This window comes from Staurois parvus, unplaced genomic scaffold (assembly GCF_062004578.1).
Source record: "Staurois parvus isolate SC_StPar_1 unplaced genomic scaffold, SC_StPar_1.0 ptg000075l, whole genome shotgun sequence".
NCBI classification, from domain to species: Eukaryota; Metazoa; Chordata; class Amphibia; order Anura; family Ranidae; genus Staurois; species Staurois parvus.
In genome coordinates, this window is record NW_028317871.1 from 3,447,297 (window position 1) to 3,519,385 (window position 72,089).

Below are 72,089 nucleotides of genomic sequence, written 5' to 3' on the forward strand. Positions count from 1 at the left end.
TCCACACTTTGTTGATTTTTGGCCTTTGGCAACAAATATATATTAGCCAAGGTTAAAAAAAAAATCAATAAGAAACAAACATTCGCGAAAGCTATCATAGCCGCGCATAGAAATGCGCGATTGCAAACAAATAAGCGCCAAACAGGTGTCCCCAAGGCGCACGAGCGGCTGTCCTCCCAGAAGTCCGTCATCACGTGCGCGCGCACCCGGAACTGGTTGTGGGGAGTGTAAGTGGATGAGAAGTGGTTGGAGGTTTTGTGTTGGTTGAAAATTTTGATAACTTTATTGGCATTTGGACATGGCGAGAGCACAGTTCTCAACTGAGGAGATGATCCTTATATGTAAAGTAAGTGTGGCCATTGCAAATATGTTTATAACATGTGAGGGACAGGTAATTGTAATTTTGTGGGTGGGGCCTAGCAGAATCTCACTTGGTGCACATGCTACTTATCTGTACATTAGCTCCTGGGTATTGATGGGTCAATGATATTAACCACTTGCCTACTGGGTACTCCTACCTCCTTCCTGTCCAGGCCAATTTTCATCTTTCTGCACTGTTACCCTTTGAATGACAATTGTGTGGTCATGCCACATTGTACCCATCTTAAATTTATATCAGTTTTTTCAGACAAATAGAGCTTTCTTTGGGTGGTATTGACTTTCTGCTGTGTGTTTTACTTTTTGCTCGATAAACAACAAAATAGCTCATAATGAATAAAAGTCTGTTTATATTATAACATTTGGTAAACTGGTAATTTAGCAACACTGATGTGTGTTGATGAGGCAGCACTGGTGGGTGGCACTGCTGGCCACAGGTGGGCGGAACTGTTGGTGGGCACTGATCATCAGGGCACTGATCATCGGTGCTGACCCCTGCTCTGATAACTGCTGGTTCTCGGCAGTACTTTCCACACATTCTGACAGCGTGATGAAAGTGCAGCCAAGACCCGGCAAATGCATTTCCCGGTGATCAGCGTGTCATTGGATGTGGCTGATCACATGGTAAAAAGCCGCTGTGATTGGCCTTTTACCACATCACGTGATCAGCTGTGTCCTTAGGACACAGCAATCACGGAGAGCGCGTTCTGCCAGGATGTCATATGACGCCCTCCCAGAGCTGCCTGGATGTAGTGTAGCGTTATTCGGCTATCTGCGGTCGCCAAATAGGTAACCAGCTAGGCCTTCATGGCTAATCTTTGAATATCTGGACATGTATACTGCGTATAATGCATTACATTCTACAATGTGTTGGTGTACATGGTATTACGGTGTGCAATGCGTTGCTGGATTCTGCATGACAATGGACAGCGTATCACAGTGTGCAATGCGTAGCTCCAGCCTGCATGACAGTGTACAGTGCATTACAGTCTACAATGTGTGGGTGTACACGGTATCACAGTGTGCAATGCGTAGCTCCATCCTGCATGACAGTGTACAGTGCATTACAGTCTACAATGTGTGGGTGTACACGGTATCACAATGTGCAATGCGTAGCTCTATCCTGCATGACAGTGTACAGTGCATTACAGTCTACAATGTGTGGGTGTACACGGTATCACAATGTGCAATGCGTAGCTCTATCCTGCATGACAGTGTACAGTGCATTACAGTCTACAATGTGTTGGTGTACACGGTATTACATTGTACAGTGTATTACAGTGTGCAATGCGTTGTACACTGCAGTGTGCACTAAAGCATTTTACACTCATGCACTGTACACACTAACGCATTTGACATTTCTAGTGTGCAATGCGTTAGTGTGCAATGCCTTCGACAGTACAATGCATTTGCAGTATTGGTGTATGTTTATTAAGCACAGATAATTCATCTGATTTTAGTTATCAAGGAGAAGTCTTCTCTGTCCCCCTGTTTATGAGGTGGAGGACAATTGTTTTCCGAAGAAGAGAGGAGACATTTTTTCAAGGAGATCTGTATAGATTTCCAGAGATATGTGTAGATGGTTGAGGGGCTGCATGTGATCGCCGGAGATAATTGTGATTAACGTTCACCTGAGTTAAACCAGTGAATGAAAAGTGTAAAAAAACATGGATTGAATATAATCTGCACTGACCACTGTGCTTTGTCAAGCCACATATTGGCACATTCTGGTGTCACACAGATGCGATGTGAAATTTGCAGTGTTTTCTGTGGAAGCGCCGCACTGCATCACAACCGCAACCCCTTCATGCCACCTGCTGCGGCTTTCTAGGTGAAGTTAACAACACACCAAAATTGGTACACAAAGCGTATTGCGATTTGCCAAATTGGATGGCATGCCTATTCACACCCATGTGCATACCCTGAAAAAGGGTCCTGCACATTTTTGGCCCGGATGCGGTGCAATTTGAGGTGTGCAAAATGTTTGTCTCTAATTGCAACGCACACAAATTGCATGTGATTTGCCCAGGAGTGCAGTGTTAGACCACAATGCATGTATGTGAAGCCAGAATAAAAGTATGTGTATTTTGTCTACTTTTACTTGCGCATGTTAACATTATGTAAGTGCATTTTTCTTCTGTTTAACATGCCATAGAAATGGAACATGCATTTGGATGTAGTGTTTTTGTATGTGCATTTTGGAAGTATTCTAAACACACATTGACCCTAGGGCCACACCATATCTTAAGCCGCATTTGTCAGAAATGCTGTACAGTACATTTAAAGCGGATTTACACTCCACCTATCAAAAAATAACAGTCATCAGCTACAAAAACGGTAGCTGCTGACTTTTAAAAAGCAGCCGCTTACCACAGAGCAGCCAAAATCATTCATTTAGCTGCTCCCATGCCAGCATTCCTTGGCCCCTCTCTCCTGTCCATTGCTCCCTGAACAAGCACCTTGTTTTGGTGTGAGCCCAAGAACACTCCTTCATGAGCCACGTAGACCAGAGAGGCAAGCTTTTCAAGCACATCATGAAATCAGGATGGGGCTCCACTTCAAGTAAGCATTAGTGTGCCTGGGGGAGGGGGGGACCTTGGGCCTTTCCAAACACAGTAGATGCTCCAAGAATGTTTCCTTGAACTCTTGAAATGGTTAAAAAGGAAAGACACTCTAGATAGCCTGCACTGAGAATTGACTGTCATGATGACGTGTCAATGATTATTTGCTCTCATTTTTCAGGAGTGGTACTGCTTGCAGTTGAAGCTGGTAGAAATCCACCTTCACGTCCTCCACTCACCTTCACTTGTGGCCAGTGGATATTTTGTGGCCGCGGGCAAGAACTGGCATCGAGGACCTGCATAAAGACCCTGGCATGCCAGAGGTGGTTTGGAAGCAGCACAGCAATTTGACCATCCCTTTCCTCTATGTTGGTTTTAGGGGTGCAGAATTGCTTCTCGTTCCTGAACGGACTGTCACCGGATATCAGAGTCCCCATATTTTCAAGATATGTTTTAGCCACGTTGGCTTATTTTTATGTTGAGTCAATTAAAGACTATTTTTTGTTACCTTAAAAAAGTGTCAGATCCTCTTGATTGTATTCCCGAGACTTAAGATGGCCAGATAACATGCAATCTGAGGAAAAGTCAGTGCAATGTCCTCCACAAGTAGCTAAAGTCTGTCATAGGAGGACCTACCAGAACAATGCATTCATTTGGAGTGGGCCAGGCCCATACAGTACATCATGGAGGCTTGCTATGAAGGAACATTAATGTTTGGATACTTGAGCTCATGTGGTTTGTTTCCAAATATTTCTGCCCATTGCAGCGTATTGACTATTGCAGCTCAATAAAGATCAGGCATACAGAAAAGTGAACCTTGTCCATAGAATAGCCACTGGGAGGTCCTATCTGGGCACACAGATCTGGCCTATGCATAATTGGGGAAAATGCCGATTCGGATGCTTTATAATATGAAGGGGTTAGTTCACGCTTGCTTCAGGGGAAACATTACAACGAATTTTGTTATTTTTCATAGGAAAACGTGGCCGACCCCTAGATGCATTGAGGTACATAGCAGAGGTTCAAGATACTCCATAGAAGAACTTATTGTTCTTCCTAACTATACAGGTGGCACAGACACAAACATACACCCAGGGCCACTGTTAGATATCACGAGGCCCCATACAGCATACCTGACAGGCCCCCACCACCAGAGAAAATATCCAAATTATATATATGGTAAAAATACACAACAGTTTCTTCATGGACACAATCACAAACAAATTCCTGTTCAATCCAAATGATAAAACTGTACTGAGTTAATAAATAAAACGTTGTGTAATTGAGGGCTCATTCACATGGGTGCTGTGGCCTGTAGAGTGTGAATCAGTGGTTGGTTTTTGTGGCTGTCGCCATTAGCATGCAACCTATGTTACACTATGTGAATAGTGCAGATCCTAATTTGACAAGCATATGGTTGCAATTGTACAGCCCTGAACACAGACAGTGAGCATTCAGGGCCACTTCCCCACTCCTTCACACTTGTCAGATTAAAACCTGTGTTCATACAGCTGCTGTGTCCCCATAGTGTAACAGGTGGCTCTAGCCACATAAACAACCCACTCATTCATGCTGTACAGGCCAGAGGACCTGTGTGAATGTGGCATTTTTGTGTTTGTTATATTTATTTTTTCTCAAAGACCATTGAATTCGATGGGCTGCTTAACATGTGGAAACATGCCACAATACTGCAAGCATGTTATTTTCCAAGTGTGTTGCACCTAACCGCACAGTAGTGTGGTGCCATGCGTTTTTGTGGCTGTGAATGGGGCTGTTTTTAATAGACGTGTGTAGGTGCAATAACGTTTGATCATGGTACCTGCGCACATCTACAGAGGGCATTGCATTTCTTTGCTGTGCTGGAAAATGTGTGTTCTTGCATGCGTTTCTGCACCACCAATGGTGTGAACAAGTCCTAAGGGCCAGTTCACACTATAGAAACAGTCTAGATGTGTTCCTGATGGGTTTTTTCATGCCCTTTTGGCATGCATGTTTAGTGTGTTCCAGTACATTTTGGATGCGTTTTGGACACGTTGACATTGCATTTTTGTATCCTTTCCACTTATTTTTTTCTATTTTCTTTGTTTTCGATGTAGTTAGGGACATGTGCGCTTTAGTACATTCAAGGATGTTTCAATGTGTTCCAGTACAGTTCTGTGCAGAAACAATGCAGCGTGGTCAACTTTGTTTACAGCACCTGCAATGCATTGAAAATGCAAGCGCTGATGTGAACTATGACATTGACAACCATATAACCTTCTTTCTGTGCGTTTGTGATGCCGAAAAAGCAACTGAAACACATGTAGTGTGAACTGGCCCTAAAGGTTATTAGAGGTCAGGGAACGGGACTGACCAGGAATTGGGAATTCAATCAGACTAGTGGTGAGATACAATCAGCAATTGTATAATAATGTGAGATCTGAGCTGTAGCTGATAGAAAATGAGACACATTCACTTGATCAGTAAATAGATAGTTAAAGAGTGGGGCGGTGATCCATAGATTTGCATATGGGACAGGTGATGATGGGGTGGGGGAGGGGGTCAAGTTGTATAAGGAGACAGATTTAAAAGAGAAAAATGTTACAATGAAATATACACGGCATGAAACTTGCACATTTCCTAATTGGCAGAAGAACAGTACGCAAGTAACATTCATCCACTTTCTAGTCATTAGGCAAAATCATAATTGATTGATCAATATTCCTGGCACAACCCAGAAAATTGATCTCCATTTTTTTGGGATGTTGCCAAGACTGGGATTAGAACCCATGACCCAAGTGCTGTAAGTTCTGAGCTCTAACCACTAAACCACTGTGGGAGACACAGTTTGAGCTATAATGTAGAATAGTTACATTGTTTAAAAATGATAATGCGAGCGCTGGTCAAATGATATAGACTAGTAAAATGGTATTACACAAGATAAATATAACCACGAACAGTTGTGCATGAACTCGTGAAAGGTCATCCACCCCTGTGACAGTGTACTACACTATTAAGCACCTTTCTGGCTCCTGTGGCTGAGCTAATTCCTCCCCAGGACCATTTGGGCACCCACCCTGATGGATGGATGGATGGATGGAGGGAGCTGGATGACTAACCCATAGCTGCCAGCATACCGCTGCACCCCCAGATGTGTGATGTGTATAACCCATGCACATTAATACTTTTGTTCTGGTGAGTGTAGACCAGTCCCAAGGGTGGTTTACCTTTCACGAGTTCATGCACTATTGTCCGTCACGGAGAGACCACACGTGCCATTCATAGGCACTCTCTGAGTTGGTACTCTCACACGAAGGACATTCCATTATTCAGGAATGATTATATGAACTTATTTTAGCACCATTTACCAGTTTACATCATTATTGCAATTCTTTGCACTTTTTGGTTTTTACATGCGTTCATTATTGATCACATGCATTTATAGCGCTGCACTTGTCTTTAACATAGAATGGTTATGTGATTAAAGAGAATGAAGATATATAATTATATTGGGAAATTAGAAGTATATAAATTATTTGAGATATAAGTGTGAAAATGTTTAACATTTGAAAATAGAATGTATGACATTCATTAGTAAATGCATTACTTTCCTGATCATTTTGGAGAAACAGCAAAAAAAAAAAAATAAAAAAATAGAAAATTCTAATACAGCTGTACTATTTATTACATTCTAAAGATTCTCTTTTGCTATCAGAAAAAACGCCAATGTTAATAAAGCCTGTGCTTGTGCGCCATCTAGCGAATATATCCGGTATTGCACCTAAAAATGTGCCAGACGGGATACCACATTCACTAATGGCAAAGTAGACGCTCGTTAATGGGCTTGTTAGACGCTGCTCAGACGACTGATTGATTGACCTGAGTCTGCCTGAATGGTCAGACTCTGCTGATAGACTCACATCTTAGTGAATCAGGGCCTTATAGTCCCATTAGTATAGATCTCCTTGGATCTCTTTATATTGCCCCCATGCTACTTAGTATATACTGTTGTTTTTCTTCCACTACATTTTAGTAGAAGTCCTTTCTTCCTTTTCCCCTTCAATAAATGTTTAGCGGCAATGCTGACACCTGTAGTTCCACTATCATTGGATGCGGCTGTCACTCTCTTGTTTTGAGTTGTACCTTTCAGTCTCATCTTTACTTCTTTTTCCCTATTGTTTCTTTATTGTTTATCCAGCTTGTTCTGTGTATACACTGCTTATTTGCATAGTCACATCCGGGTGCTTGCATTCCAGATACACTGCTCCACACCGCTGGTTGGTGGTAAAGAACCACACAGGATTGTGACATGGAATTCTTCTGCTGGACGTTGTTTCTTTGATTTGATGAGCCTCTTTACTTCTTATCTCTTTTTAAATATTGGTATATTAAAGCTTTTCTAACTACTGTACTTGTGAGCACCTTTTTATGCTCTTACATTTCTCTCTTTGGGTTGGAGGAGCTTGCATTCTACACCTGTCTGCACACTACTCTTTCTACAAGACTAATAATTTTATTAAAATATTAGTCATCATTACCTATTAAATATTCACAACACCTAGCAGTAAACAAAATTTCTGAAACTTTCCTGAATTTTATTGCAGCCAACAACTTCATTAATCAGTCCATGGTAATGAAATATTATATTCCTGTAGCAATATGTTATATGCTGTGTATGGCCTCTAGGGGTCTCACTACTTAGATACTGGTACAACTGTGTTATTGCCTCTCTTTGGTTGTAGTTCTGGGGCAGACACATGTATAATGGCAGCTAGAAGCACCTAATAAAATGTCTCCTGTTAACTACAGTGTGTGAGCATCTGAGCAGGATCCACTAACAGAACATGGTGGCAGCTGGGCACTGAACCTCTGAATAGCAAGTCTTCTGTCTACAAATACAGATTGTGTGACACTGGAACTGTACAGAGAATCAGCAACTGTAAGTACAGAGTCCCTATCAGACTGCACTATGGAGAGTGGCCTGAAACCCCCTCAGAGACTGGATGTCACTTCTTCCAATCTCTCACAGACATGGAGACACTGGAAGGAAGAGTTTACTCTGTATGTGGACCTGACAGTGGCACCCAGAGATGAGCAGAGGGAAGTAAAGCTGTTTTATTACTTGATTGGGGAAAAAGGCAGAGAACTAGCCGAGACCCTGCTCACAGACAGCATGGCACTGACAGACATACTGCAAGCATTTGATAAGCACTGTGACCCCAAAAAGAATGAGACGGTGGAGAGATACAAGTTCTTCTCAAGGAATCAGGAGATTGGGGACAGTGTGGACAGATATGTGACAGAGCTGAGGAGACTGGCTGCAACCTGTGGATTTGGGGACATCAGGGACTCCCTTATCCGAGACAGGATAGTGTGTGGCATCAGAGACTCTCACCTCAGAGAAAGATTACTGAGGGAGGAAGAGCTGGCGCTGGAGAAATGTATACAAATCTGCAGGGCTGCAGAGCTGACTAAAGACAGGCTGAAGATGATGGAGGGCACCTGTCAGGAGTGGACTGGCCAGCAATGGTGGGACTCACCTGCCTTTTGATCTGCAGTACCAGGGCTGGCCAGCGGGTGCTCCCAGCAATCAGAGACTCAACCTTTCAGCCAGCTAACACCTGGAACTGATGATACTGGTGTATTTAAGGGATGGCCAGACTTGCAGACTCTGCCTTGGTGTTGTGTTTGTCCTGGGCCCTGTATCTGTCCTGCATCCTGTTTCTGTTCCTTTGCTACCTGTTCTGATCCCTGGCTTGTGACCCTGACCATCCCTCTGCCTGACCCTCTGTACTACGCTGCTTGCTACCTGTTCTGATCCCTGGCTTGTGACCCTGACCATCCCTCTGCCTGACCCTCTGTACTACGCTGCTTGCTACCTGCTGAACCTGGCCTGTGACCCCGACCATTCTCCGCTTGCTCCCCCTGTACCTACCTGCCCAATTGATATTGACTCGGCCTGCCTGACGACGCTTGCTTGTATGTACTGTTATCTGTGGGTGGTTGGTTGGGTTTGTTTGCACTGTATTATGTTTAGTATTGCACTGCGTTTATGTTTGTATTGTTAGTGTTAATAAATTACATTGTTAATCACATATCTGAAGTCTGCGTTTCCCTGCTTCAGTCACACACCTCTGGTCATACCTGGGAGCCCTGACATTACACCAAGGCCAATCCTGACCAGAAGTGGCTGCACAGGGAAGCCATCTTGGCTTGTTGATGGGAAGGATGGATCTGGATGAGGTTGCGTATTTATATCTGCTAGTGTTTGATGACAGGGAGTATGCTTATCAAACTCTGAAGGAGTATCCCCGGGATGAACTGCTAGAATGTATACGGCTCGCTCATGTTCTAGTAGATCAGGGCACAGAGTTCTCTGAGGTGCAGCCTTTGATTGAGGTTTGTGCAGAGTTGGTTTCATCTGGTACCCCCGAATGCAGGGATGAATTTTTGCCACCATTTAGTGCAGACCAGGTAGAGTCCCTGGTGTGGTTATTAGAGGATGATGTGGGTTACTTTCTGGAGCGTTATTCCACATGTTCACCACAGACACTAAGAGATTGTATAAACGCAGTGCAGTCATTGACCAGACAGGCTTTGTGTAAGCTCAGCTTTGTTCAACCCATACTGCAGACATGGACAGACTTGTTGCACCCAGCCTCAGTCAGCTTACAAAAACCCAGTCCTGCTTCTAACTCTACTCCTGTATTCCCAACAGCTCCTCCAGTTACAGCCCAGTATACTTGGCTATCTACCGCATGTCAGTACCCTGTTCCCACTCGCTGCACCTATCCTGCCTTTAACCCTGTAAAAAAGCCCTCTGTAGCAACTGCTCCCTCTCCTGTTCCATCCTCCAGTTCTTCTCTGTCTCCAGCTGCTCCATTCGTTTGCAGACCTGCGTTTACTTGCAGTGCTCCAGTAGTTAAAACCAGAAAAAAGCGAAAATTCTTTCCAACCAATACCATCCTGCCAGTATCCAAACCGGTGAGCCTGCCTTCCGTGGTTCAGCCTGAAGCCTCTACTCAGCCTGAAGCCTCTACTCAGCCTGAAGCCTCTACTCAGCCTGATGCCTGTACTCGGCCTGATGCCTGTGCGCAGCCTGATGCCTCTCTTCAGCCTGATGCCTGTATGCAGCCTGATGCCTCTCTTCAGCCTGAAGCCTCTACTCGGCCTGATGCCTCTACTCGGCCTGAAGCCTCTACTCGGCCTGATGCCTCTACTCGGCCTGATGCCTCTACTCGGCCTGAAGCCTCTACTCGGCCTGATGCCTCTACTCGGCCTGAAGCCTCTACTCGGCCTGAAGCCTCTACTCGGCCTGAAGCCTCTACTCGGCCTGATGCCTCTACTCGGCCTGAAGCCTCTACTCGGCCTGATGCCTCTACTCGGCCTGAAGCCTCTACTCGGCCTGAAGCCTCTACTCAGCCGGACGCCGGCATTCAGCCTGATGCCTCTACCCAGCATGATGAACTGATCCAGCCTGACGATCCTATTAGGCCAGTTGACTCGATGCCCGCTGTTGATCCGGTACCTGATCCGGTGCCCGCTGTCGTGCCAATTGACTCAGAGCCCGCTGTCGTACCTGGTGACTCGGTGCCCACTGCCTTGCCAGATGACGCGGTGCCCGCTGGCGAGCCAAATGACCTGATGCCTGGTGACCCAGTGCCCGCTGTCATACCTGGTGACCCGATGCCCGCTGTCGAGCCAGACGATCCAATGCCTGGTGACCCGGTGCCCACTGCCTTGCCAGATGACGCGGTGCCCGCTGGCAAGCCAAATGACCTGATGCCTGGTGACCCAGTGCCCGCTGTCATACCTGGTGACCCGATGCCTGCTGTCGAGCCAGACAATCCGGTACCTGATGACCCGGTGCCCACTGTCATGCCTGTTGACTCGGAGCCCACTGCCTTGCCAGATGACGCGGTGCCCCCTGTCGAGCCAAATGACCTGATGCCTGGTGACCCGATGCCCGCTGTCCAGCCAGACGATTCAATGTCTGCCCCAGTGCCCGCGGTCATGCCAGTTGACTCGGAACCCACTGCCTTGCCAGATGACGCGGTGCCCGCTGTCAAGCCAAATGACTTGATGCCTGGTGACCCAATGCCCGCTGTCCAGTCAGACGATCCAATGTCTGACCCAGTGCCCTCGGTCATACCAGTTGACTCGGAGCCCACTGCCTTGCCAGATGACGCGGTGCCCGCGGTCGAGCCAAATGACCTGATGCCTGGTGACCCGATGCCCGCTGTCCGGTCAGACGATCCAATGTCTGACCCAGTGCCCGCGGTCATACCAGTTGACTCGGAGCCCACTGCCTTGCCAGATGACGCGGTGCCCGCTGTCGAGCCAAATGACCTGATGCCTGGTGACCCGATGCCCGCTGTCCAGCCAGACGATCCAATGTCTGACCTAGTGCCAGCGGTCATGCCAGTTGACTCGGAGTCCACTGTCGTGCCTGGTGACTCGGTGCCCGCTGCTCCGCCTGGGGGCCCGAGACCTGTCGCTCCGCCTGGGGGTCCAGCGCCCACCGCTCCACCTGGGGGTCCAGCGCCCGCCACCCCGCCTGGGGGCCCGAGACCTGTCGCTCCGCCTGAGGGCCCGAGACCTGTCGCTCTGCCTGGGGGTCCGGCGCCCGCCGCTCCGCCTGAGGGCCCGAGACCTGTCGCTCCACCTGGGGGTCCGGCGCCCGCCGCTCCGCCTGAGGGCCCGAGACCTGTCGCTCCACCTGGGGGTCCGGCGCCCGCCGCTCCGCCTGAGGGCCCGAGACCTGTCGCTCCGCCTGGGGGCCCGAGACCTGTCGCTCCACCTGGGGGTCCGGCGCCCGCCGCTCCGCCTGAGGGCCCGAGACCTGTAGTTCCGCCTGGGGGTCCGGCGCCCGCCGCTCCGCCTGGGGGCCCGATGCCTGTCGCCCCGCCTGGGGGCCCGATGCCTGTCGCCCCGCCTGGGGGCCCGATGCCTGTCGCCCCGCCTGGGGGCCCGATGCCTGTCGCTCCGCCTGGGGGTCCGGCGCCCGCCGCTCCGCCTGAGGGCACGAGACCTGTCGCTCCACACGGGGGTCCGGCGCCCGCCGCTCCGCCTGAGGGCCCGAGGCCTGTAGTTCCGCCTGGGGGTCCGGCGCCCGCCGCCCCGCCTGGGGGCCCGATGCCTGTCGCCCCGCCTGGGGGCCCGATGCCTGTCGCCCCGCCTGGGGGTCCGATGCCTGTCGCCCCGCCTGGGGGCCCGAGGCCTGTCGCTCCATCTGGGGGTCCGGCACCCGCCGCTCCGCCTGGGGGCGCGATGCCTGTCGCCCCGCCTGGGGGCCCGATGCCTGTCGCCCCGCCCGGGGGCCCGAGGCCTGTCGCCCCGCCTGGGGGCCCGATGCCTGTCGCCCCGCCTGGGGGCCCGATGCCTGTCGCCCCGCCTGGGGGTCCGATGCCTGTCGCCCCGCCTGGGGGCCCGAGGCCTGTCGCTCCATCTGGGGGTCCGGCACCCGCCGCTCCGCCTGGGGGCGCGATGCCTGTCGCCCCGCCCGGGGGCCCGAGGCCTGTCGCCCCGCCCGGGGGCCCGGTGCCTGCCGCCCCGCCCGGGGGCCCGGTGCCTGCCGCTCCGCCCGGTGGCCCGCTGCCTGCCGCTTCGCCTGGTAGCCCGATGTGCCTCTGCCCGGGGTCCTGCCCGATGTGCCTCTGCCCGGAGTCCTGCCCGATGTGCCTCTGCCCGGAGTCCTGCCCGATGTGCCTCTGCCCGGAGTCCTGCCCGATGTGCCTCTGCCCGGAGTCCTGCCCGATGTGCCTCTGCCCGGTGTGCCTCTGCCCGGAGTCCAGCCCGATGTGCCTCTGCCCGGAGTCCAGCCCGATGTGCCTCTGCCCGGAGTCCAGCCCGATGTGCCTCTGCCCGGAGTCCAGCCCGATGTGCCTCTGCCCGGAGTCCAGCCCGATGTGCCTCTGCCCGGAGTCCAGCCCGATGTGCCTCTGCCCGGAGTCCAGCCCGATGTGCCTCTGCCCGGTGTACCGCTGCCCGGAGTCCTGCCCGGTGTGCCAGTCTTTGATATCCCGCCAGTTACCAGACCCGGGCGGTGGAACATTTTTCCCAGCTAGGACTGTTTGGAGCGTCCTGAGGCCGCTCCTTGAGGGGGGGGTACTGTCAGGAATGGACTGGCCAGCAATGGTGGGACTCACCTGCCTTTTGATCTGCAGTACCAGGGCTGGCCAGCGGGTGCTCCCAGCAATCAGAGACTCAACCTTTCAGCCAGCTAACACCTGGAACTGATGATACTGGTGTATTTAAGGGATGGCCAGACTTGCAGACTCTGCCTTGGTGTTGTGTTTGTCCTGGGCCCTGTATCTGTCCTGCATCCTGTTTCTGTTCCTTTGCTACCTGTTCTGATCCCTGGCTTGTGACCCTGACCATCCCTCTGCCTGACCCTCTGTACTACGCTGCTTGCTACCTGTTCTGATCCCTGGCTTGTGACCCTGACCATCCCTCTGCCTGACCCTCTGTACTACGCTGCTTGCTACCTGCTGAACCTGGCCTGTGACCCCGACCATTCTCCGCTTGCTCCCCCTGTACCTACCTGCCCAATTGATATTGACTCGGCCTGCCTGACGACGCTTGCTTGTATGTACTGTTATCTGTGGGTGGTTGGTTGGGTTTGTTTGCACTGTATTATGTTTAGTATTGCACTGCGTTTATGTTTGTATTGTTAGTGTTAATAAATTACATTGTTAATCACATATCTGAAGTCTGCGTTTCCCTGCTTCAGTCACACACCTCTGGTCATACCTGGGAGCCCTGACAGCACCAGTGATGCCTCAGTACATGCAGTATCTGTGAAAGGCAGAGCAAGGTCCAGGCTCCCTGTGAGCTCAGTCCAGTGTAAATACTGTGGCAAAAGACATGAAAGAGACAAAGAGAAATGTCCAGCGTATGGGGAGTCCTGCAGGACTTGTGGCAAGATGAACCACTTTTCAGCTGTGTGCAGATTCAAAACCAGCAAACAGTACAGACAAGTCCACACAGTGACCCAGGACACAGACGAGGACAGCACAGAGGGCATCACATGGCTGCAGCTGCAGTCTGCAACAGAGAACGTCAATGTAGTCAAACAGCCAGTAGCCAATGATGCAAAGCAGCTCTTTGCCATATTTATGGTGGATGAACAGCCCATAAGATTTCAGCTGGATTGTGGAGCAAGTTGCAATGTCATTCCATTTACTCTGCTTAACAAACAGGTTCCCATTGAGCCCACTGATAAGGTACTGGTCATGTACAACAAAAGTGTTCTGAAACCCATGGGAACATGCAAGCTAAAATTAAGAAATCCACGTAACAGAAAGAGCTACAGAGTGGAGTTTACTGTGTTGCAGGAGGACGATCACATTCCTTTGCTGGGAGTTAAAGCAGTTCAGGCTATGGACTTAATAAAGGTGCAGTCCCATAACATCATGGCTCTGGAAGTTTCTGACAATACTCAAAATCCTACACAAAAGGCAGAATACATTTTGGATTTTCACCACATAAAAACAGAGTATGCTGATTTATTTGAAGGTGATGGGTGCCTGGAAGGTAAATACAAACTAGAAATTGATCACACAATACAGCCTACCAGACTGCCTACAAGAAGAGTACCTGTAGCCTTAATGCAACCGCTTAAAGAGGAACTGCAGGATTTGCACAGCAGAGGTATGATAGCACCAGTACAGGAAAGCACAGACTGGATAAGCAGTTTGGTGATAGTGAAAAAACCATCAGGCAAGTTAAGAATATGCATTGATCCTAAGCCACTGAACAAGGCCCTTAAAAGAAATTACTATCCAATGCCAACAATAGAAGATATTCTACCAGATCTATCAAAGGCTAAAATATTTTCGGTATGTGATGTGAAAAATGGGTTCTGGCACGTGGAACTGGATAAAGAATCAAGTTTATTAACAGCATTTTCTTCCCCATTTGGACGCTATAAGTGGCTTAGAATGCCAATGGGAGTAAGCCCAGCTCCAGAAGTGTTCCAACAAAAATTGATGCAAGCTTTGGAAGGACTGTCTGGAGTAAAAATAATAGCAGACGATATACTAATAGTTGGGGAAGGTGATGATCTAGAATCCGCAACAAAGGATCACGATAAAAAGATGATACAATTCTTAGACAGATGTAGAAAAAAACAAATCAAACTGAACCTGGAAAAATTCAAACTAAAAATGACAGAAGTACCATATATTGGACATCTTCTTACCTCAAATGGTGTTAAAGTCGATCCAGAGAAGGTGAGGGCGATACAGGACATGCCGACACCTACAGATATACGTGGAGTACAATGATTCCTGGGCATGGTGAATTATCTTTCCAAATTTTGCAAGCATTTATCAGACATGTGTGAGCCACTGAGACAGCTAACTCACAAAGACGTACTCTGGGAATGGACAGAAAGCCATGAAACTGCTTTTCAGTCAGTGAAAAATGTTATTGCAGACGCAGCAACGCTAAAATATTTTGATCCAGATCAAGCAGTGGTAGTACAATGTGATGCCTCAGAAACCGGCCTTGGAGCCATACTAATGCAGGATAAACAGCCAATCACATATGCAAGCAGAGCGTTAACTCTAACAGAGCAAGGATATGCTCAAATCGAGAAGGAACTACTAGCGGTAGTATTTGGGTTAGAGAAATTTCACCAGTACACCTACGGTCGACAAGTGGTGGTGCATTCAGATCACAAGCCTTTAGAAAGTATTACAAAGAAGCCACTACTGAATGCCCCAAAAAGACTGCAGCGTATGCTGTTAAGGCTTCAGAAATATGATTTTAACATTTGTTACTGTCCAGGGAAGGATTTACTGATTGCAGATGCCCTAAGCAGAGCTTACTTACCCATCACAAATGAAGAAGAAAAAGACATTGAAAGCATCAATATGTGTGAATATCTGTCTGTCTCAAAAGACAGACTGAAACAAATACAGACCTGCACAGCGGAAGATAAAACTCTACAGATCCTATCGACTGTCATCTTGAAGGGATGGCCAAAACACAAGCAGCATGCTCCAATGGAGGTTTCTCCATTTTTTCACATAAGAGATGAACTCTCTGTGCAGCATGGAATCATCTTTAAAGGAGAAAGAGCTGTCATACCACAATCACTTAGAAGAGACATTATAGAAAGATTGCACTCGACTCACTTAGGTGTAGAAGGATGTCTACGTCGTGCACGAGAATATGTTTATTGGCCTGGAATGAATGACCACATAAAAAACTTTATAGCACAGTGTGAAATATGTGCATCGTGCAATGATAAGCAACCGAAAGAGACATTGCAACCACATACAATTCCAAACAGACCATGGTCAAAAGTAGGAACAGATCTGTTCATGTGGAACGACAAGGAATATCTGGTAACTGTGGACTATTTTTCCAACTTCTGGGAGATAGACTACTTACAGGACACAAGGGCCAAAACAGTAATTAAAAAACTCAAGGCCCATTTTGCCAGATATGGCATTCCGGATATTGTGTTCTCTGACAACGCCGCTCAATTTACATCGGAAGAATTCAAAAAATTCAGGGAGAGGTGGGAATTTGAGCACCAGACATCATCTCCTGGATATCCGCAGAGTAATGGTAAAGCCGAGTCAGCAGTAAAAACAGCCAAAAGACTCATGCAAAAGGCAAAACAGGCAGGTACAGAGATATACCTGTCTATACTGGACCACAGAAACACACCCACACAAGGCCTAGACACCAGTCCAGCACAGCGGCTTATGAGTAGACGTACAAGGACTCTCCTACCAACTGCAGGTCAACTACTAAAGCCAAAGCTTGTGGGCAATGTTAAAGCCAAACTAACGAAGAATCAAGATAGGCAAGCTTTCTATTATAATAAATCTGCAAAAGATCTGCCTGTTCTCCAGAGCAATGACAATGTACGGATTCAGCCAATAGGGAAATATGACAAACACTGGAAAAAAGCGAAGGTTGTACAGAAATTGGGACCACGGTCCTATGAAATTATAACAGAGGAAGGAAGAAGATGGAGGAGAAATCGGAGACATCTGAGAAAAACACAAGAAGGAGATGATACAGGGCCCTGGGAACAGTATATGGACACTCAAAGCGATGAGACTATGAATACCAGCAACAAAGAAACAGGAACTGCTGAGGAGCATAGGGAGGTCTCTAGGCAGAGAGAGACAGTCCCAGAAAATAGACTGCCAGAATCAGAAGAAACCTCATATGTTACACGAGCTGGCAGAACAATCAGAAAGCCGGCTCACCTCAAGGATTATATCTAATTTATAGCTATGTTCTACTTCACCATTTTGTGTTTGTTATATTTCATTGTTCTTTTATTTAAAAGAGAAAGGATGTAGCAATATGTTATATGCTGTGTATGGCCTCTAGGGGTCTCACTACTTAGATACTGGTACAACTGTGTTATTGCCTCTCTTTGGTTGTAGTTCTGGGGCAGACACATGTATAATGGCAGCTAGAAGCACCTAATAAAATGTCTCCTGTTAACTACAGTGTGTGAGCATCTGAGCAGGATCCACTAACAGAACAATTCCTGTTGTTTCATTAAAGTCTCATGCACACAGGGCTTTTTGCAGCCACTTCTAGGGACTTTTTTTTACTGCTTCCAAATGGCCCTCCATATTATCCTATGTATCCATACACACATAGAGTTTTAGAAACTTTAGCAGCATTAGCATTTACCAGCAGGAAGAAATCCCCAGCGCGTCCAGGAGTAGCAGTGTTTTCACAGAAAAAACACTGACAGCTCCTAAACTCTACTAAATGCCGATGCCCAGCGTTTAGCAGTTTTTTTCACTGGTTGTTAAGGAGAGAGTTGGGAAGCCAGCAGCCCCTTAACAACAGATGAGTCATCAGTTGTCAGCAGGGTTCCCTGCTGACAGCTGAATGTAAAGAAAAAAAAAAATTGCCGGCAATAAAAAACAAATTTGAAAAAAAAACAGCTTGAGGATCCCCCCCAATCCATACCAGGCCCTTTGAGTCTGGTATGGATTTTACAGGGAACCCTACACTAAATTCTTAAAAAATTGGCATGGACTTCCCCCCAAAATCCATACCAGACTCTTATCCGAGCATGAAGCCTGGCAGGTAAGAAAAGGGGGGACAAGCAAGCGCCCCCCCCTCCTCAACCACACCAGGTCACATGCTATTGACATGGGAGGGGGTTCTTTGGGAAAGGGGGGAGTCCACCAAATCCCAAAGCACTGCAGGATAAGGTGGCCTGGCCGGTAGTTGCGGGGGTCTGCGGGCGGGGCGCTTATTAAAATCTGAAAGCCCCCTTTAACAAGGGGCCCACAGAGCAGCAAGCACCAGCAGCATCACATAGTCCTGACAGTTTTCCCACATTGGTTTAAGATCAATCCTTGTCTGTCGTTGGCTGTTGCATATGATTGAGTATTTTTGTCAAAGTAAAATTTCACCACATTCATCAATTCCTTAGGGAATATTCACTTACAATGTGTAACATTTCCTGAAAAGTAAACAATTTATTTGCCTTAGTAAATTAACCCCAATGTCGCTTTAAGAAAAATACAATTTCTTTCTTTTTGTACTCTTAAGACCTTGTATTTTTTTCTCTTTCTCAGTCATTTCTGTTCATTTCTTTATACAATTTCCATAGTTCACATGGTAACCTGGAGCTTTATTCTGTCTGCTGTCACTCTGTCTTGATTAAACAGCTCACATGACACAATGGCTTAGAAGAAAATTATCAATATATAAAAAGAGGGAAACATTTTCACTGTGGGTCACTTCTTTCCTTCCCCATTGCTCAGAATGGGCCATGTGTAGATAGATAGATAGATAGATAGATAGATAGATAGATAGATAAATAAATTGACTGATTGATTTGTGTGTGTATGTAGGTTTATATTAATGTCCCTTTAGGGTGTGTGTGTGTGTGTGTAAAAAAGCCTTCATCACTTAGTGTAGCCAACAGCCTCTATGGGAGAAGCTAGAAGGATCACAGCATGTATGAAGTGTGCCTCAGATGTACAGTATGGTCTTTGATGACCAGACCAAAACAAGATAGACTGTGATAATTTTGTTTCAGATTTTATATATATATATATATATATATATATATATATATACATACACACATACACAGTATATATACACTATATTGCCAAAAGTATTGGGACACCACTCCAAATCATTGGGTTCAGGTGTTCTAATCACCTCCATGGGTACAGGTGTATAAAATCAAGCACCTAAGCATGCAGACCGCTTCTACAAATATTTGTGAGAGAATGGGTCGCTCTCAGGAGCTCAGTGAATTCAAACATGGTTCCATGATAGGTTGCTACCTGTGCAATAAGTCCATCTGTGAAATTTCCTTGCTACTAAATATTCCGCGGTTAACTGTTAGTGGTATTATAACAATGTGGAAGCAACTGGAAACAACAGCAACAAAGCCACAAAGTGGTAGGCCATGTAAAATGACAGAGTGGGGTCAGCGCATGCTGAGGCTCACAGTGCGCAGAAGTCGCCAACTGTCTGCAGAGTCAATAGCTAAAGACCTCCAAACTCCATGTGGCCTTCAGATTAGCACAACAACAGTGCATAGAGAGTTTCATGGAATGGGTTTCCATGGTCAAGCAACTGCATCCAAGCCTTACATCACCAAGTGGAATGCAAAGCGTCGGATGCAGTGGTGTAAAGCACACCGCTACTGGACTCTAGAGCAGTTGAGACGTGTTCTCTGGAGTGATGAATCACATTCTCTGTCTGTCAATCCAATGGGCATGTCTGAGTTTGGTGGTTGCCAGGAGAGCAGTACTTGCCTATTTTTACAAGTGTAAAGTTGGTGGAGGATGGGTTATGGTGTGGGGTAGGGCTTAGACCCTTAGTTCCAGTGAAGGAAACTCTTAAGGCGTCAGCATGCCTATACATTTTGGACAATTTCATGCTCCCAACTTTGTGGGAACAGATTGGGGATGGCCCCTTCCTATTCCAACATGACTGCACACCATTGCACAAAGCAAGGTCCATAAAGGCATGGCTGAGAAAGTTTGGGGTGGAGGAACTTGACTGGCCTGCAGTCAAGTTCATATGCATGTAAAAGCAGGCATCTCAATACTTTTGGCAATATTATATATATATATATATATAAATTACTTTTTCTTATTTTTTTTTAATATATAATTTGTGTTTTCAGCTGCATAGGGGCTTGGAGAAGGGAGTGTGGAGAAACAGCAGTACACTGATCTTCCCAGTGAAAGGATGTGAAGGTGGGGGGGGGCTGTTAGCAAGAGCAACAAGTCTGATCATTGGAGGACAGGCAAGCTGTTCCATCAGCATACCCAGAAAACTGACCACACTGAGATCAATGTGCTCTGATGACTAATGTGGTTAGTTTGAAAATGGAAAGCAGGGGCATAAATACTTGTCAATAATGTTATCAATACTCATGGTATTAAAGTCACAAACATGTTTTGTTTTGCAGAACAGAGAATGAAATACTATCTTGTGTGGCACATACCCTCAAAAGAGCTGCTGGTGTTTGGATACCTATGTTTCTGGTATTAACAACCCACTAGGCATACCAAACTCTCTGAAATACTAAGTCTGAAAGAAGGGTTGTTTATTTGGACAACATGACCAGAACAAAAGGACAATGCGCTATCTGGTTAGTGCATTCCACAGCCACACTACTTACCACAAAAGTTACAGATTTCCTTATGTTACTCCATTGATATATTGACTTTGACACCTATGTCACCATGTACACCTTATTTTGATTAAGAGTGTGTTCCAGTACGGGTTGTAAATATGTAAATACCAGTACTTATATGCTAGCTGCGTTTATCTCCATTGAGTTTGTCATATTGCATTGCGAGGTAATCTCAATATTCTAGCGCTGCATGCTTTTTCTCTTTGTGACTGTTATCTTATGAGGCGTTTTGAGGTTTGCCTTTCATGCCAGCCGCTTTATATCCTGTTCTAATATCATCCAGCGCTCGGTTTACCCTCTTTTGTTTATTTATTTACATGAAGTACCTCTTTATAACTGAGCAGCAGGATTATTGATATATTCTTTTGTAAGTTGATTTCTAGTATCATTATTAGGATCACGGAATCTCACATTAATATGGACATTTTTGAATATAGATCCAAGAGATCTGCTATAACTGAAGATGTTTTTACTCAGGAAAGAGAACCGAATAATTTGCATGGACTCTTTGTCCATTTATCTAATCATATTACCTCTGAAATCCGTACCCTTTGGGATATCTCTTTCCTTGAAAAATACATCAAAGAAGGCATGGTACCTAGGTCTCTGAGGTGGGACGTACCCCCAGAAACAGAAGATACCAACAGTGAGGTTGATTGGTACTTATTTTTCAATAACAAAGGTTTGGAGTTACTTAATTTCCTTATTCTTAGGAAAAGACATAAGCTCTCCCACCTAGATAAGGAAATTAATAAAACTAAAGAAACATTAACTCCTTTTATGGACCAAGAAGAATACAAGCATGAATCAGATAAATTGAGATTACTTGTAGATAAAACTGAAAGAGAACAGAGAAACAAAAAGAGGAAGAAATACAAGAGAGATAGTAATGATTATAAAGAAAAATCTGTTTTTAAATGGGAGGCTAAGAAGTATGACTTTATTACCTCTACTAATGCAGAGATTAACCCCACACATCCTATACCACATAACGGGGGGAAAGGAGGTTTTCCTAAGAAAGGTCAGGCACCTCTACACACCCCAGTTGACAGATTGAGGACTTTTTCCTATGCTACACCTAAACGGGATTATAACATCCCTACATCTAATAGATTTGAGGTATTCAACCATGGGTATGGTCCCCCTAGGGAGGATAATAACTATTACCCTCCACCTACTTACAGACAACCTCAGACGAATAACACACCACATAGGCATAATCAATACAATTCGGGAAGACAGAATTACAATCATAAACCGCAATCTGGAAATGGAAGATGGAGGTCTTCCGACGAATGGAAACATTTCCCCGAACAAAGATCAGAGAATCGTCCCTACAATACTGGTTTTAGACAGTATTATCAACCACCCCCTGGTAATGGGCATAATAATATGCAGTATAGAGAATCACAGCAGGACTATGGATGTCCACAGGACCTTCATTATCATGACTATAGAGGCCCCTATGATTACAATCACTCTCCTAGATCCCAACGGCAAGAAAACCCAAATCCTTTTTTAGAGAGGGGTACGGGAAAAAAACGCAATATAAGGCAAGAGGAAGACGAGCTGGAAGACGGGTCAGTAGACAAAAGAAGGAGGACCTAAATAATGTGGGTATTTTTAACCTAAGTGGCACTACATTAACAGATAGTGAACTGAGGTTACTTAATAAAGGTTTAAAATACGCCCCACCATCCAAGCTCAGTAAATTTAACACCTACATAGACATACATAGGTTTACTAGAAAATTATCCCTCAAAAGATACTTTCTGAATAAAACTCCTAATACCGCCAACTTTAATTCGGATATCAGTACATTCAAGACTTCTAACTTGAGAAATGCTTCTCTCTTTAATCCCCCGGCACACTCTAACATTAACATCTTTAAAAACATGGTCATTAATGACCTGGACAAGCTAAAAATTAAGACCACGGCTAACCAGTATCGTAACCAGAGACAAATAGATGGGATGATTGAGAATTTATTAGACAAAAAGGATCTAGTAATACGACCAGCCGATAAAGGTGGAGGTGTAGTTGTCATGGATAAAAACCATTACCTTTCACTAGTACAAAATATTCTTAATGATACCAACACATATGCAGAACTACCTAATAACCCTACAATCCCTTATAAGAAAGGACTAAAAATAATACTCAATAAAGGTTTCGGGTTGGGGATCATAAATAAAAAAGAAAGAGATTACCTCTGCCCTACTGTCCCCAAGTTACCGGTTATATATTGTCTACCGAAGGTACATAAGGATCCACTCAAACCTCCTGGACGTCCCATCATTAGTGGAATAGGCTCTTTAAGTTCCCGAGTGGGAGAATATATCGATTTTTTTCTTCAACCGTTGGTTTGTGAAACTCCATCTTTTCTTAAGGACACAAAGCAAGTGCTGGTAGACATTAAAGGGATTACCCTTAAACAGCCCACCCTTCTAGTCACGGCGGACGTCGCCGCTTTATATAGTAATATCAGACATGAAGATGGCTATGCTGCGGCTGAGTATTATCTTAATAAAGCAAAGGATATACCAGACTTACAAAAAACTTTTATATTAGAACTTCTGAAATTTGCTATGAATCACAATTTTTTCTGGTTCGATAATAAGTATTACCTGCAAACCACTGGCGTTGCCATGGGCGCGAAGTTCGCACCAAGTTTAGCTAATCTCTTTATGGAACGCTGGGAGGAGGATCTTATATATTCGAGAGACTGGCCCCAAGTGTTGTTTTATCGCAGATATATAGACGATATTTTACTGCTATGGGAAGGCGATGTTTTTACTTTGGATAACTTTTTTTACCACTCTTTTTTTTTTGTATTAACAATTTTTATTGGTTTTCAAGTAAATCAAGTGTTACAGAAAACAAAGGGAAAATAAAACAAGCAAAACATAGAAGTACATCGATGGCTAAGATTACATTTGGTCAGGACCAGTGGAGTCATATAGTAACAATGCAAAAAAAAAAAAAAATCATGGTCTTACAATTTGGGCTGGCATAGAGGAAGAGAAGGTATCCCACGGGAGCCAAATCATCTCAAATACAGCAAACGAACCACTATGTGAAGCAGTCAAACACTCCATCTGTCTTACATCGGTAATAAGTTTATACAAAGTTTGCAATGAAGGTGGGTTAGAGGATAACCAACACATAGGAATACTTCTCCTGGCCGCTGTTAGCACATGTGCAGCAAGTTTTCTGGCCAGTTTAGATAGACCCGGGAATGGCAAGCCCAGTAAAAAATGCAGTGGGTCAAATGGGAGAGAAACTTGCAACAATGATTGCAACAAGGAGCGGACCTCTTCCCAAAAAGGAGCAATGGAGCTGCAGGTCCAAAAAATATGATAAAGAGAGCCAGAAGCGCTACTACAGCGCCAGCAGGCAGGAGAAGCACTCGGATTATAAACATGAAGAACTTCCGGGGTTTTGTACCACAACATCATAATCTTGTATATGTTTTCCTTAAAAACCACACAAATAGAGGATTTAGATGCATTATCCCATATTTTCTTCCACGTTAATAAGTCAATATCACGTTGTATAAATTGAGACCACCTACGCATATAAAGGTGAGCGTCATCGGACAAAGGGGGGGCCTCCATAAGAATTTTATAGGTGCTAGAGACAATACCCCTTTGATGGGGACCTTCCATACATAGACGTTCGAAGGGGGTAGGTTTCCCCAAGCTCAATGAGGGTGATAGAGTAGAGAAAAAGTGGCGTATTTGAAGGTATACATACAGATGATGAGGGGGTAGAGAGGCTTTCCTCTGGAGATCCGAGAATGAATGTAACTTACGAGTCACCGGGTGTACCAGGTGACGTAGTTGAAAAAGGTTAGATACTACCCAAAGAGACATCCGGGACATGGCCATATTGTCTGGAAGATTAGGGTTATGAAGGATATTTGTCAGTGGGGAGCATTGAGAAGCCAATGTGAATTTAGCCTTACATTTCTGCCAAACAGTCAATGAAAAAAGCATGGGGCCTAGGAGTGAGTGGCGAAAAGAATGGACATCCACCGCCGAGGTCGACCAGAGAAGGGAACACAGATGAACTGGGGACAATTGTAAAGACTCGATCTCAGTCCATGTATTGGGAGGGTAGTGAATGGACCATGACAGAAGAAAGCGAAGGTGGGTTGTAAAATAGTATGTTATTATATCCGGTGCTCCCAAGCCTCCCCTAGAACGTGGGGAAAGCAGAACAGAACGAGCAATCCTGTGCCGCCTGTTGTGCCAAATAAAATGTAAGAAAGATTTCTGAAGGGAGTGAAGCTTGGACATAGGAACGGGTACGGGGAGGGTTGCAAACAGATATAAAAGTTTGGGTAGTACGGTCATTTTTAAGACATTAATACGACCGAGGAAAGAGATAGGCAAGGCATCCCAGTGTTTCAGGGAGCGAGAAATTGCTATAAACAGTGGGGGAAAATTGGCCTCGTATATGGATTGGTAAGAGGAAGTAAGGTTGGTGCCTAAATATTTTAAAGAGTGGGTGCACCACCGGTAGGGAAAGGCTGCCTGAAGGGAGGAAAGAACAACAGGAGAAACATGTATTGGAAGTGACTCAGTTTTGGACGTGTTGACCTTATAACCTGATAAAGCCCCAAATTGTTTCAAAATTTTGTGCAAAATCGGTAAAGAGGTGTGGGGACTCGTAAGTGTGAGGAGGATGTCATCTGCAAATAATGATAATTTGTACTCATGAGAATGGGATTGTATCCCCCGGATATCCGGATTCGACCTGATGGCAACAGCCAATGGCTCCAGACAGAGAATGAACAGCAGGGGAGAGAGTGGACATCCCTGACGAGTGCCATTTGACATCTGAAAGGGGGGTGAGAGAAAGGAAGCTAATCTGACCTGTGAGAAAGGGGATGAATAAAGGGCCTTCAAAGCTGCAACAAATGAACCCCTGAAACCAAATCGCTCCAAAACCATGAACATGTAAGGCCAGCTTAAACGGTCAAAGGCTTTTTGGGCATCCAGGCTCAATAACACAGTGGGGGTAGAGGAACGGTTGACCAGATCAACCAGATCAATAGATCTCCTGGTGTTGTCCGCAGCCTGTCTGGCAGGTACAAAGCCCACCTGATCTCTGTGAATGAGCTTGGAAATAATACCGGATAGTCGATTGGCCAAGATTTTAGTAAAAATCTTATAATCGGAATTAAGTAGGGCAATAGGGCGATAGTTATCTACGATAGAGTGATCCTTATCAGGCTTAGGAATAACCGAGATATATGCACGGGAGAAGTCAGTCTGGGGTATGATTCCCTTAAATAGATCTCGGTAAAGGGATAGGAGATGAGGGGCCAGAGTACCAATAAAAGATTTATAGTAGGAGTAGGGCAGTCCGTCCGGTCCCAGGGCTTTACGAGAAGGGAGGTGTTTAATTGTATCCAATAATTCCTCTAGCGTAATATCTGCATTAAGAGCGTCAATGTCTGAGGGTGATACTCTCGGAAGTAGCAAGGGGTCAAAAAAATTATCAAACGATGGTTGTGTGAGAGAAGGGTGAAGGTCCGGAGTCAAACAGTTATACAATTTCCCATAGAATGAGCCAAAAAGGGTTGCCATGGCCCGAGGATCATAAGTAGGGCATCCATCAGGCTGTATTAGAAGGTCGGGCATCGTGGAGGGAGACTGGGCTTTGAGACGGTTGACTAACATACGGTGTGGCTTGTTAGAAAATTCATAAAATTTCTGTCTAACCCAAAGGAGAGATTGTGCAGTCTTACTGGAGTCAAGGGCTTTAATTCGGTCACGTAGAAATGTTACCCCCTGAAGCCCTGAAATAGATGGCTTATTCAGTAACTGACGTTCCGCCAACGAGAGCTGTTGTATGAGAGAGGCCCTTGCACTCGCCGAGGACTTTTTTAAACGGGAACCCATGGAGATACAGAGTCCACGGAAGACCGCCTTGTGGGCCTCCCACAGAGATGAGGAAGAAGTTACGGAACCGACATTAAAAGTAAAGTATGTATCGAGTCCCCGTGACAATTCATCCCTAAGATGGTCTGTGGAAAGAAATGTCTCATTAAGGCGCCAGTGACACGGTTTGGGCATAGCAGGGGGAAAAAAAAGATTTAAGGTCAAAGAGGCATGATCAGACCAAGTGATGGGATTGATTTCAGAAGAAACCAGAAGTGGGAGCAAAGAGGCAGAGATGAAAAAATGATCTAGGCGGGAATAACTACGGTGAGGGTTGGAGTAAAATGTAAATTGTTTATGAAGGGGGTGTTTAATCCGCCAAGCGTCAAAGAGACGATGCTCCCTAATCAATTTACGGAAAGATTTTGAAGAGGAGCATTGCCGCTTCGAGGGGGTGGACTCAAAAAGCACTTTCCTGTCTTTATGTGGGGAAACAATCAGATTAAAATCTCCCCCCACAATCACCTGCGAGGTAGTAATAGAGTCTAGATTAGCGAGCGTTTGGGATAGGAATTGCAGTTGACCTGTATTGGGAGCATATAAATTCAACAGAACAAGGGGAGTCTCGCCATGCATACACTCTAAAATAATAAAACGACCCTGATGGTCAACCTTGGAGGAAACAACCCGAAGGGAGCAGTGTGACCCAATAAGGATTGCCACCCCGGCCTTCCCAGAAGGATTAAAGGCCGAGTAGGCTTGGGGAAAAAATCTCGAGGCAAAACGAAAAGAGCCAGTTGATTTAAAATGGGTTTCTTGGACAAAAATAATGTCTGCTCCAGAGGATCGGAATTCCCTCAAAGCCATCCACCGTTTTTGAATGGAGTTGAGGCCCTTGACGTTATATGACAGAAACCTCAACGCCATTATGAAACAACGACAACTGACCTACATGTAATAGCATGAAAAATGAATGGAATACCATCGATGTAATATAGTGAAAAACAAAAAACATAAAACAGTTGAATAACACAGTACAGTGCAAAGTAATAGTATAAAAAACAAAAAACAGAGAACTAACACTAATAAGTATCCGCAAGGATATAAACTCGGGGATAACAATGGGACCCAAGTCGTCTAGGCCTATGGCTAGACAAAGTCGGGGGCAACACGACAACCAGGACATCGGAAAGATCGTCAAGCCCGGCCAGGAAGAAAAAAAAAAAAATCAACCATGAAAAACACCCGACAATTTGGCCGGACAGATAAGGTAAACCTGTGGGAAAATTATGTAAAGACAAAAAGAACCAAAAACCCAGGAAGGAAGGTTCATCACCGGATTCAGAAGGGCGCCCCAGAGAATCGTCAAGCAGGTGGATCAGTTGACCGAGGAAGACGCGGACGTTGTGGGGTACGAGAAAGTCTCTTCCGACCTCTGCGAACTGGGGTCCAGATCTTGTTGGGGGTAGCGGATGGACGAGATGGAGTTGGTGGCAGTGGGGATGCATCTTCAGACAGAGGTGGAAGTCCCAGGCGTTTTAAGAAGGAGTCCGCCTCATGAAGATCACGGAGCACAACTTGGGTATTGTCCCTAGTTATGATCAGCCGAAAGGGAAACCCCCAGCGGTAAGGGACACGGTGTTGTTGAAGATGTGTGGTGATCGGTTTCAGATCTCCTCGCTTAGCCAGTGTAATCGGGGACAGGTCGCAGAAGAGTTGGAGTCTGTCCCCCTGAAATTCCAGAGACGATTTATGACGAACAGCAGAAAGTAGAGCTTCTTTGCTTTGAAAAAAATGAAAGCGAACAATAACGTCGCGAGATCTGGTGCCTTCAGCAGGTTTTGGGCCCAAGGAGCGGTGAGCCCTATCCATACGCCAATCTGCCTCTGGAACCAAGGGGGCAGTCACGGTAAAGAAGGACAGAAGATGACGGTGCAACTGTGCATCTGCAATAGACTCGGACATACCGCGGATACGGATATTTTGGCGCCGTTCCCTGTTTTCCAGATCCTCTTGCTGGAGCTGCATTTGGGACATGGAATGCTTCAGATAAGCGTTATCCTCTTCCAGCACGTGGACGTATTGAACCAGATCATCAAACTCATTTTCCAGTCTGTCCGTGCGGTCTCCAATCTGGGCAATTTCCCCTCTAAGCTCCAAGGCCAGCTTTCCAATTTCAGCGGATATGGACGCGGTAATGTTGCGCAAAAAATTTTGTAGCTTGTCATCCAACGCTGACAATGTGAGGGAAGGTGACTGGGTGGCCTGTTGAGGTGCCAGGGTGGAAAGAGGATGCTTCTCTGAGGCAGAGTGCTCCGCAGCCCTTGCAGTAGCATGCTGGGGCTCATAGTCCTCCAGCAGGGAGTGTGTCAGGGCAGAGGCTGGAGTGTCTGTGGGTGCAGTACCGTCTGCGGCCACCGGGGGGCCGCGATCTCTCCCTGGGCTCTCAGTCATACCTGAGGCTGGGGATTGTGGCCTGGAGAGGAACCTCCGGAGCGGCGAGGGCCGCGGGTCACGTGGTTGCGGGGAGGGGGGCCTCCAGCGCCCTATCTTCCCCATCAAGCCTTCGCTCAGGTGCCGGGCCGGGTGCAGAGTACGGGTGACTCACCCGCAGCGGAAGAGGAGTGGAGGCAAGTGTCGGGTGAGTCTTCACTGGCCGGGATGAGCGGAGCTCACTTAAAGTGCGGCCGCCATCGTCCCTGGCCGCGCATGCGCCCCCGGCATTTTACCACTCTTAATTTTAATAATATCAATATCAAACTCACCTTTCAGCACAGCCAACAGGAAATAAACTTTTTAGACCTTACTTTGTACTGCGACGGCTCGAGCATTTTATCTAAAAGTTATTTTAAAGTGACAGACCGCAATAGTTTCATTCCCAAAGATAGCTGCCACCATCCTAAATGGTTAAGTAACATCCCTAAGGGACAATTTCTTCGGATTTTCAGAAATTGTGATATAAAAAAGAGGATTATCTTCTTCAATCAGAAACCCTGAAACAGAGATTCATTGATAAGGGTTACAATGCTAATACCCTGGATGATGAAAGGCTTTTAGTGTGTGACACTGATAGAACTAATCTACTTACCACTAGGCCAAAGGTCAAAACTGAGAAATTTTGTCCCTTTATCACAAACCTTTCGGTCCAATATAGGGACATAGCCAAGATTTTTAAGAGAAACTGGTCCATCCTCAAGAATGATCCCATTATAGGGAAATTTTTGCCTGAAAACCCAGACATCACGTATCGTAAGGCACCATCCTTGAGAAACAGGTTGGCTCCAAATATAGTTAACCCACCCAAACAGCTATCTTTCTTTTTTGATCGGAAAGGGTTCTTCCCATGTAACAGGTGTATGATGTGCACCCATAATGGCATTCACAAAAATCCAGTCAAGACCTTTCGTTCCAACACCACTGAGAAAACATACGACATCCAATCCACTATAACTTGCAATAGCACGCATGTTGTATATCTTCTGGAATGTGCATGCGGAAAACAGTATGTCGGCAGAACGACTAGAAGACTTCGTGATAGATTACGCGAGCATTTAAAAAATATAAAAAAGGGATTTAGAGAACATTCCCTCTCCATGCATTTCCGTCAAACGCATAATAATAATCCACACTCTCTTAAATTCATAGGAATTGACATGATTCAAAGACACTGGAGAGGAACACACAAACGCAGGGCAGTCTCCAAATTAGAAACTAAATGGATTTTTTTACTAAAGACACTTTCCCCATTGGGGTTAAATGTTGATTTGGATCTCAACTGTTTCCTAGACACTAGTTAGTTGTATCTAGGGTTGACTCTATGCGTTTTTATTCTCTGGTGTGTTTTAGTATTATCTACGGATTTTATCAGTTTATGATTTTATGGTGTCTGGCATGATCACCAGACACCTAATGTTCAGATCTAATGATCCAGCCTAATATCTTATCTATCTGATCCTCCCTTGGTTTATTGATGGATTTGGCTTTTGTCGCCGTACCATCTTTGGGCCATATTATTTGTGTATTTTATCTGTTTACCTGCATATATACTAGCTTTATTATCTATATTTTATAATTATATACATTTTATTCATGTAATGATGATTTTTATATAATATATTTTCTTATGTATTATATTTTTATATGGTTACCAGTATAGGAATTGTACTAGGTATCAGGACGATTGCTCATAGAGACCAGCTTATAATAAACCAAAGACTGTTTCTCTCTCTCTCTCTATATATATATATTACATAATAATCCTAAGTGATATATAGATATTATGCCTTTTTCAATCATTTGTTTTTAAAATAATTTTTTAAATTTTTTTTTTTTTTTAAAAATCATTTTAAGTTTTTTACTGTTTATATTGATTTATAATCTAATACATATATGTATATCTTGTTTTATTATTGATTTGTAGTATGGTTTTATCTGGGAAATGGCTCTTATGAGCAATCTGTGCTTATACATGTAGTCCCACAAGTCTGTCATAGGGTGAATATGTCCCAGACACTCATAATGATGTACCGTTTTTGTGCCTTGTTCACTTCCCCAAAATTCGATATTAAACACCCCCTTAGTACATGAATTTCCGGCTGTTATGGAGAATTAATATTCCCTGTACAAACACAGCCCAAAGTCGCTCTCACTGTGGCTCTTTCCCCTCTCTGCTAGTTCTGTCTTCAGAGACAGTAATTGCAGACTGTGACTCCAAGAAAATGGCCGCCAAGCACGATCCGCGCATGCGCGGAAGGTTCACGATGACGCGAGTTCATCGTACTGCGCAGGCGCGCGGAACCCGCTTCGCGCATGCGCAATGGCGGTATTTTGACGCGATTAGCGTCCAGATAGATTTTAATGCCACATACTATAAATAGGTGGCTATTACCAACAGCTCACTCCCTTTGACAACGTGCCATTGCCACGAAACGCGTTAGGGAAATGCTATTTGACTTACCACCACTGTCCACATGGTCCACACCTTGATACGGGCGGCCATTCTTGTACCTACCTGGAATTGTGAATATATCATGTAAGTGCTTCGTTTGTTTTTACACCCCTTAATAAAAGTTACTACACTATCGGAGGCCTCTCTTTTGGGTTTATTTCCGAGCCTTCAAGGTGACTCCTGTCTTATGAGCGTGCACTGCACCCCCTGGAGGTTGCTGTCAGAAAGGATTCCACAACATATCGGATGAGCGTTTATCGATACAGATGATTCTGGTGACTGTGGCAGAGACGACCAACACTCCGGCAGAGTTCCCTATCCAGTGACCAGGAGTAGGTCATTTTACTCCAATGCGCTATCTGGTTAGTGCATTCCACAGCCACACTACTTACCACAAAAGTCACAGATTTCCTTATGTTACTCCATTGATATATTGACTTTGACACCTATGTCACCATGTACACCTTATTTTGATTAAGAGTGTGTTCCAGTACGGGTTGTAAATACCAGTACTTATATGCTAGCTGCGTTTATCTCCATTGAGTTTGTCATATTGCATTGCGAGGTAATCTCAATATTCTAGCGCTGCATGCGTTTTCTCTTTGTGACTGTTATCTTATGAGGCGTTTTGAGGTTTGCCTTTCATGCCAGCCGCTTTATATCCTGTTCTAATATCATCCAGCGCTCGGTTTACCCTCTTTTGTTTATTTAAAAGGACAATAACAACAACATCACCAATAAACAAGAGTGAAACAAAGGCAATAACACAACGTGCAAACAAGATCATCTCAGAATCACATGTAAAGGGTTACCAAAAACGTGATTCAATAGCAAAGTTAAGACATTCCTAAGTCCTGACTTAAGGGGCCACCCTAACTATGGGAGATACACAAAGAAGCTATAAAACACAGTCCCTATTAGTGCGCTTCCCACTGGTCAATGGTGAATGTCTGTAGGTCAGAAAAGAGTTTTGGTATCCAACAAGAAAGAGAAAACACTGCTTTGTAAAAATCCCAGGGTGGGTCTCAGAATAGGGGTAGCTATATCGCTTTAAAAATGTAACAAAAATAGTGGCCAAGGGCCTTTCACTATTCTGAAGTCTGTAACAAAGATCCATTCCTTTCCTGGGGCATCTAGAACAGTGTCTCTGGATTCAAGATGGCAGGTGGTCTTTTGCAGTCTCTGAGGGTGATACTAGCAGTCCTGAACACGGCAACAGTGACCCCGGATGAATCAGTAAATGTCCTATCCTGGATACAGACCCTCTCTCTCACACCACACTGAGCTTTTTGGTTCCACAGCAGCACATATCTGAATGCCAGCACTTTCCACAGGGTCCTACACAAGCAGGTAAACAGTCTCTCATCAACCCACAGTGCTTCTGCCACTGCCTTGTAGGTTCCTACACTCCTGAGTATGATCCTCTGTAATCACACAGCAGGTATCTGAGCAGGTGCCATAGTTCAGTTCCCCTGCAGAGCAACACTAGCAACTCACAATGTCAGGACTTTCCCGTAGCACAACCATCTCTCCTTGCTCTCCCCAAGAGACTCACGTCCAGTCCTCTCTTCCCTCCCAGTCTTAGCCTTCCTGGAACTTGTGGTCCCTCTTAGCCTCTCTCCCATGCAGGGTTGTCCCTAGGGCACTACATTTTTCATCAGCACCCCCCTCTATTTCTTGGGGTTAATGGCCATTCTATTTAATTGTGATGCAGTGGACAGGGCTTACTGTGCAGTGCCGACAGTATGGTGACCTTTTCTCTCCCCTGACCCAACCACTCTGCAGACAGGGAGAAAAAGATGACAAATGCAAATGCTTGGGTGGCAGTCAGTACCAAGAGCTGTACACAGCAAAGGGCAGCTGCCTGTGCTACCCTGGCCAAACAAATGTTATCTCCTATGCAATCTAAAGAGAAAAAAACTTTTCTTTGTTTCTGTTATAAAATTTTGCAAATAAATAATCTTTCTTCTTCACTGATGTGCGCTGATGAGGCTGCACTGATAGGCTGTACTGATGAGGCTGCACAGATGGGCACTGATGGGGCTGCACTGATGAGGCAGCACCGACGGGTAATGATGAAGAGGCACTGATGAGAGTGGACTGATTAGGCAGCACCGATGGGCATTGATATACTACAATGATGGGCACTGATATACTGCACTGGTGGGGCTGCATTTTTGGGTATTGATATGCTGCACTGATCATCAGGGCACTTATAATCAGTGCCCTGTCACAGGATCGCCAGTCACTGACTTTCCTTTCCTCAGACAGTGACAGCGCTGTGATTGGACATAGCTGATCACATGGAAAGAGCCAACATCATTGGATCTTTACTGTGATTGGTGATGCTCTGGCCTTGATTCACTATTGGGCGTGGGTGCATATTCATGGGCTTAAGCCCACTTTTCATGGGCGACCGTCTATTTTTTACCCTGCAACCAAATTCACTATTGACCAGCGCCCATAAGCAGATGCCCAATCTAATTCACAAAAAGACACACGCCCGGAATCAGACTCACAAAGCAGACTTGCTAAATAGCACGTCTAACACCATGAAAAATCACTGCAGAGACAGGTTCACTTAGAAATTTGCTTTGCCAAATATCAGGACTTCACTTTAAACAATATCTGCTATTTCCAAAAAAATGAAGAATGTGTTAAAAATCGTTTTTTTCAAGGAAATCAACACAGTAAAAATCTAGACGCCGGTGCAGTGTCTTTGGCAGATATAACTGAGCATGTGCGAACACATTTTAGACTTCTGCCATGGGTGTTTGTTTTTTAGCCACTGCCTAATAGTGAATCTTACTGTGGATTCCTCTGACAGCCGCCACTCGGTCGTGACTACTGTGTTTAATAAACAGCATTCGGCATATCTTCATGTAATCTAACTAGATTTCCTTAGTTCTAGTGATTCTATTTTTGCTTCTTATCCTTTATAATTATTTCTGTAATGATTTTACTTATTTCAAAGGTCTAGATAATATTTATTTTGACAGCTGAATGTAAAAATAAAGGTCCGCAATAAAAAAAAAAAAAAACAGCGTGGGTCCCCCCTCTCATCCTTACCAAGCCCTTCAGGTCTGGTATGAATATTAAGGGGGAACTCCACGCTGAAATTTAAAAAAAAACAGCGTGGGTCCCCCTCAATATCCATACCAGACCCTTATCCGAGCATGCAGCCCAGCAGGTCAGGAAGGGGGGGGGGGACGAGCGAGCGCCCCCCCCCTCCTGAACCATACCAGGCCACATGCCCTCAACATGGGGGGGTGCTTTGGGGCAGGGGGGGCTCCCCCCCAAAGCACCTTGTCCCAATGTTGATGAGGACAAGGGCCTCTTCCCCACAACCCTGGCCGGTGGTTGTGGGGGTCTGCGGGCGGGGGGCTTATCAGAATCTGGAAGCCCCCTTTAACAAGGGGGCCCCCAGATCCCGGCCCCCCCCCTACATGAAGGAGTCTGCGGTACATGGTTCCGCAGCTGAATGAAATGAATGACAGTTGAAACATTAACACATGGCTGTCGCTCCTACAATCCCGCATGAGTTATGTTATCAACTCATGCAGCATTTTAGTAGCGAAAACCAATGCAGCGCTCATGTTTCAGCTGTCGGCGGAGTTCCCCACTGACAGTTGATGTAAAAGTATTGCAGGGAATTATAAACAATTTTTAAAAAACCCGGCGTGGGGTCCCCCCTCCCATCCATACTAAGCCCTTCGGGTCTCGTATGGATGTTAAGGGGTAACTCCACGCTGAAATTAAATAAAAAACAGCATGGGGTACCCCCCAAAATCCATAACAGATGCTTATCCGAGCATGCAGCCCGGCAGGTCAGGAAGGGGGGGGGGACGAGCGAGCGCCTCCCCCCCTCCTGAACCATACCAGGCCACATGCCCATACCAAATTATTCAAACATTTGTAAACAGACCAATTAACTGAAATGGTTTGGCATTTGTACCCCAAATATGACGTTCCCTGAGGCGTTGGTAAACCGAGGTACGCCTGTATTAGTATTGCAATCCTTTGTATTGGGATACATAGTCGCCTGTCATGCCAATTACATGGCAATCGCAAACAATGTTACTGGGGGCTACCCGGTCACATTAAAGCAGATTTCTAAGTGGTGTTATTGACACCACAGTCACATCATGTGACTTGCATAGAAGTTGCATGATTTCAAAGTCGGGGTACATGGTGATTTCAAGTGCAATTTGCAAGACATTTGAAACCGATCTCTCAGCAAATTGCATGAAAAGTAGTGTATTCATTACTCTATTATTACTTGCGGGCTCCTACCAAGTTTGAACCACAACAATATGAACGCTCCAATAGCGTGCACATTGAGTGGGACTTGGCATGTGATTTGCACAACATGCAAGTTGTAAATCGTCTGCAAAGTCGCACCCTATTGTCTGCTATTAGAGCGACCATATGGGTGTGTTTCAAACATTGATTTCTTAAGTAGTACATGTACTACTTTAGTGGCAATTTGCATAGAGATCTGTATCAGATGTCTTGAAAATTGCATTGAAATGGTCAACTTTACTGTAAGTCGCATGATTTGTAAATCAGCTTTGCCCAGAGTGTAATGTTTGGTGATGTTTGATTTCTGGAGTGTTTTGCCAATTGATGGGAAATTCACCATACTAGTCAAATCGATTTGTCATTTTCAGTATTGCATACAAGATGTGGTCATGTGACTGTCTTAACTCATGTGAGAATCTGGAGGGAATTGTGACCATAGTAGCAATAAATGTTCCAATTGAGGTTCCCTTTTACATCCCTGCTCAATGTTCTGTTGTATGCTGCACACGTACATTTCACTGTATATATCTTTCTGATTTGTGGGGCCTGTATACCAAGGGTTAATGCAGGTAGGAAGGGGATTCATCAGGTGAAAACACTTTCACTGACCAAATTAAGGTCAATGGTGGGTGTGGCTTCATTGGGTGTGGGGCCTTGTTTGGCGTGCTCCAAATACAACCTAGCTTATATAAAAACATGCAGTAGTGAGTGATTTGGCCTGTTACTAGGCCGTGTGGTTTGTGACTAAGTCCTTGCATGGTGTGGTTTGGGGGAAGAAGAGATTTTGTGCTGAATTGCCCCAGACACCACTCAGGCTGTGTTTGGAAGTGGGCTGGAAATGTTTGCATATTTTTGGCCTTGTAAAGTGTGTTTGTGTGTTATTGCACAATGATTGTGTTTTTTCTCTTTGCATTGAAAGCCTCACACATGTCAATCGTTTTGTTTAAAATCTGCTCTTGTTTTAATTTTGCTTGCTCATTTAGACTCCAATGCATTTTTCTGACAAACCTGCTGACAAATGTATGTGTAGGGGATTTGTAGAGGTGGGAGGGGATTTGTAGAGGTGGGAGGGGATTTGTAGAGGTGGGAGGTTTTTTTTTTTCACATGCTTTGTTTTCTTGATATTTTGATCTGTAGACTTTTTTTGTGAATGGCTCTTTATACTAAGTGATTGTGTAAGTAAATCTTATATGCACGAAAATGTTGCTTGATTCATCTTCCCCTTTGTTTCCTGCTATAACCTGAGCACACACAGTTCATTAGAAGTATCTTTAGATTGTAAGCTCTTATGAGCAGGAGTGTTTTATTTTTGCCACATCCTATTTTTGTGACTCACCAAGATATTGACTGTACCTACTTAGTCCTGCTGACCAAATAAATGAAGATATATTTGATCAATAAATGTTTGACCGATGTTTTTGTGTTTATTTTATGTTCAATATATGAACAACCTTAATAGTTACTTTGTATACTTATATAATCTGCTCAAATGTAGCTTGTAAGAGCGTGAATATGCAAGTGTGTGCAAACTGGCTTTTTTTAAAACCAAAAAAAAAAAAAAAAAAACCCCTTGCACCACAATATTATGTACTAATGAATATGTCACATTCACTGTGCAGCCAGCTACAGGTTTTCTACAATTCGATTTACAGTAATAAAATAGTCCACACTTTGTTGATTTTTGGCCTTTGGCAACAAATATATATTAGCCAAGGTTAAAAAAACAAATCAATAAGAAACACACATTCGCGAAAGCTATCATAGCCGCGCATAGAAATGCGCGATTGCAAACAAATAAACCCCAAACAGGTGTCCCCATGGCGTATGAACGGCTATCCTCCCGGAAGTCCGTCATCAAGTGCGAGCGCACCCGGAACTGGTTGTGGGGAGTGTAAGTGGATGAGAAGTGGTTGGAGGTTTTGTGTTGGTTGAAAATTTTGATAACTTTATTGCCATTTGGACATGGCGAGAGCACAGTTCTCAACTGAGGAGATGATCCTTATATGTAAAGTAAGTGTGGCCATTGCAAATATGTTTATAACATGTGAGGGACAGGTAATTGTAATTTTGTGGGTGGGGCCTAGCAGAATCTCACTTGGTGCACATGCTACTTATCTGTACATTAGCTCCTGGGTATTGATGGGTGAATGATATTAACCACTTGCCTACTGGGTACTCCTACCCCCTTCCTGTCCAGGCCAATTTTCATCTTTCTGCACTGTTACCCTTTGAATGACAATTGTGCGGTCATGCCACATTGTACCCATCTTAAATTTATATCAGTTTTTTTAGACAAATAGACCTTTCTTTGGGTGGTATTGACTTGCTGCTGTATGTTTTACTTTTTGCTCGATAAACAACAAAATAGCTCATAATGAATAAAAGTCTGTTTATATTATAACATTTGGTAAACTGGTAATTTAGCAACACTGATGTGCGTTGATGAGGCAGCACTGGTGGGTGGCACTGCTGGCCACAGGTGGGCGGAACTGTTGGTGGGCACTGATCATCAGGGCACTGATCATCGGTGCTGACCCCTCCTCTGATACCTGCTGGTTCTCGGCAGTACTTTCCACACATTCTGACAGCGTGATGAAAGTGCAGCCAAGACCCGGCAAATGCATTTCCCGGTGATCAGCGTGTCATTGGACATGGCTGATCACATGGTAAAAAGCCGCTGTGATTGGCCTTTTACCACATCACGTGATCAGCTTTGTCCTTAGGACACAGCAATCACGGAGAGCGCGTTCTGCCAGGATGTCATATGACACCCTCCCAGAGCTGCCTGGATGCAGTGTAGCGTTATTCGGCTTTCTGCGGTCGCCCAATAGGTAACCAGCTAGGCCTTCATGGCTAATCTTTGAATATCTGGACATGTATACTGCGTATAATGCATTACATTCTACAATGTGTTGGTGTACATGGTATTACAGTGTGCAATGCGTTGCTGGATTCTGCATGACAGTGGACAGCGTATCACAGTGTGCAATGCATAGCTCCAGCCTGCATGACAGTGTACAGTGCATTACAGTCTACAATGTGTAGGTGTACACGGTATCACAGTGTGCAATGCGTTGCTCCATCCTGCATGACAGTGTACAGTGCATTAGTCTACAATGTGTGGGTGTACACGGTATCACAATGTGCAATGCATAGCTCCAGCCTGCATGACAGTGTACAGTGCATTACAGTCTACAATGTGTTGGTGTACACGGTATCACAATGTGCAATGCGTAGCTCTATCCTGCATGACAGTGTACAGTGCATTACAGTCTACAATCTGTGGGTGTACATGGTATTACATTGTACAGTGTATTACAGTGTGCAATGCGTTGTACACTGCAGTGTGCACTAAAGCATTTTACACTCATGCACTGTACACACTAACGCATTTGACATTTTTAGTGTGCAATGCGTTAGTGTGCAATGCCTTCGACAGTACAATGCATTTGCAGTATTGGTGTTTGTTTATTAAGCACAGATAATTCATCTGATTTTAGTTATCAAGGAGAAGTCTTCTCTGTCCCCCTGTTTATGAGGTGGAGGACAATTGTTTTCCGAAGAAGAGAGGAGACATTTTTTCAAGGAGATCTGTATAGATTTCCAGAGATATGTGTAGATGGTTGAGGGGCTGCATGTGATCTCCGGAGATAATTGTGATTAACGATCACCTGAGTTAAACCAGTGAATGAAAAGTGTAAAAAAACATGGATTGAAAATAATCTGCCCTGACCACTGTGCTTTGTCAAGCCACATATTGGCACATTCTGGTTTCACACAGATTCGATGTGAAATTTGCAGTGTTTTCTGTGCAAGCGCTGCACCGCATCACAACCACAACCCCTTCATGCCACCTGCTGTGCTATAGAAATGGAACATGCATTTGGATGTTTTTGTATGTGCATTTTGGAAGTATTCTAAACACACATTGACCCTAGGGCCACACCATATCTTAAGCCGCGTTTGTCAGAAATGCTGTACAGTACATTTAAAGCGGATTTACACTCCACCTATCAAAAAATAACAGTCATCAGCTACAAAAACGGTAGCTGCTGACTTTTAAAAAGCAGCCGCTTACCACAGAGCAGCCAAAATCATTCATTTAGCTGCTCCCATGCCAGCATTCCTTGGCCCCTCTCTCCTGTCCATTGCTCCCCGAACAAGCACCTTGTTTTGGTGTGATCCCAAGAACACTCCTTCATGAGCCACATATACCAGAGAGTTAAGCTTTTCAAGCACATCATGAAATCAGGATGGGGCTCCACTTCAAGTAAGCATTAGTGTGCCTGGGGGAGGGGGGGACCTTGGGCCTTTCCAAACACAGTAGATGCTCCAAGAATGTTTCCTTGAACTCTTGAAATGGTTAAAAAGGAAAGACACTCTAGATAGCCTGCACTGAGAATTGACTGTCATGATGACGTGTCAATGATTATTTGCTCTCATTTTTCAGGAGTGGTACTGCTTGCGGTTGAAGCTGGTAGAAATCCACCTTCACGTCCTCCACTCACCTTCACTTGTGGCCAGTGGATATTTTGTGGCCCCAGGCAAGAATTGGCATCGAGGACCTGCATAAAGACCCTGGGGCTGCGATTTCAGCTCATTCAAAGAAGCCCATATTGCACTGCATTGAATCGCATGTGAACCACACAGGAATGTTACGCGGTTCCTGTGCGATTCATATGCAGTTCATAGTGTGAACCAAGGCTTAGGATACTTTGCCATCAGCTGTCAACAGAGAAAATAACTTACTCCCCAACTCGTAACCTATGCTCCTCAAATTCTGGTGTACCCCCCACTCACCTACACTCGATAGGAGACAGAGCTTCCTCCTGCTATGACCCAAGCCTCTGGAGTTTACTTCCGAATAACATCAGAGAGTCATCTTCTCTAAACTCATTCAAATCAAATCTAAAAACTTTTTTTTAGGCAAGCTTTCATGTAATTGTCCCTTGTTTCCTTTTTTTATCTTGTGTATTTCTTTGGTTTTCTTCATAAAGCGCTTTGGGAAGCCACCTTTAACCACCTGAGCTCCTGAGGATTTACCCCCCTTAATGACCAGGCCTCTTTTTGCTACTCGGAGCTGCACTAATTCAACTTATAATTGCGCGGTCATGCAATGCTGCACCCAAACAAAATTTACGTCCTTTTTTCACACAAATAGAGCTTTCTTTCGGTGGTATTTGATCACCTGTGCGCTTTTTATTTTTCACGCTATAAACAAAAAAAGACCAAAAATTTTTAAGAAAAGCAATATTTTTTAATTTCAGCTATAAAAAATATATAGAAAACTCAAAGTTAGTTATAAATTTAGGCCAAAATGTATTCTGCTACATGTTTTTGGCAAAAAAAATCCTAATAAGTGTATATTGATTGCTTTGTGTGAAAGTTATAGCGTCTACAAACTATGGTATAGATACTGCAATTTACGCCATTTTTTTGCTATACAGCGCTGCACTAGTTTAACGAACAATTGCGCGGTCATGCAATACGGTACATAAATGAAATTTACATCCTTTTTTTCCCCACAAATTGAGCTTTCTTTCGGTGTTATTTGATTTTTATTTTTTGCGCTATAAAAAAAAAGGCTGACAATTTTGAGGAAAAAAAACAATATTTTGGACTTTTTGCTGTAAAACATGTCCAGTAAAAAAAAATGTAAAAATCAAATTTAGTCATAAATTTCTGCCAAAATGCATTTTGCGACATGTCTTTGCTACAAAAAAACCCAATACGTGTAAATTAATTGGTTTACGTAAAAGTTATAGCGTTTACAAATGACGGGAAAGATACTGTGATTTTTAATTTTTTTTTTATACTAATAATGGTGGCGATCAGCGACTTATGGCGGCAATCAGCGACTTATGGTGGGACTGCGGGACTGCGGCGGATATTCTGCCACTGGGGGGGAACTGACTTGGGGTCACTGACATCCCCAGTGACACCAATACAGTGATCAGTACAAAAAAAAAACACGGACACTGTACTAATGGCACTGGGGAGGAAGGGGTTAACTTTATTATTCAGTGAAAGGGTTAACTGTGTGAGGGGAGTGTTTTACTAGGGGGCGGGGGTGTGTATTGCAGGGAACACTGCTGATCGGGACAGATAAACTCTTCTGTCCCGATCAGCATGTCTTGGAGCTGTCAGGGAACTGACAGAAAGCACAGCTACTGCAGCTGTGCTCTCTGTCACTGATTGCCACTAATCGCCGGGACATAACAGGTAATGACCGGCTGTGACCCGGCAACTGACATCCACGGCCGTGATCGGCGGGACAGGTAGGGCGGCGGCGCGCCTCGTGCACGCCCCCTACCTGTTTTAAAAACACACGTTTTAAAACATGGTTTTGCCCAGCTGTGCCGCCCTGCCGCCGTATTTCTACAGTGGCTGGGCGGCATGTGGTTAAAAGGTGTTATAGAAAATAAAGTTTATTGTAATTATTATTATTAATAATAATAAACAATGTCCCAAACTCCTTCAAATCCTTATCTTCTGAGACATTGAGTTGAACATTGGGTACTGACACAGATGGTCTTGTCTGTGGATGCCCATTTTGTGAAGCTTCTCCTATTGTGGCTTTGGTGAATAAGTAGCTTGTGTACTGTGAGCTGGGCACTGCCTCAGAAGTCACTGTACTGGAATGCAGTGCTTACAAATGGCACTTCCACCAGATAGGGTCTCTTTTTGCTCTATGAGTTTCCCTTAGAGCTACTTACAACCTCCCAATCTGGTTAGAGGGAGTTGAATGGATGCATATTCAGATATTTAGGCATATGTGTAGCACTACTCCACTACTAGGAGCGGCAAGAATACTGTCTAGGTTTTCCATAAAAGCTTTGCCCCACAGCCAGACACATAGGCACATTCACACGTTTCTTCAATGACCAGTCTAGAAAAGTTGTTTTTGTTGTTTTTATTTTTGAAAAACTTGGATAGGGTGGAGGGAATTAGGTGGGATATACCAAAAACAAGAACTATGTACAGTTGAGGACTTTAGATATTCTTTCAGATAAGCTATGATAAAGTCCGTGCTTGAAACAAATAGTAGACTTCAGCTTTCAGACAGCAGTAGTAGTAGTAGTAGTATAAGACTGGAGCTGAGTCCCTTAAAGTAGGAGATTCAGTGGACAAAGCTCTTTGGACACCAGCCATTGTCCCCTTGAGCTAGACCCATAGCTGATTCCCTAGCACCAGGGGAGTGTAACTAGCACACAGTCTCTAAGATCCTTGAGGGGTGTCTCTACTCACAAGGCCCAAGAACAGTAGGTTGCCTTCCTCCATGATGCCAGACCAGATCTTCCGTAGTAGGCCCCTCAATCAGCTTTTGCAAAACCCGGGTCTCAGCATTCAGGCTCTCAGGTCACCTACTTGAACTTGCATGGCAGCAGTTGCCTGAGAGGACAGCATGTCCCCTCCAGACTGGACCAATCCTATATAGGAAAATACCCAGAACTTAGTGTGCTCACTTAATATATACAGTTACCCAGCATGCCATCAGTGCGCCTCTCTCTAGGATAGGCCATGGCTGTATCAATATTCATGTTTCCATCTGCATAGCTCCGCACCTATTATCCAGAAGCTTCTCAAGTTTTCTGGATGCAGAGGGAGCTATCAGGCTTTAAGCAACGGAATATACAAAGCAGACTTAACTAGCAGAACACAGCAACACTGATTACAGCATGCAAGTTTTGCTTTAATCTAACAACAAATACAACCACACTGTCTACAGTGTGACAACTAAATTTACCTAGCAAAACACACATTAAATCTTTTTCTATCTAAGCCTAGCACCTATCTAGGAGGGTGCTACATCCACCCCCCACCAAAAATAGGCCATGTCCTCACTAGCCTGAGCCAATGGCTCCTGCAAAACTTTTTACAAAAATAAGACAAAGTATCCCACTAACTTGGAGGGAATAAAGGGAAGTTAAAAAATGAATAGTGCCATGTGGCATTCCACATACAGGTGAAACTCAAAAAATTAGAATATCATGCAACAGTTCATTTATTTCAGTAATGCAACTTAAAAGGTGAAACTAATATATGAGATAGACTCATTACATGCAAAGCAAGATAGTTCAAGCCGTGATTTGTCATCATTTTGATGATTATGGCTTACAGCTCATGAAAACCCCAAATCCACAATCTCAGAAAATTAGAATATTGTGAAAAGGTGCAATATTCTCAGCTCAAAGTGTCCCACTCTAATCAGCTACTTAAGCCATAACACCTGCAAAGGTAATTGCAAAAGAAGTTGGATGTTCTCAAAGTGCTGTATCAAAGCACATTAATAGAAAGTTATGTGGAAGGGAAAAGTGTGGAAGAAAAAGGTGCACAAGCAGCAGGGATGACCGTAGCCTGGAGAGGATTGTCAGGAAAAGGCCATTCAAAAGTGTTGGGGACTTTCACAAGGAGTGGACTGAGGCTGGAATCAGTGCATCAAGAGCCACCACACACAGACGGATCCTGGACATGGGCTTCAAATGTCGTATTCCTCTTGTCAAGCCGCTCCTGAACAACAAACAACGTCAGAAACGTCTTACCTGGGCTAAAGAAAAACAGACCTGGTCTGTTGATCAGTGGTCCAAAGTCCTCTTTTCTGATGAGAGCAACTTTTGCATCTCATTTGGAAACCAAGGACCCAGAGCATGGAGGAAGAATGAAGAGGCACACACTGCAAGATGCTTGAAGTCCAGTGTGAAGTTTCCACAGTCTGTGTTGATTTGGGGAGCCATGTCATCTGCTGGTGTTGGTCCACTGTACTTCATTACGTTCAGGGTCAACGCAGCCGTCTACCAGGAGATTTTGAAACACTTCATGCTTCCTTCCGCAGACAAGCTTTATGGGGATGCTGACTTCATTTTCCAGCAGGACTTGGCACCTGCCCACACTGCCAAAAGCACCAAAACCTGGTTCAATGACCGTGGGATTACTGTGCTTGATTGGCCAGCAAACTCGCCTGACCTAAACCCCATAGAGAATCTATGGGGCATTGTCAAGAGAAAGATGAGAGGCATGAGACCGAACAATGCAGAAGAGCTGAAGGCCGCTCTTGAAGCATCCTGGTCTTCCATAACACCTCAGCAGTGCCACAGGCTGATAGCTTCCATGCCAAGCCGCATTGAGGCAGTAATTGCTGCAAAAGTGGCCCAAACCAAGTACTGAGTACATATGCATGCTTATACTTTTCAGAGGTCCAATATTGTTCTATGTACAATCCTTGTTTTATTGATTGCAATTTTAATTTTCTGAAATTGTGAATTTAGGGTTTTCATGAGCTGTAAGACATAATCATCACAATTATGACAAATCACGGCTTGAACTATCTTGCTTTGCATGTTATGAGTCTATCTCATATATTAGTTTCACCTTTTAAGTTGGAATACTGAAATAAATTAACTTTTGCACGATATTCTAATGTTTCGAGTTTCACCTGTATAGGCGAATGCACACAATAAATTATCATTATAAAAATATATACAGTATACAATATATCTCTTTACTATATTTACACATATATACAGCTTTACTGGTAGAGCCCTATCAAGGTACAAATTACTACAGAGTGCACTTCCCATGAAAAATAAACAAATTTTTGTTGTAACCAGACAACGTACAAGTCCCCTAACTAACCCCTACCACAAACTATACGCACAAATATTTACAGTGGTAGATTAATGTTGAAGCCGAAGTTCAACAGTCTTTATCTAAAAGAAAGCATAGTTAGTACAGGCAGACTACGATGTACAATCTACCTAGCAGAGTAGAAGTTGAAGCACTATCCTCGCAGGGATACCCTTTCAAAAAGCTCACAATACCAAATACTTTCACATCCTATTCCTAGCAGAACCGCACCACCTAGTGGCCTAACTATATACACAACCAGACTGACTACTACTGGGCATAAAAGAGCACTTGAAATATCATTACTGGAAATAAGTAACATACATACACTTGGCTATGTCTTGCCATGTATGGTCCTCCAGAGCCCTGGAAAACAAAGCACAAACAGAAATCCTAGCTAAGCTAAGCTGTCTAGACATCACACATGAACATGACTTGCATGTCCTTAAGTTCACTAACAAGGGATACTTAGCAATACATAGCAACAGTAGGAAAACTGGTAAATATAGAAGGGTTGTGGCACACTGAACGGGTAAAATGTACTGCTGCACATGTATACTCTACAATAACAGTATCTACATTTCATAAAAGTCAAATATAGTCAATGGGCTAGAATGAGCACCGATCCCCAGAGTATGCCAGCTCTGTATACAAAGAAAAAGGAATAAGAGGGGAAGCACAGCCTAAGTGCAGTATTGAAATGCCATTTATTTATGAGTGGTGATTAAAAAGGTAGTCACTCATCAATTAATAGCAACACCGCCATTTTGCCTTGTCCTGCAGGACCCGCTGGTGGACTTCTCTCACTGTGGATGCTCAGATGGAAGCTGAGACTCCAGTAGGAATCCAGGGAGTCACCAGGGCCAACGTGGATGGATGTGGCATCAAAGGAAGGAAGAGTCGGTTTGGCACAACAGGCTAGACCAGGGGTGGGCAAACTTTTTGACTTGAGGGCCGCAATGGGTTCATATATTGGACCCGGGGGCCGGACCAAGAGTAGATGAATGATGTGTATGTGTCATCCATAGTAAGTATAGTAATATTCCCCCATAGTAAGCATAGTAATTAATCCCCCATATAGTAATTCATCCCCCATAGTAATTCATCCCCCATATAGTAATTCATCCCCCATATAGTAATTCATTGCCCATAGTAATTCATCTCCCATAGTAATTCATCCCCCCTATAGTAATTCATTCCCCATATTAATTCATCCCCCATATTAATTCATTCCTCATATAGTAGTAGTAAGTAAGTAAGTAGCAAGTAGTAAGCCAAGTCCCCCCTGTGTCAATTTACTTACCTTTGCTCTGCGCGTTCTTCTCGCCGTGTTCCCGCGCTGTTCCGGTCTTCAGGGCGGACTGTGAGAGGAGCCTAGCTCCCCTCACGTTCGTCACGCTGCCCCGCCTACACACATCCTGACAGCCAATCACTGCCTATCAGGATGTGAGTGGCAGCGAGACTGGCCAATCATTGCATTTGAACGCGCTGCCCTGGCTGTTTTTTTTTTTGTATCATGCTCCGCGGGCCGGATTAAAAGGTCCGCCGGGCCGTATACGGCCCGCGGGCCGTAGTTTGCCCATTGCTGGGCTAGACGCTTGCCATTTACTGCACCTTCTACAGGCCTAGATTGGTATTGCTCCAATCCTCTAAAAATACTAATCACTGGCTGGAGGACCACAATGATCAGCAGCAATATAATTTACTACATAACTGATCAAATAGGATACATGTATTCATTGTATTAATTGTCATATTTTAAAAAATAAATAATTAATGAACAATTATAAAAGATGAAGTAACAAAATCACAAATAATTGATTAAATAAATAAATAAATAAATAAAAAAGGGGCTATATTCCATGACATCCACAATAATTTCATGCATTGCTAAAACAGATCTTTTAAGGATATACAGTATGATCACAATAACTAATAGTAATTGAACAAACTTATTAATGAGGTAATGGATACAATAATCTATACAGAGAAAGGGGGTGTCAGGAAAGGACTCACCTGCTGTATGGGCTGCATTATCATTTCTCACCAGCGGGTGCTTTTCAGCAGCCAGGATCTGACTTCCTGCATTCAAGCCATCACCTGAGGCTGATTGCAGGAGGTGTATTTAAGCAGTAACCAGGCCAGCAATCAGTGCCTTGGTGTTTTGTTCCCTTGAGCCTCTGCTACCTGCTCTGTGTCCCATTTTCCTCTTCTCCCCTTGGTTGATCTCCTGTGTATGACCCCGGCTAGTCTGACTACGCTTGATTGTTGTATATATGTATATTGGGTGAAGGTTTTTGATTATTTGGGTTTGTTTGCACTGTATGTTGTTATACATTGGTGTTGCTCACAATAAATTATATTTATTACTTCACTCCTGAGGCCTGCTATTTCCCTGTGTCAGTCCACACATCTCTGGTCATATCCGGATCCTTGACATGACACCAAGGCCAGTCCTGACCAGAAGTGACTGCACAGGGAAGCCATCTTGGCTTGTTGTTTGTGAAGGATGCATCCTGAGGAGGTTTTGTACTTGTCTCTGCTAACAATAGAAAACAGAGAATACTGCTATCGGATACTGAAGGAGTGGGCTGGGGATAAGCTGCTAGAGTGCATGGTGGTTGCTCATTCTTTAGTAGATCAGGGCACGGTGTTTTCTGAGGTGCAGCCATTGATTCAGGATTGTGCTGAATTGGCTCTGTCTAGTACCCCTGAAAGCAGGGATGACTTTTCTCCGCCATTCAGTACAGATCAGGTAGAGTCACTGGTCTGGTTGTTGGAGGATGATCCGGATTGCTTCTTTGAGCATTATTCAGCATGTTCACCATATGTGCTTGTGGATTGTATAAACGCAGTGCAGTCTTTGGTCAGACAGGCTATGTGTAAGCTGAACTTTGTTCAACCAGTACTACCGAGATGGTCAGATTTGTTACACCCAGCCTCAGTCAGCTTGCAACAATCCAGTCCTGCTTCTAATCATTCCTCTGCTCAAAGCTCTCTTCCTCCATTCCCCACAGCACCCCCAGTTACAGCCCAGTATGCTCTGCTATCAACCACATGTCAGTACCCTGTTCCCACTCGCTGCACCTACCCTGCCTTTAACCCTGTAAAGAAATCCTCTGTAGCAACTGCTCCCTTCTCTGTTCCATCCTTCAGCTCTTCTCTGTCTTCAGCTGCTCCCTCCGTTTACCGCCCTGCATTTACTTGCAGTACTTCAGTAACTAAACCCAAGAAGAAGCGAAAATTCTTTCCAACCAGTACGATACTGCCAGTATCCAAATTGGCCAACCTGCTGTCTGAGAAGCCGCCTTCTGTTATCCAGCCTGATGCCCCGATGCCTGCTATCCAGCCTGATGCCCCGATGCCTGCTATCAAGACTGATGCCTTGATGCCTGCTATCCAGCCTGATGCCTTGATGCCTGCAATCCAGCCTGATGCCTTGATACCTGCTATCCAGCGTGATGACCTGGTGCCTGCTGCCCAGCCTGATGACCCGGTGCCTGCTGCCCAGCCTGATGACCTGGAGCCTGCTGCGCCTCTGCTTACTGCCCAGCCTGATGTGCCTCCGCTAGCTGCCCAGCCTGATTTGCCGGCCCCTGATTCCTGGCCTGCTTCTGGAGATCCAGACCCAGTATCCAAATTGGCCAACCTGCTGTCTGAGAAGCCGCCTTCTGTTATCCAGCCTGATGCCCCGTTGCCTGCTATCCAGCCTGGTGCCCCGATGCCTGCTATCCAGGCTGATGCCTTGATGCCTGCTATCCAGCCTGATGCCTTGATGCCTGCTATCCAGCCTGATGCCCCGATGCCTGCTACCCAGCCTGATGCCCCAATGCCTGCTACCCAGCCTGATGCCCTAATGCCTGCCATTCCGCCGGATGACCCGATGCTCGTCGCCCAGCCGGATGATCCGATGCTCGTCCCCCAGCCGGATGACCCGATGCTCGTCCCCCAGCAGGATGACCCAATTCTCGTCGCCCAGCCGGATGACCCGATGCCACGGTGTCCGCTAACCAGCTGGATGCCCCAGTGTCCGCTATCCAGCCGGATGCCCCGTGGTCCGCTATCCAGCCTGATGCCCTGGTGTCCGCTATCCAGCCTGATGCCCCGGTGTCCGCTATCCAGCCTGATTCCCCGGTGCCCGCTATCCAGCCTGGTGTCCCGGTGCCCGCTATCCAGCCTGATGACCCGGTGCCCGCTATGCAGTCTGAGGAACTGATAACTGCCATTTGACCTGATGAATCGGTGCCCCCTGTCCAGCCTGATGACCCGGTGCCTGCTATGCAGCCTGAGGAACCGATAACTGCCATTCGGCCTGATGACTCAGTGCCCGCAATCCAGCCTGATGACTCAGTGCCCGCTATGCAGCCTGAGGAACCGATAACTGCCATTCAGCCTGATGACTCAGTGCCCGCTATCCAGCCTGATGACCCGGTGCCCGCTATGCAGCCTGAAGAACTGATAACTGCCATTTGGCCTGATGACTCTGTGCCCGCTCTCCGGCCTGTTGACCCGGTGCACATTATGCAGCCTGAGGAACCGATAACTGCCATTTGGTCTGATGACTCGGTGCCCGCTATCTGGCCTGATATTCTGGTGCCCGCTATCCAGCCTGATGACCCGGTGCCTGCTGCCCAGCCTGATGACCCAGTGCCTGCTGCCCAGCCTGATGACCCAGTGCCTGCTGCCCAGCCTGATGATCCGATGCCTGCTGCCCAGCCTGATGATCCGGTGCCTGCTGCCCAGCCTGATGACCTGGTGCCTGCTGCCCAGCCTGATGACCCGGTGCCTGCTGCCCAGCCTGATGACCTGGAGCCTGCTGCGCCTCCGTCCACTGCCCAGCCTGATGTGCCTTTGCTAGCTGCCCAGCCTGATTTGCCGGCCCCTGATTCCCGGCCTGCTTCTGGAGATCCAGACCCAGTATCCAAATTGGCCAACCTGCTGTCTGAGAAGCCGCCTTCTGTTATCCAGCTTGATGCCCTGATGTCCACTATCCAGCCTGATGCCCCGGTGTCCGCTATCCAGCCTGATGCCCCGGTCTCCACTATCCAGCCTGATTCCCCGGTGCCCGCTATCCAGCCTGGTGTCCCTGTGCCCGCTATCCAGCCTGATGACCCGGTGCCTGCTATGCAGCCTGAGGAACCGATAACTGCCATTCAGCCTGATGACTCAGTGCCCGCAATCCAGCCTGATGACCCGGTGCCCTCTATGCAGCCTGAGGAACCGATAACTGCCATTCAGCCTGATGACTCGGTGCCCGCTATCTGGCCTTATGACCCGGTGCCTGCTGCCCAGCCTGATGACCCAGTGCCTGCTGCCCAGCCTGATGACCCGGTGCCTGCTGCCCAGCCTGATGATCCGATGCCTGCTGCCCAGCCTGATGATCCGGTGCCTGCTGCCCAGCCTGATGACCCGGTGCCTGCTGCCCAGCCTGATGACCCGGTGCCTGCTGCCCAGCCTGATGACCCAGTGCCTGCTGCCCAGCCTGATGACCTGGAGCCTGCTGCGCCTCTGCTCACTGCCCAGCCTGATGTGCCTCCGCTAGCTGCCCAGCCTGATTTGCCGGCCCCTGATTCCCGGCCTGCTTCTGGAGATCCAGACCCTGATTTACTATTGTGCCTGGGCGCATTTCTGTGGGCGAACGTCTAATTTTTATGAGCGACCATCCACTTTTACCCCGCTAAGAGATTTACTATTGAGCAGTGTCAACAAGTAGATGCCCAATCGAATTTACTAACGAGACACACACCAGGAATCAGAATCACAAAGCAGACTTGGTAAGAGGTATGTCTAACACCATGAAAAATCACTGCAGAGACATGTTCACTTTGAAATTTGCTTTGCCAAATATCAGGACTTCACTTTAAACAATATCTGCCATTTCAAAAAAAAATTTAAATGTGTTAAAAAGTTTTTTTTTTTAAGCAAATCGACACAGTGAAAAACTAGACGCTCGTGCAGCTTATTTGGCTGATATAAATGCGCATGTGCAGAACACATTTTAGACGTCCTCTGTGGATGCTTGCTTTTTAGCCACTGCTCAATAGTAAATCTCAGTGTGGATTCCTCTGACAGCTGACACTCGGTCACGTCTACTGTGTTTAACAAACAGCACTAGGCATATCTTTATGTATTCTAATTTGATTTCCTTAGTTCTAGTGATTCTATTTTTGTTTCTTATCCTTTATAATTATTTCTGTAATGATTTTACTTATTTCGAAGGTCTAGATAATATTTATTTTGACAGCTGAATGTAAAAATAAAGGCCCGCAAAAAAACAAAAAAAGCAGCGTGGGTCCCTCAGATCCCAGCCCCCCCCCCCCCCCTACGTGAATGAGTCTGCGGTACATGGTCCCTCTACTCATTCACAAAAAAACAAAGTGTTGTGTAAAAAAAACACAGTACAGGGTCTTTGACAAGTCCTTTAACCGCATGCCGCCCAGCCACTGTACATGTACGGCGGCAGGGCGGCACTGGTAGGCAAAACGACGTTTTAAAACGGACCCCGCAAAACAGGTAGGGGGCGCGCGCCCGCCCTGCCTGTCCCACGGGTGTCCGCAGCGGGTGTCAGCCGCCGGGTCACCGCCGGTTTTTATCGGCCATTTTCCCGCGATGAGCTGTCATCACTGTCACAGAGCAGAGTTGCATTGTTTACACACAGCCTGCTCTGTGACAGTTCCCCGACAAGCTGAAGAGGGAGAGAAGAATTTCTCTCCCTAGATCAGCTCCCCCCGCTCTCCCCCTGTCCAGCACACAACCCGCGCCCCCTAGTAAAACACTCCCCTTACACAGTAAACTCCTAAAAATGTTCACCCCTTCCTCCCCAGTGACATTAGTACAGTTTCAGTGTTTTTTTCTCACTGATCACTGTATTGGTGTCAGTGGGGATGTCAGCGACCCCAAGTCAGTTCCCCACCAGTGTCAAAATGTCCGCCGCAGTCCCGCAGTCCCGCCATAAGTCGCTGGTCTCTGCCATAAGTCCCTGATCGCTGCCATAATTCACTGATCGGCGCCATTATTAGTATAAATAAAAATTAAAAATCCTAGTATCTTTCCCACCATTTGTAAACGCTATAACTTTCACGTAAACCAATTAATTTACACGTATTGAGATTTTTTTTAGCAAAGACATGTCGCAGAATGCATTTTGGCAGAAATTTATGACTAAATTTGATTTTTGCATTTATTTTTACTGGACATGTTTTATAGCAAATAGTCCAAAATATTGTTTTTTTTTCGTAAAATTGTCAGCCTTTTTTTTTATAGCGCAAAAAATAAAAGCCGCACAGGCGATCAAATACCACCGAAAGAAAGCTCAATTTGTGGGGGAAAAAAGGATGTAAATTTCATTTATGTACCGTATTGCATGACCGCGCAATTGTCCGTTAAACTAGCGCAGTGCTGTATAGAAGAAAAATGGCGTAAATTGCAGTATTTATACCATAGTTTGTAGACGCTATAACTTCCACGCAAAGCAATCAATATACACTTATTGGGATTTTTTTTACCAAAAACATGTAGCAGAATACATTTTGGCCTAAATTAATAACCAACTTTGAGTTTACTATATATTTTTTATTGCTGAAAGTAAAAAATATTGTTTTTCGTCAAAATTTTTGGCCTTTTTTTGTTTATAGTGTGAAAAATAAAAAGCGCACAGGTGATCTAATTACACCGAAAGAAAGCTCTATTTGTGTGAAAAAAAGGACGTAAATTTCGTTTGGGTGCAGCATTGCATGACCGCGCAATTATCAGTTGAATAAGTGCAGCGCCGAGTAGCAAAAAGAGGCTTGGTCATTAAGGGGGTAAATCCTCAGGAGCTCAAGTGGTTAATAAAACAATGTCCCCCGAAGTAGACCCAACGTCAATCATGGCGGCGGCAGCGATCCGAAAAAAGAAAAAAAAAAGTTCCAGTCCCATCGGAGGCTTCCAGCCTTTTGAAAAAAAGTCTCGCTGACAGCTCTTAAATAGGTTAGAGGCGGGGCCAGCCGGGGACATCATCCGAGTGACCCCGCCCCATGTCACATGCTTGCTGTCCCCGGCTGGCCCCGCCCCTTACCTATATAAGAACTGTCAGACTGTCTCCTGCATAAAGCTGGTTAGCCTCAGTGGAGAGACAGGGTGACAGTTCTTAAATAGGTAAGGGGCAGGGCCAACCGTGGACATCATCCGAGAAACTCCGCCCCATGTGACAGCAATGATGGCTGGGTCACTCGGATGATGTCCCCGGCTGGCCTCGCCCCTAACCTATTTAAGAGCTGTCAGCGAGACTTTCTTCAAAAGGCTGAAAGCCTCCGACGGGACCGGAATTTTTTTTTTCTTTTTTCGGATCGCCGCCGTGATTGACGTTGGATCTACTTTGGGGGACATTGTTTTATTAAAGGACTTGTCAAAGACCCTGTACTGTGTTTTTTTTACATGACACTTTGGTTTTTTGTGAATGAGTAGCGGGACCATGTACCTCAGACTCATTCACGTAGGGGTGGGGGGCGGAATCTGGGGGCCCCCTTGTTAAAGGGGGCTTCCAGATTCTGATAAGCCCCCATCCACAGACCCCCACAACCACCGGCCAGGGTTGTGGGGAAGAGGCCCTTGTCCCCATCAACATGGGGACAAGGTGCTTTGGGGGGGAGGCCCCCCTGCCCCAAAGCACCCCCCCATGTTGAGGGCATGTGGCCTGGTATGGTTCAGGAAGGGGAGTGAGCTCGCTCGTCCCCCCATCTTTCCTGACCTGCCGGGCTGCATGCTCGGATAAGGGTCTGGTATGGTTTTTGGGGGGTACTCCACGCTGTTTTTTTTTTTATTTCGGTGTGGAGTTACCCCTTAATATCCATACCAGATCCAAAGGGCTTGGTATGGATGGGAGGGGGGACCCCACGCTGTTTTTTTTATTATTTACTTAATTTAAAATTCAGCTGTCAGTGGGAAACCCCGATGACAGCTAAAAACATTCCTTCTGTCCCAGCAGAGAGCTCCGCTATTATATTTGACATTAAAAAATATAGAGACTCCAGCATTGTATCTATTTGTATCCATTTTGGATATAGATGTTTATATTCGGATACATCTAGATACAATGTTGCAACCTTTATACTTTTTAATGTCAAATATAATAGCGCAGCTCTCTGCAGGGACAGAAGTAATTACTTCGCTATTATATTTTGCCGACGGGCAAAAATCGGACAATTTTTTTTTACCATTGGTGGTAACGTCGGCCCATTGAACAACTGATTTTTTTGGGGTTTTTTTGTTTTGTTTTTAAACGGCCAGTTTTTGCCCCATCTATGGCCTGCATTTTTCTTTTTCTTATTCTTTTTTTTATTCCTCTTTTTCATTTTCTTCTTCTTTTTCTTCTTTTTCTTGCAGGTCATGGCTCATGCGCAAATTTTTTATCTGTAAAAAGATCAGCCAATTTGCCGATCATTGCCACTAAAATTGGCCGATCTGCAAAATCGGCCGGTTTTTATCCAAATTTACCGATTTAAAAAAAGTGGCAAAATCCCAAAAAATGGCTGACCAATTAACCCACTAACGGCCCGAAAATCAGCAGATTTTTTTTTTATTAACATGGGGACAAGGGAGCCCCCCCTGCCCCAAAGCACCCCCCCATGTTGAGGGCATGTGGCCTGGTATGGTTCAGGACGGGGGGTGCTTGCTCGTCCCCCCCCTTTCCTGACCTGCCGGGCTGCATGCTCGGATAAGGGTCTGGTATGGATTTTGGGGGGAACCCCAAGCTGTTTTTTATTTAATTTCGGCATGGAGTTACCCCTTAATATCCATACCAGACCCGAAGGGCTTGGTGTGGATGGGAGGGGGGACCCCATGACGGTTTTTTTTTTACATTTTGGTGTGGAGTTACCCCTTAAGATACATACCAGACCCGAAGGGCTTGGTGTGGATAAGAGGGGGGACCCCATGCCGTTTTTTATTTATTATGGTGCTGGTTTTTAAATGTAATTTTCCCTTTTTTTTTTCTTCACTATAGCTCAGAAATTCACCTGTCACTTCCCCCAGCTAAAAGAGAAAGTTTTCTTGGAATGTATATCCCTAAAGGAAACAATGTTTACTTTGAGTTTATTAAAAGATACAAAGTTTTCTGTAACTTCAGGGAAAGTGACTTCTAAGCTTGTGAACTATAGTGAAGAAAAAAAAGGCTGGCATTTGCATTTGAAAATCAGCGCCGACATACACTTTGTATTGCGAAAAAAAAAAATTATTAACAATTGTGTAAACCGAGGCATTATTTTCAATGGATTTTCATTCGTAAACTGAAAGTTACGTTAACCGAGGCGTTGGTAAACTGAGGTACGCCTGTGTTAGTATTGCAATCCTTTGTATTGGGATACATAGAACCAACATACATCTGAATTGGCAACATAGCACAACATTTGTGTCACATTTGAGATATCTGGCTAGTTACACTGACCTTGCCCAGGGACTTAGGGTTGATTCACACCACAGAAATACGGGCAGGATTAGTGTTCAACAGCTTCGTGGATTAGTGGCTAACACTACTGCCTCACAACGCTAGGGTTGTTGGTTAGAATCCCAACCACAGCAATGAATTTGCATGATCTCCGTGTGACTACCCTAAGATACATGTGCTGGTGGCAGCATCTTTGCTTTCTGTTTAAATGATCCCTAGAATGTGAATTAGAATGAGGCCTTGTCTGTTCAAACACCTTTAAAGTAGCACCTTATGTGAATGTCAAACCATGAGATGAGATAAGGGCCTGGACTAATGATTGATTGGATAATGCTGGTTTGCACTCCACCTCCTTTTGGGAAAGTTTGTCAAACTATGAGAAGAGTGAGCGAGAGAAAGAAAAGGATTAAAAAAATAAAATAATGGCATGGAGTCCCCCCCCCCCAAATCCATAACAGACCCATATCTGAGCATGCAGATACCGCATGCCTTCAAAGATTTATTTCCTTTGTTGAATTGCCTGCTTGGTTCACACTAGATGTGATTTAAAATTGTGCTTTTTGTTGGCAATTTCACCGTGTTTTCTGTAGATTTACCAATGAGTTATTGCATTTTCAATTGTGTTTTGCATTGCGATATCTATTGTAGTCTATATGTGAAATTGCTACAAAATGCTGAAAAAGTTAGACGAGAACTACTTTTGAAATTGTGCTGCAGCAAATCGCTTACGTTAAGACACTCACATCCTCATTCATTAGATCGGGTATTAGGTACAATTTCAATTCCCAAATTGCATCTGAAATCGTGCACCCTGGATGCGACTTGGCATGCGATTTGCATGGCATGCGACTTGCAAATCGTATGCCAAGTCGCACCCTATTGTCTGCTATTAGAGCAGTCACATGGGTGCGTTTCCGACACTGATTTCTAAAGTAGTACATGTACTACTTTTGTGACGATTTGCATAGATATCTGTGTCAGATGTCTTGCAAATCGTAAGGAAATCAGCATCTTCACTGTACGTCGCACAATTTCTAAATCGGCTTTGATGTGACCGCGGTGTAAGGCCTTTTTTATGTTTGATTTTCTGAGTGTTTTTCCGATTTATGGAAAATGCCGCATACTAGCAAAAGTGAATTGACATTTTCAGTATTGCATGCGAGATGTGGTCATGTGACTGCCTTAACTCATGCGATAATCTGGAGTGAATTGTGCCCATAGGGCCAAGAAATATTGCCAATAGGGTTCCCTTTCACATCCCTGTTCAATGTTCTGTTGTATGTTGCACAGGTACACTTCTGTCAGGGATCGCGGCTCCGTAGCCCTGGATCTCGGCGCCGTCCCCCACGCATGCGCATTGGCGGCAGATCGTGCCGGGACACAGGCACTAGGTCCCAGCGAGCCGCAGCTGACAGGACGCCGCGCATGCGCAGTAGGAGCCGTGGGCGCGCCTCAGGCGTCCAATGACAGCCGGGGGCGCGTCCTGGCCGGCCAATGACAGTGCAGGGCGCACTATTTAAAGATGCCCTGCACTGTCACAGATTGCCGCAAGGTCTTTCTGTGATCCTGAGTTCCTGCACCCGTCTAGTGACCCGGATTGACCCTGACTACGCTGCCTGCTCCTGTGATTGACCCGGATTGTCCTGACTATTCTGCCTGCTCCTGCATTTGACCCGGATTGCCCTGACCATTCTACGGACTGACTTACCCTGCTGACCCTGCGTGTGACCCGACTACTCTTTGCCCACCGATTCTGTACCCCGCTTACCCTCACGGGCCCACGATCCGTTACTACCCTGCTGGGGCCGCCATCCTCTACACATCTGGCTCTCCCGGTACCTGTCCCCGGAGGTCTCCTCAGCCACTGGTGGGCCTGCTCGGAGGTCGTGGCCTGGCCCGGGACTGTTTCAAGTCCATCCCCACCATCAGGGGCCCTGGTGAAAGCACAGCCCGGGCTTAGACCCCACGCTCTGAGTAGGTCTGTCAGTTGGCAGCCTGAGGGACCACCTGGCGGATCATAACAACTTCACTGTGACTTTCTTTCTGACTCTGATTTGTGGGGCCTGTATACCCAGGGTTAACGCAGGTGGGAAGAGAATTAATCAGGTGCAAACACTTTCTCTGACCAAATGAATGACAGTGGTGGGTGTGGCCTACCTTATATAAAGAGATGCAGTAGTGGCTGCTTTTTTGCCTTGTACAGGCACATTATTTCTGCATGTCCTTGTCTGTGGTGGTTTGGGAGGAAGAGATATTGTGGTGAATTGCCCCAGGCCACTGTCTTGCTGTGTTTTGATGTGGGCTGTAAATGTTTTGCATGTTCTTCCTTCTAAGGTGTGTTTGTGTGTTATTGTACAATGATTGCGTTTATTATTTCTGCATTGTAATCCTAACACATGTCCATTGCTCTGCTCTTCCAAGTTTGCTTTATTTAGAATGAAATGCAGTTTTCAGACAAACATGGTGAGAAATGTATGTGTGGGGGATTTGGGGAGGTGTTTTTATTTTGGTACGTATGTATTTTTATATTGATATTTCGATCTGCAGCTTGTTTTGTGAATAAGCCCAAGTGATTCATATTAACCGTTTGTTTCCTGCTGTAACCTGTGAAAGCACAGTTCATTATAAGTATAATCTTTTAGATTGTAAGCTCTTATGAGCAGGACCGTTCTATTTTAGCAACATCAATCCTGTTTTTTTTTTTTTTTCACACCAAGATATTGACTGTAGCTTTTTGTTGCTGTCCAAATAAATGTGGAATGTGTATTTGATCAATAAACATTTGTACTATGTATTTTTTGGGGGGATTATTTCATGTTCTAGTTGTATGTTGCACAGTGGCTAAATGGTTAGCACTTCCACCTGGCAGTACTAGAGTCATTGGTTCAAATCCCAGCCATGGCACCTCCTGCCTGGAGTTTGCATGTTCTGCCTGTGTTTCCTCTGGGCACTCCGGTTTCCTCCCACACTCTAAAGACATGCTGGTAGGTTAATTGGATCCTGTCAAAATTGGCCCTAGTATATGTATGAATGTAAGTTAGGGCTCTTAGTACGCCACTTGAGGGTTAGGGACTGATGTGAATTTACCACATCTATATGTAAATCGCTGCGTAAATTGACAGCGCTATATAAGTATCTGAAATGTACTAGCACCCCTAACACTTATTTTTGCTAGCTATATAATATGCCCAAATCTTCCTTGTTAGAGCACACATATGCAAGTATGTCCAAAATAACCCCCAAAAAGCCCCCTATTGCACCAAAAGCCCCCTATTGCACCACAAGACCATGTTATGTACCAATGAATAGGTCGTGTTCAATGGGCAGCTAGCTATTCTTTTTCTACAATCCTCTTAACAGTAATAAATTGGGCCCCCAATTTATGTTGACTTTGGGCCTTTACTGGCAAATATATATTCGCCAATGTCATATACACAGTATAGCTGCAAGCATACATTCACCAATGCCAAATCTACAATAGAACTGCAAACATATATTTGCAAATGTCATATACACAATGGAGCTGCATGTAAAATTGCTATGGTGCACAAATAAACACCAAGACGGCAGTTGGAGGAGGCGCTGGAGCAGCTGTCATACCGGAAATACGTCATGATGTTGGCGGAAGGATGTTTGCACACACTGGAAGTGGGGAGTGTGAGTGGATGGGAGTGTAGTTAGGAGAGTTTAGTGGTAATTTGCAAGTCTATTTTTTAGTTTTGTGAATTGTTCTTGTGTGGAATTCCAAACCACATCTGGACATGGCGAGATCGCTGTTCTCCAGCGAGGAGCTGATCCTCAGTTGCTGGGGAAACATTACTAATAATTGTTGTATTTTCAGTTGAAAACATGTCCAATTCCTAGATCCATTGAGGTACATAGCAGAGGTTCAAGGTTCTTCCTAACTATACAGGTGGCACAGACACAAGCATACACCCAGGGCCACTGTTAGATATCATGGGGCCCCGTACAGCATACCTGACAACCCCCCACCGTCAGAGAAAATATCCAAATTATATTTATGGTAAAAATACACTAAAAACATTATTAATGGACATAATCCCAACCATCTTCCTGTGAAATCTAAATGATAAAACTGTACTGAGTTCATAAATAAAACTGTGTGTGTAATTAAGGTGTAATTGAGGTCTTGGGGCTCATGGGTGCTGTGGCCTGTAGAGTGGGAATCAGTGGTTTGTTTTTGTGGCTATCTCCGTTTGCAGGCAACCTATGTTACACTATGGAATTGCTGCAGGTCATAATTTGACAAGCATATGGGTGCAGGTGTACAGCCCTGAACAAAGACAGTGAGCATTCAGGGCCACTTCCCCACGCCTTCACACCTGTCAGATTAAAACCTGTGTTCATACAGCTGCTGTGTCCCCATAGTGTAACAGGTGGCTCTAGCCACATAAACAACCCCCTCATTCATGCTGTACAGGCCAGAGGACCTGTGTGAATGGGGCATTTTTTACTTTTTTTTTTTCCTCAGCTCGTTAATTTCAATGGATAAAAAATGCAGCGCTCATAAAAATGAAAAATGGTAATAATAAACACAGTCCAGTGAAAAAACCACAACAGTGCTCCTTGGTTCCCAGTGTAAATGGTAAAATTTCGCACTAACCAGAACGCGCATAGGTAATGCGCATATGTGTATATATATCCTGAAGATCCCCTCTCCACTTGAGTCTGGTCAGGTATGTGGCTGGGAAGGATGGAGATCCTACGCCCTCATGTGGTGAGAAGTGATTCAGCAGGTCAGAGCAATAGCGATCGAATTAAGCCTCCAAAGGAACTGGCACAGGAATCCCCAGGGCTACAAAGATGGAAGAAGCTCCTCACAGGAGACATAGGGGAGCACTCATAGTGTAGTAATTAAAACTTTTATTGAGAACAGCACAGGTGCAGAATACAATAGAATAGCCAAGTATGAGCAAACACACTGACCCTTTTGGAAGTCAAAATGGCCGCCGGGCCTCCTCGTGGCACCGGCGGCTTGGTGTCAATGGCGTCCTGGGTCCCACCTGACGCGTTTCGTGCGCACGCACTTCTTCAGAGGTGGAACATAGGACTGCCGTGACCGTTTGGTCGTACCTAAATACCGTATTTCGCGCATGCGCACTAATGCGGCGCCATCTTGCCGGAGTCCACGCGTCCGCAATACCCAAGTGCGCATACGCGGATGCCATTTCACCATGGACCAAGAGAGAACACAGATCACTAAGGAACGGCTCCATATAAGCGGAGCTCGGGCGTTCAATTTATGCTCAGAGCGCATGTGCGGGTGCCATTTTCTTGTGCATATATAGTTCGATCTCACTGGCGCAGAGAAAGATGAATCTCTGGTGGTGAACAGCTGCGAAAAAACGATGTTGGAAAATACCGCAATATTAAATAGAAAACCCACCCAAGGGCATCCCATACAAAATAATGCACATAAGAGAAAAATTGATGTAAAGAAAACCAGATCAAGAGATGCTGGTAACAGTGCTGGTATGATAAAAAAGCCATTAACTCCATATGCCCCAAACGAATGAAGCAGGGTTAATGGTTGAATGTTAAATCAATTATAAATCAATAGTGATGTCGAGCCCTCACCACGGGAAAATTACCTATATATAAGGTTAAAGATACCATGGTGAAATGGCAACATAATAAAATTTAATAAAATTACGCATGGGAATTAATTGTTACATATGGGTTTTGATCGAATTTGTTGATCAATTCCCATGCGTCATTTTATTAAATTTTATTATGTTGCCATTTCACCATGGTATCTTTAACCTTATATATAGGTAATTTTCCCATCACGGCAGTCCTATGTTCCACCTCTGAAGAAGTGCGTGCGCACGAAACGCGTCAGTGGGGCCCAGGACGCTGTTGACACCAAGCCGCCGGTGCCACGAGGAGGCCTGGTGGCCATTTTGACTTCCAAAAGGGTCAGTGTGTTTGCTCATACTTGGCTATTCTATTGTATTCTGCACCTGTGCTGTTCTCAATAAAAGTTTTAATTACTACACTATGAGTGCTCCCCTATGTCTCCTGTGAGGAGCTTCTTCCATCTTTGTAGCCCTGGGGATTCCTGTGCCAGTTCCTTTGGAGGCTTACTTCCATCGCTATTGCTCTGACCTGCTGAATCACTTCTCACCACATGAGGGCGTAGGATCTCCATCCTTCCCAGCCACATACCTGACCAGACTCAAGTGGAGAGAGGATCTTCAGGATATATATACACATATGCGCATTACCTATGCGCGTTCTGGTTAGTGCGAAATTTTACCATTTACACTGGGAACCAAGGAGCACTGTTGTGGTTTTTTCACTGGACTGTGTTTATTATTACCATTTTTCATTTTTATGAGCGCTGCATTTTTTATCTATGCATTTTGGGACTTTTATGTGTTTTCCTATATGTTCAGCTGCTTTGCATTGTATATGAGCGCTTACTATATTATCACTATTCCCATTATCGTTAATTTCAATGGGCTGCCTAATGTGTGGGAACATGCAAAAATACTGCAGGCATATTATTTTAAAAGTGTGTTGCACCTAACCGTGCACATCTGCAAAGGGCATTGCATTTCTTTGCTGTGCTGGAAAATGTGTGTTCTTGCATGTGTTTCTGCACCACCAATGGTGTGAACAAGTCCTAAGGGCCAGTTCACACTATAGAAACAGTCTAGATGTGTTCCTGATGCGTTTTTGCATGCCCTTTTGGCATGCATGTTTAGTGTGTTCCAGTACATTTTGGATGCGTTTTGGACACGTTGCATTGCATTTTGTATCCCTTCCAGTTAGTTTTTTCTACTTTCTTTTTATTCAATTTAATTAGGGACATGTGCGTTTTAGTACATTCAAGGATGTTTCAATGTGTTCCAGTACAGTTCTGTGCAGAAACAATGCAGCGTGGTCAACTTTGTTTACAGCACCTGCAATGCACTGAAAATGCAAGCGCTGATGAGATCTATGACATTGACAACCATATAACCTTCTTTCTGTGCGTGCCGAAAAAGCAACTGAAACACATGTAGTGTGAACTGGTCCTAAAGATTATTAGAGGTAAGGGAACGGGACTGACCAGGGATTGTGAATTCAATCAGACTAGTGGTGATATACAATCAGCAATCGTATAATAATGTGAGATCTGAGCTGTAGCTGATAGAAAATGAGACACATTCACTTGATCAGTAAATAGTTAAAAAGAGTGGGGCGGTGATCCATAGATTTGCATATGGGACAGGTTTAAAAGAAGAGAGAAAAGTTACAATGAAATATACACAGCATGAAACTTGCACATTTCCTAATTGGCAGAAGAACAGGACGCAGGTAACATTCATCCACTTTCTAGTCATTAGGCAAAATCATAATTGATTGATCAATATTCCTGGCACTGACACAACCCAGAAAATTGATCTCCATTTTTTTAATGTTCATAAATGTCAAGGAGCTTATAATCCAAGGGCAGAAACTCAGCCATGTAACTAGGTCCAATGAATTTAACAGCATGTCTTCTGAGTGTTGGCAGAAACACATCCATACAGGGAAAGCATGCAAACTGGGATGCAGCCATGACTGGGATTAGAACCCATGACCCAAGCACTGTAAGTTCTGAGCTCTAACCACTAAACCACTGTGGGAGACACAGTTTGAGCTACAATGTAGAATAGTTACATTGTTTAAAAATGATAAAGCGAGCGCTGGTCAAATGATATAGACTAGTAAAATGGTATTACACAAGATAAATATAACCACGAACAGTAGTGCATGAACTCGTGAAAGGTCATCCACCCTTGTGACAGTGTACTACACTATTAAGCACCTTTCTGGCTCCTGTGGCTGAGCTAATTCCTCCCCAGGACCATTTGGGCACCCACCCTGATGGATGGATGGATGGATGGCTGGAGCTGGATGACTAACCCATAGCTGCCAGCATACCGCTGCACCCCCAGATGTGTGATGTGTATAACCCATGCACATTAATACTTTTGTTCTGGTGAGTTCAGACCAGTCCCAAGGGTGGTTTATCTTTCACGAGTTCATGCACTACTGTCCATCACGGAGAAACCACACGTGCCATTCATAGGCACTTTCTGAGTTGGTACTCTCACACGAAGGACATTCCATTATTCAGGAATGATTATATGAACCTATTTTAGAACCATTTACCATTTTACATCATTATTGCAATTCTTTGCACGTTTTGGTTTTTACATGCGTTCAATATTGATCACATGCATTTATAGCGCTGCACTTGACTTTAACATAGAATAGTTACGTGATTAAAGAGAATGAAGATATTTCATTATATTGGGAAATTAGAACTAGACATTCCAAATTATTTGAGATATAAGTGTCAAAATGTTTAACATTTGAAAATAGAATGTATGACATTCATTAGTAAATGCATTAGTTGTCTGATCATTTTGGAGAAACAGCAAAAAAAAAAAAACCAAACAATTCTAATATAGATGTACTATTTGTGTTACATTCTAAGTATTCTCTTATGCTAACACAAAAACGCCAAGGCTACAAAGCCCTCGCTTGTGCGCCATCTACTGAACATATCCGGTATTGCACCTAAAAATGTGCCAGACGCGATTCCACATTTACTAATAACAAAGTAGATGTTCATCAATGAGATTGCTAGACGCCGCTCAGAAGACTGACAGGTCTTGATTGATTTAACTGAGTCTGCCTGAATGTTCAGAGTCTGCTGGTAGACTCAAGTCTTAGTAAATCAGGGCCCCTGTGTCCAGCAACCTGCCTTCCTGTGTTCTCCTGCATAAAGATAAGCCTACCAGCAGGAAACCCAGCCAGTTGCTTGACTCCGGCAGTGGGATATCTAGCCAGTTACCTGACCCGGGCGGTGGAACATCTGGCCCATTAAGGAATGTTTGGAGCATCCTGAGGCTGCTCCTTAAAAGGGGGTGTACTGTCAGGAAAGGACTCACCTGCTGTATGGGCTGCAGTACCAGTTCTCACCAGCGGGTGCTTTTCAGCAGCCAGGATCTCACCTCCTGCAATCAAGCCATCAACTGAGGCTGATTGCAGGAGGTGTATTTAAGCAGTAACCAGGCCAGCAATCAGTGCCTTGGTGTTTTGTTCCCTTGACCCTCTGCTACCTGCTCTGTGTCCCGTTATCAAGGTCCTACCTTTCCTCAAGGCTTGTGCTGCTCCATGTGCTGGCATCCATCTTAGGTCTGCAAAGCATTGTGGGATCCTTTATGCTTTCAGCTCTCTCTGGCTCCTCCCAGGAGGTGGCGGCTTATCACATTTAAGTCTGCTGTTTATAGCTGTCCATTGCATTCATGTCCTGTCTGTTGCACAGCAGCAAGCTCCTGTTCAGTTAACTCATTGCTCTCCTGGATACCGACTCGGCTTTGGCAAAGACTTCTCCTGGCTTCTGACCCCGGCTCTGGCGACCATTCTTCCTGGCTTCTGACCCCGGCTTTGGCTACGATTCCCGCTGGTTCTCAACTTGATTATACTGGAAGATGATCTTGGCAGGAGAACTTCTGTCCTACCAAGTCATCCGCTGTTGCTGTCGAACTTGCATAGACTCTTGCCTTGTTTCTGTGTAAATAAACCTACCTTTAACTGCACCTCCTTGTGTGTCTGGCTCCTCGCTCCCTGACATTACACGAATGCCATGAATCCTGACGGTGCAGGTACGCCCTCGCTCCCTATGTTGGTTGCCAGACTTGATCAGCAGGATCTCTTGTTGGATCAGTTCGCTCAGGCGCTGCAATTAGGCCGGTTGTCATTCCGGTGGTCGCTCCCGCTGCTGCTCCTGTTGTTGCGCCTACCTCTGCATCTGCTGCTGCACCTGCAGTGCCCAGAGGTATGACTGGTTCAGCCCCCCTTCCACAGCGCTTTGAGGGTGAGCTGAATCAGTGTCGGAGTTTCCTTAACCAAGTGGGCATATATTTTGAGTTGATACCCCACACTTTTACTACTGAGAGGTCAAAGGTGGGCTTCCTAATCTCGCTGCTCTTGGACAAGGCCTTGGCCTGGGCAAATCCCTTATGGGAGAACGATAACCCTGTGATTCACGAGTTTGCCGGTTTTGTTGCCTCCTTCCGTAGGGTATTCGATGTGCCTGCTCGCTCCATCTCTGCTGCCAAGCTGCTCATGTCCATGCATCAGGGTTCACGGACCGTTGCCGAGTACGCCATAGAATTTCGTACCCTGGCGGCAGAGGTGGGTTGGAACAATGAGGCTCTGGTGGCTGCTTTCTCTCATGGTCTCTCAGATGCGTTGAAAGACGAGATTGCAGCCAAATAACTGCCTGTGGAGCTCGAAGCACTCGTTTCCTTCCTAATCCTGATTGACACCAGGCTCAGGGAAAGGCCTTCACTTAAGGAGCGTCTGCAGAGGCCTCCTAACCGATTGGCGCCTACGTTTTCTGTCCCACCCGTTCCTCCCTCTCCTCCCATGCCTCCTGGGGATGGCTTGTCTGGCGGTGAGCCCATGCAGCTGGGGTTTGCTCACCTTTCCGTTGGGGAGCGGGCCTCTCAGCGTCGGGAGGGTCGCTGCCTGTATTGTGGTCTCGGTGGGCATTTTCGGCAGTCCTGTCCAGTCCATCCAGGAAACGCTCGCAACTGAGATCTTGTCGGGGGCAGATCTTGGGTGGAGTTTCCTCGTCCCCGGTGTCCCGCAAAGATAAACCGCTAATCACCGTTGTCCTCTCTTGGGCGGAAGGCTCGGTGACGGCCCAGGCGTTGGTAGACTCTGGTGCTGGCGGGTTGTTTATGGACAGTTCTTTTGCTGCCCAGTACTCCTTTCCTCTGCAGGCTCGAGTTACTCCATTGGTTCTCGAGGTGATAGATGGCAGGCCCCTGCAACCGCCGCAGATTACCCACGAGACCCTGCCAGTTGAAGTAGCTATTGGGGCTGTTCACAGGGAGTTGGCCTGTTTCCAGGTAATTTCTTCTCCGTACTACTCCGTGGCTTTGGGATATCCCTGGCTTCAGAAGCACAATCCGACCTTTAATTGGCGGTTGGCCGAGATTCTCTTGTGGTCTCCACAATGTGGGGCCGGTTGCATCCGTGGACCTGTTAAGGTGTTGTGTGCCTCCTCAGACTCTGTGTTGACCACTGACTATGGGGAGTACCTGGACGTGTTTGACAAGGTGCGCGCCGGTGCTCTGCCTCCTGATCGTCCATACGATTGTGCCATAGCCTTGCAACCCGGTGCCACTCCTCCTCATGGCAGGGTGTATCCTCTTTCGGTTGCGGAGAATCAGGCCATGGAGGAGTACGTTGCGGATGCGCTTTCCCGGGGGCACATTCGCAAGTCTACTTCCCCAGCAGGAGCTGGCTTTTTCTTCGTGAAAAAGAAGGGCGGTGAATTGAGGTCTTGCATTGATTATAGGGGTCTCAATCGAATCACGATTAAGAATGCTTACCCAATTCCGTTGATTACCGAGTTGTTCGACCGCCTCAAGGGAGCAACGGTCTTTTCTAAACTTGACCTTAGGGCTGTGTACAACCTCGTACGGATCAAGGGCGACAAGTGGAAGAAAGCGTTCAACACCAGAACCGGCCACTATGAATCACTGATCATGCCCTTCGGGTTGTGTAACGCGCCCGCGGTCTTTCAGGAGTTCACTAATGATGTCTTTCGTGACTTGCTGCAGCAGTGCATGGTGGTTTACTTGGATGACATCCTGGTTTACTCTGTGTCTATGGAGTCTCATATCCAGGATGTCAAGCGGGTGCTGCAACGGTTACGTGAGAACAAGCTTTTCTGTAAGCTCGAGAAGTGTGAATTTCACCGATCCCAGGTTGCCTTTTTGGGCTACATCATTTCCGCTGTGGGATTCTCCATGGACCCCTTGAAGGTTTCGGCTGTTCTGCAGTGGCCTTGTCCCAGTGGCCTTCGGTCCATTCAGCGCTTTTTGGGATTCGCCAACTATTATCGGAAGTTTATCAGGAACTTCTCCACGCTGGTCAAGCCTCTCTCAGATCTCACCAAGAAGGGCAGTAATCCCCACGAGTGGTCATCCGAGGCCATCTTAGCTGGTTGCAGCAGTGCATGGTGGTTTACTTGGACGACATCCTGGTTTACTCTACGTCTATGGAGTCTCATATCCAGGATGTCAAGCGGGTGCTGCAACGGTTACGTGAGAACGAGCTTTTCTGTAAGCTCGAGAAGTGTGAATTTCACCGATCCCAGGTTGCCTTTTTGGGCTACATCATTTCTTCTGTGGGATTCTCCATGGACCCTCAGAAGATTTCGGCAGTTCTGCAGTGGCCTCGTCCCAGTGGCCTTCGGTCCATTCAGCGCTTTTTGGGATTCGCCAACTATTATCAGAAGTTTATCAGGAACTTCTCCACGCTGGCCAAGCCTCTCTCAGATCTCACCAAGAAGGGCAGTAATCCCCATGAGTGGTCATCCGAGGCCATCTTAGCTTTCAAAGCTCTGAAATCTGCCTTCGCTTCGGCTCTGATACGGTCTCATCCCATTCCTGGGTTGCCCTTTGTCCTTGAGGTTGATGCATCTGAGACGGGAGTCAGTCGCCCAATGGACCCCTACTTCCCTGTGGGTTATACTCCAGGAAGCTTTCCTCCGCAGAATGCAACTACCAGATTGGAGACAGGGAGTCGTTGGCCATTATTCAGGCTCCCAAGGAATGGAGGCACCTGTTCGAGGGTTCTGCGGTTCCAGTTCTCATTCTCACTGACCGCAAGAACCTGACGTATCTCTCGGAGGCTAAGAGGTTGACGCCCCGTCAGGCCAGATGGGCTCTGTTCTTGTCGCGTTTTAACTATGTGGTCTCCTATTTGCCTGGCTCCAAGAATGTCAGGGCTGATGCCTTGTCGCGGCAATACTCTGAGCTGTCCAGGTCCAGGGAGGACTCTGAGCCGACCTCAGTCATACCTCCGAATCAGATCCTGGCTGCCATTCGTGCCAGCCTGACTTCTCCCCTTGGGGAGCAGATTTTGGCGGCTCAAACTTATGCTCCCTCTGAGAGACCGGCTGGCAGATGTTTCGTACCTGAGGGACTGCGCACCCGCCTGCTGCGTACCTACCATAATTCCAAGACTGCCGGTCATCCGGGGAGGAACCAGTTGTCCTGGGTCGTTTCTCGTCTATTCTGGTGGGCATCTCTCCGTTCTGACATCGCCTCATATGTAGCGGCATGTTCTGTCTGTGCCCAGAATAAATCTCCTCGGCATCTTCCATTTGGTCTTCTGCAACCCATTTCCAATGGGGAGCGTCCCTGGTCACACCTGGGCATGGATTTTATTGTGGACCTCCCTGCGTCTCAAGGCCATAGGTCATTCTTATGGTCATTGATCATTTCTCTAAGATGTGCCATTGTGTTCCATTCAAGAAATTGCCGTCTGCGCAAGAACTGGCTACAGTTTTCGCCAGGGAGATCTTTCGCTTGCATGGGTTGCCTAAGGTGATTGTCTCGGACCGTGGGAGCCAGTTTGTGTCCAGGTTCTGGTGTGCCTTCTGCTCCCAGTTGGGTATCAAGCTCGCCTTCTCTTCGGCCTACCACCCGCAGTCCAATGGGGCTGCGGAGCTTTCCAACCAGGCCCTGGAACAATTCCTTCGCTGCTATATCTCAGACCATCAAGACAATTGGGTCGATCTCCTGCCATGGGCAGAGTTTGCGAAGAACTCGGCAGTCAACTCCTACTCCGGGATGTCTCTATTCATGGCCAACTATGGGTTCCAACCTGCTGTATTGCCTGAGTTGTTCTCGCCACAGGACATTCCAGCTGTGGAGAACCATCTTGCTGCCCTGCGTTCTTCATGGGGGCAGATCCAGAGGTCCTTGAAGGACTCAGCACAGCGCCAGAAGCTCCAGGCTGATTGTAGACGGTTGCCTGCTCCTTCATACCAGGTCAGAGATCGGGTGGGGTTGTACACTCGTAACCTCAATCTTCGGGTGCCCGCACCGAAACTGGCTCCCCGTTTTGATGGTCCTTTCTGCATCCTCCGCAGGGTGAATCCGGTTGCCTATGCCCTTGTTCTTCCTCCTGGGATGCGTATCTCCAATGTCTTCCACGTATCCCTGTTGAAGCCTCTGGCCTGCAATTGCTTTACTGCCTCACTGCCTCAGCACCGTCCTATCCGGGTTGACAGTCATGAGGAGTATGAGGTGAGCTGCATCCTGGACTCTCGGTTGGCCCACGGTCGAGTGCAGTTCCTGGTCCCCTGGCATGGTTATGGACCCGAGGAGCGTTCCTGGGTTCCTTCCACGGATGTTCATGCTCCTGCCCTCCTCTGTGCTTTTCACGCCCGCTTTCCCCAGAAGCCTTATGTTGAGCCGCGGAGGGGGAGGGGCCCTTGAAGAGGAGGTACTATCAAGGTCCTACCTTTCCTCAGGTGTTGTGCTGCTCCATATGCTGGCATCCATCTTAGGTCTGCAAAGCATTGTGGGATCCTTTATGCTTTCAGCCCTCTGCGGCTCCTCTCAGGAGGTGGCGGCTTATCACATTTAAGTCTGCTGTTTGTAGCTGTCCATTGCATTCGTGTCCTGTCTGTTGCACAGCAGCAAGCTTCTGTTCAGTTAACTCATTGCTCTCCTGGATAACGACTTGGCTTTGGCAAAGACTCCTCCTGGCTTCTGACCCCGGCTCTGGCGACCATTCTTCCTGGCTTTGGCTACAATTCCCGCTGCTTCTCGACTTGATTATCCTGGAAGACGACCTCAGCAGGAGAACTTCTGTGCTACCAAGTCATCCGCTGTTGCTGTCAGACTTGCATAGACTCTTGCCTTGTTTCTGTGTAAATAAACCTACCTTTAATTGCACCTCCTTGTGTGTCTGGCTGCTCGCTCCCTGACATTACACGAATGCCATGAATCCTGACGGTGCATCCTGACAGGTTGATCTCCTGTGTATGACCTCTGTTAGTCTGACTACACTTGATTGTTGTATATATGTATATTGGGTTAAGGTTTTTGATTATTTGGGTTTGTTTGCACTGTATGTTATACACTCGTGTAGCTCACAATAAATTATATTTATTACTCCTGAGGCCTGCTATTTCCCTTTATCAGTCCACACATCTCTGGTCATATTTGGATCCTTGACAGGGGGATAAAAAAGGGGGGAGGACTATATGGCACAACTAGTTGTGCCATATAGTCTCCCCTTCCTTTTTTTATTCCTCCTTTTCCCTGCATGGAGTATTGTAAAACGTTCCTCTTAATGGCTTGGAACTGCTGCCAACGTTGGAGGTATGTTGGTGTGATGGATTTGGTAAAATGCCTATTCTGTTTCCTGTTTAAAATATACATTTTATATATATATATTTACTTTTATACTTTTTCATATTTCTAAATATATGTGTTGTGCGTATATATTTTTGTCTGCCGGGCTTTGCAGTCCTCCTTAACTTGTTTGTTCAGAGTGATGTTCTCAACCCCTCCCTTCGCACTGAGAGGATCTTACTTAGGCCTTGGATATGTGAGGGGGAGTGAAAAGATAACGGGCCTCAAGCTTCAAGTTTCTGCACTTCTCCCATATTTCAGCCAAGCAAAATGTGCCTTTTAGAATGTGACTGTATTTACATAATAGTGACGTATACTCTATTGTTTTCTATGTATAAAAGGTTAAGCACTGCCCTGCAATAAACAGAGATGAGGACGTGGTTATACTGCACAGTTGTCAGTGTGATTATTGTCCTGCCTGCACGTGCAATTCATTTCTCTAAAAATTAGGAACAGCAGCAGAAATCCTACCCTGAGCCCGATTGTGGTTCTCACGAACATTTTAGCTGGCGCCCAACGCGGGGCCCCAGGTTCTGACCGACAGAAGACCGCCGTCTGGCCGGGACAGACCAAAAGGGATTTGCGCACCCCCTGAGAGTACGGTAGGTACTTCTTATACGTACCACTGTATGATTTGTTTCTGTCCAGTCTGGCTGCCAGTCTTGTCGGCTTCCGGAGGCCATCTAGAGGCAGGTAATTTTTTTTTCCTTGCCTGGGGCTGTTTAATGAACCTGCCACGGGATCTCTGCTGACTGTGTATTTGTTCAGTGTCTGTCGTCCTGTGCGACTGTGATAACTCAGTAGACTGAAAGGAAAGTTGCAATCGAGTTTTTGACCAGGTGAGCTGTTGGCTCCTGGAAGACGAAACCTTCCAACAAGCGTCTATGGACGGTGACTCGGGGTTGACAGTGTGGGAGACCCCTGAGGGTTTAGCTCAGCTGCTGAGGCTTCAGGGAGCAAGGGGCAGCAGGTGTAATGTCCTGTTCTGAGTGTATTTGTGGATTACTGTTTGTTCTGAGATAAAACAGAAAGCAGCGGCGGAGGGATATGAACCGTTAGCTGAGACTACGATGAAAGAACAGAAC